The sequence below is a fragment of the Protopterus annectens genome, chromosome 6.part0 (assembly GCF_019279795.1).
Source record: "Protopterus annectens isolate FY-2018-M chromosome 6.part0, PAN1.0, whole genome shotgun sequence".
Lineage (NCBI taxonomy): Eukaryota > Metazoa > Chordata > Ceratodontiformes > Protopteridae > Protopterus > Protopterus annectens.
This window is the reverse complement of record NC_056737.1, coordinates 1,909,333,374-1,909,405,462: the sequence shown is the minus strand read 5'-3', so window position 1 is coordinate 1,909,405,462 and position 72,089 is coordinate 1,909,333,374.

Below are 72,089 nucleotides of genomic sequence, written 5' to 3'. Positions count from 1 at the left end.
GTCTAGAGGCACAGTCATAAACTTGTGTGCCAAACTACAGGTGTGAGACATATGGTCAGAAAGCTTGGTCTTGTCTTTCCTGCAGTTCTATGATCTTTTACATTATGAGCAGTCAGTTATCTACTTATCTTCATTCTTTGGTAGGTGAAGAGTGAGATTAAGTCAGCAAGAGGAAAGAGATGTAATTTATCCCATCTAGTAAAGTGAGGGCTGAAAGATGCAATTCTTCATCTCCTTTGACTTGTCTGACCTTGGCATTGAAATTAACTCTGTTCCTTCAAGGGCCATTCCTGAAGATGACAGCCCAGTGGGTGCTATTGCTTTGTTTGGAAGGTTGGCAGTTTTAAACATCAGCATGTCAAAATTAGAGGACTGGCTGTCTAGTGTATAGAGTTGTATGCTGTAGTGCTGGGTCGGGATATGGCTAATATGCAAATCAGTGAAAGAGATGACTGCATTGAAGTGGTACTTTGGATTCCTTCCTTTCTAGTTGGGTATTTAAGCATTATACAACGGCCCCCATTAAATATTCAAAAACGTGCACGCTGATTGGTCAGCATGCACGTTGTAAATCAGAGTTATAGTAATGGAAAAAGGTCCAGTCGCCCAGACTTTTTCCATTACTATAACTGTTTTTTTTTTTTACAGCAATGGAGAACGCGAGATCTCCATTGCTTCACACTATCTCGCTATGTTAAACGAGTTTAACATAGCGAGACAGCTTTAAAAAGGCAACGGAGATTCTCAATTGCTTTTTTTAAAGCTGTCTCGCTATGTTAAACTCATTTAACATAGCGAAACAGTTTTTAAAAAGCAATGGAGATCTTGCTTTCTCCATTGCTTTTTTCAAAACTGTCTCGCTATGTTAAATGGGTTTAACATAGCGAGACAGCTTTAAAAAAGCAACGGATATTCTCTGTTGCTTTTTTTAAAGCTGTCTCGCTATGTTAAACTCATTTAACATAGTGAAACAGTTTTTAAAAGGCAACGGAGATTTTGTTTTCTCCGTTGCTTTTGCCCACAGCTCTGATGTACTGCGTAGGCTTGCTCATGCGCAGTACATCAGAACTGCCGCAAAATACCAGACAGCTGCGGAAGGGCAGCAAGGAGGCATTATATAATGCCATTATTTAAGAAAAGTAATTATTTTTTTTCTTACATAATGTCATTGTATAATAGCAATAACCCACGCCTGGGTGTGGATAATGCTGGATTTACCCACAGTTGGCTTTGTTTGGCCACTTTGGCTTCGCCCTCATGACCAAACCACACCAGCCGTGGGTAAATCCAGCATCACCCACACCCAGGCGTGGGTTATTGCTATAATGTACTCTCTGCAAAGTGTCCAGAAAGTATCTTCAGCGTAATGGCCACTCTTCCTTTCCTGTTGTGTTATCGAAGTGTTGTTTTGCGAGTGCTTCATTACACCCGCATGTCATAAACAAGGTAATTTTGTTTGTGGTCATTCTTTTTGTTTTTCTCTCTTTTTTTGTTTTATCTGAGTCGTCGTCGTCCCCCCCCCCCCACACACACACACACACACACACACTCAGAGGTCCACTATTATTCAATATTTTGTGTAAGGGTCCTGCTAGTGAGTATAACTTTGGCGAACACTGCACTTAAAGTCGATAATTTTATGGAACTTCATTTTAGTTTCTCTTGATTTATTTTAATTGCAGTCACCTCTGACTTATTTTTGTGTTTGTCATATCGTGGAGTTTCATGTCACTTTCATAAATATATATTTCCCTCTTTGCTGCATTGCATACATACATATTAAACAAGACAAGCTGCAGATCAGAATCTTGTGCCACAGTGCCTTTTGACCTCCTTGTCATTACTTTACCACTTTCCCCTGCTTCTGTCCCTTTCCTGTATCAAGCTTAGATTGCCACTTTTTTTTTAACATTCCTTTCTTTGTGGATTGTCATTCACATGTATTAAACAAGGCAAACTGTGTGTCAGACATCTGCCCCATATTTGACCTCCATGCCCTGCGTTCATTACTTTGCTACTCTCTCCTGTGTCTGTTACTTCCTGTATATCCCCAGGTCTTGGATCATTAAGATTTTGAAGTGTGGTAGTGATAGTATGGAAAGAAGATACAAACTCCAACATTTTTAAATCTATTATTTTATGCAGCAGGTTTGAAAATGTGAATAGGGCTGTTAATGAGAGGTTCTGCTGTTTTTGAGGAATGTCTAACATTTCATTGTAACACTAATTTCTGATCCTAAGAGCATCCATCTACCCCTTTCATTCATTTTGTGGCATGAAATTCCTTACTTAAAATTTTAAGACCAGTTATAATGCTGTGTCTTTAGTGTGGAAGATGAGAAGTATGTCCTTATACCACTTAGAAGTGACAGTATATATTTTCATCTTTTTGTAAAATGGAAACATCAAATATCTTCAGATTTTAAATTCTTGGAAGAAAAAAGATAATTTCTACCCACATCTGATAAACCAGTATTATGACTCAGGCTGACACATCAACAGAAGTGGGATCAGAGCCATATATCTTGGTTTTCCATGTGAGTGAAGACGCATGATGGCATTCACTGTGAGATATGCAGGGTATGGCATTAATCATCTGTCTTTACCAGTGGACTTTCACTCTGAGTGAGGATCATATGTAGGACTAAATGTCAGATATTTGATGACTTTTCCTGAAAGTCTCCAGTATTCAGTAACTAACGCAGAGAAATGCCTACTCGGAAGTATCACTTTCATATCCATCATATTCCAGACTGCCTGTTTATAGGATTAAAGACATTTTAATTCTGTATGTAGGGAAATCTGTTCATAGGTCAGTTTGCACAGATTCTGTTATCTGGCTAAACAGAGAAAATAGATGGTTACAAAGCAGTGCAGAGCAATAACTCACATTTCTTAAACCATATTTCATAAGTTCAGTTTTGATACATTTGCAATATTGAGAGCCCATGTCATCAGGAGCTTGCAGGCTACTCAATAGCACAGTTATACATGTATGCAACAACCTTTGAAGGTGTGATGCAAAACCTAGTGGCTTCCAAAGCAGTTGATACATGTTCAGATCCTGCTTAAAGCAAAAATTCTCAACATGCATGAATATTTAGACGTACACCACAGCACAGCGGAGAGGGAAGGTTGTAACCTGATCATGAACAACTAAATACAAAAAAACAGAAAGTCATATTACTTCTGTTATCACTTTACACTAAAATAAGATGGACCTAAACACAACAATAATAGAGGACAGGTTTGTCTACTTTTATTTGCTTTTTTTATTTAACAGTTTTTTTATTTAACAGTTGTGCTGAACTGCTGCAACCTTTTTTCATTCATGACATACTGACAGTTATATGTACAAATGAATCAATAATAACATTGTAGGAGATGATAGAAAAAGTATTATGTAACTTAAAACTCAGATAGTGCTAAGATAAATGGTTTTATATTAAATACCAAACTGATGTTCTTGAGATTGAATCCCATAGCTTCCACTTATAGGCTGTATGACTTTTAGCAATTAGTGGAAAATAAACTCTTTGCTATTGACCTGAAGAGGGCTGTGCACAAGAGATGCCCTTGCAATATGACAGATTTGGAGAGCTTTTGCAAGGAAGAGTGGGCAAATATTACCAAATCAAGCGCTCCACCATATGTTTTCGTTTCAAAAATCACTTCCTGTGCAGACTCAAGAGTCATCATGTTTGTGTGTATTATATATATACATGGTTCTATATTATTTATCTGAATATGCATTTGACTTAAAAATGTAATCAGAGGCTACAAATGACCGAAAACCTCCTGAAATGATTTTTAAAAACGAAAACATATGGTGGAGCGTTAATGTGCAGTGTTTCTGTGGAATAAAGTGAACTGAAGTGTGCTGAGCTGTCTGTGGGTTTTTTCACAATTTTCTAAGCTTGCACTGCTCAGGGCTTTATTGTTTTGCCTGAAAAGCTGTTTCATTTTGTGGATTACAAGTTTCATTTGGAAGCTGATATAAATTTGCACACACACACACACACATATATATATATATATATATATATATATATATATATATATATAGTTATATAGGTATGTATAGCTATACATATAGATACAGAAATATATAAAATATATGGTTTCCTATCAAAATGTAGAATGGCAGTTGTGAATTTATGTACAATGCCAAACCAAAAACTTGAAAATGTACTCACCGTTTAGTTCAAAATATCATAACTGATAACAGCGATGGCCCTATTCACAACACCGAAGTTTTGGAATCGAAATTCCATGTTAGTGTGTACATTTTGCAGGGGGGGGGGGCAAACCCCCCTGCACCCCCACACTCCCTGCAACTTATATATACCAACTCTGAGATTGCACTACAGTGAGGATAATGGGAAATTGCCCACTCCCCACTGTACCATGATCTCCAATCGCAATGCCGAACTCTTAATAACGAATGCAGCTTTACATTTGTTGTTGTGGTTTGTAATATTGCAGTTTGGCATTGCGAACCTTGGGAAACGTGATTTCGACTAAGCGGCAGTCGTACAACTGCCATTCCAAATTTTGATAGTAAACCATAATATATATCTACGTGTGTGCGTGTACAAAAATAAGATTTGTGGACTTGCTGTGCTCATGTTGTGCCTCTGGATCTGTAGGTATTTGTATGTTGTGTGATCGCACTGACTCACTTTGTGTGTGTGTTTTTTCCTTTCTCCAAAGGTGTGTAACCTTGGAGTTAGTATATATAATTAAAAAACTTTTTATTCTGTATTTGTTGTGTAGAATTCTTTCAGTTAGTCAAATGAGTTTTCAGTCATTTGTAGCCTCTGATTACATTTTTAAGTCAAATGCATATTCAGATAAATAATATAGAACCATGTATATATATAATACACACAAACATGATGACTCTGAGTCTGCACAACAGTGGGGAGAATTATTTCTTAGTACACTCTACTGTCAAATTTAAATGTGATCAGACAGTAACTTTTCAATTATCCTGGCATTTGCTTAAATCAGCATACCCAGTTCAACAGTTCAAATTTAAGCAGTACATGCATCAACCACTTGGTCCTCTGTTTTTTGTCAAATACAGTTTCTTCGACAAATGCAAGGGATTTGGTTTATTGTCAGTGGTACGAGTAACCAAGTAGTGCACATGTCAATGGTATATAATGGTGAGAGTGTGTGTGTGTATTTGAGTTAGGGTTAGGGTCAGGGATGAGTAAAGGATAGGTGTTGTATGTTGTGTGCATGTTTGTGTATTTTAGGGTTAAGGTCAGGATTAGGTTAGGGGATAGATAGTGTTTGTGTTTGTGAACATTCATGTGTTTTGAGTGTGTCTTGTGTAGGGTCAGAGTTTCGGGAATGTTTTTATGAAGGTAAGGTGCACAGTTGGGGTTGAGGGAAGGGGCAGCTTTAGGGTTAGCAGTCATTACTGAGGTGGCGCACGGAGGCTCCACCCCCAGCCTTCTTTAGTAATGGGTGCTATCCATAACACTGCCCCTTCCCTCGACCCTAACTTTATACCTTACCTTTTTAAAAAAAATCCCATAACACTGCCACTATTCAGATTAATTTGAGGCTAGTGTTGTGTATGTGTGTGTGTGTGTGTGTGTGTGTGGGGGCACAACATAAGACAGAATATGTGTGTGAATGAGCGGGAGGATAGAGGAATGGTGAGGATGCAGGGAGTAGAGGTGGTGAAGGTGGATGAGTTTAAATACTTGGGATCAACATTTCAGAATAATGGTGAGTGTGGAAGAGTACAGGAAGGATGGAGTAGGTGGAGAAGGGTGTCAGGAGTGATTTGTGACAGACGAGTACCAGTAAGAGTGAAAGTGAAAGTCTACAAGAGGGTAGTGAGACCAGCTATGTTATATGGGTTGGAGACGGTGGCATTGACAAAAAGGCAGGAGTCGGAGATGGACGTGGCAGAGTTAAAGATGTTAAGATTTGCTCTGGGTGTGACAAGGGTGGACAGGAGTAGGAATAAGTATATTAGAGGATCAGGCCAGGTTGGAAGGTTTGTAGACAAAGCCAGCGAGGCAAGATTACGTTGGTTTGGACATGTGCTGAGGAGGGATGCAGAGTATATTGGAAAAAGATGCTAAGAATGAAGCTGCCAGGTAATGGGAGGAAAAAGGAAGGCCTAAGATTAGGTTTGTGGATGTGGTGAGAGAGGACACGCAGGTGGTTGGTGTGACAGAGCAAGATGCAGAGGACAGGAAGGAATGGAAACAGGTGATCCACTGTGGCGACCCCTAATGGGAGCAGCCAAAAGAAAAAGATTATAATTAATTTATTATTATAATATTGTTTTTGGTATTGTGTGATTTCCAACTTTTTTATTTTCAATTTGACAATAAATTAGTTTGATCATACACAGTAGAACCAAAGGTTTAAGTTGCCAGCCCTGACGCACAACCTTCAACGAAGGTACGCCCATTCACGCATGTCTCCATAGAGAAGACGCTTTAGCTGAGAATCGAACAGGACAACGTCTTTCTATGAGGCGACAATGCTACCCGCAGCACCACCACCGCAGTTTTATATATATATATATATATATATATATATATATATATATATATATATATATATATGTATGTATATATATATATATATATATATATATCTATATATATATATATATATATATATATATATATATATATATATATATATATATATATATATATATATATATATATATATATATATATAAAACGTATGCACACATTTGTGTATTGTACTTTTACTTATTTTGTTCAAATGTGGAATTAAAATGGTTTATGAGACATTTCAACAACTTCAGTACTTGCTGTTGGTCACCTCACATGACTTTTTAGCATATGAAATGCAGATATCAGGCTTATGGATATGTGAAATGAAAAGCCATATTCACAGAACATTAAATGCACAACAGAAATGGAAACAGTATTTTTCTTTCCCTCGGAATATGCTCTCTCTCTCTTTTTTTTTTTTTTTTTTTTTAAGATGAAGCACCTAACAAGAAAGATTGCTTAAGTGAAATGCTCTGAAGACAGTACCATATATGAAATCCACTGTAGCACTAACATGACTTATCAAAAGTACTGTGTAATGTAAGGCATAAAATAGTTGAAGCTTGTTTGGGATCTCTAGTTTAGTGGTTTAGAAGAAACTTTGAAGCATTGCTGGGGGAAGTCATACCTGATGAGAGAAATCCCTAAAATGGGACCCAGTTTAGTTTTCTTCATTGTAGCAGATTCTGTTTCATTTCTAGGAGAGGGAGTGCAGATGCTCCTTTCTGCATAGCATAAATTGTACTCTTAATCATGTTACTGTGCAAGTTCAAGTCTCTCAAAAGTTTGAGTTCTGGTAAAAGTTGTATAATTGTCTAACTTTGCTCGATTTTATTGCATATACTTGCTGTAAGCAAGCAAGCAGTAAACAGTACAGTGACTGTTCTTTTTTAATGCTTAGGGTGTATTAATGGGAATTTTGTGAATTTAACTTACAATAGTCACTATTGTTTTCTTAGCTCCTTCATAGTTTCATATTAAACTGATGCATACCCAATTATTTTTGTTAGTTGTAAGTGGACTTGGTCACAGAAACCTTATCAGCCACAGCCTGAGCCAACAGGTAAAATTGGTAGTTAAATGAATTGGAGCCAACAAATCGTACACAAATTCACTAATTAATATAATGAGTGATTTAAATTTAGAAAACATACAACAGTGTTTGATCTATAAGCATTTACAGTTAAATCAAACAGATTTAAATCAAATGATTTATGCCGTACTTCCACTGAGTGTTGGAGAAGCTGCAGTTCCCTTGTCTCTCTGTGTTGGATTAAGGGGGAAATCGTAAAGTAAGAAAATGATGTCAAGTAAACAGACACAAAATTTATATTAAATTGCAGATTAGTATTTTAAGATGGTGTTAGGTATAGAATATTTGCAGGGTAAGCAGCAATATTGCAAGTATGCAATAGGGTATAGAATGTTTGCAGGGTGAAATAATAGTATGCTTACATGTTCTGCAGTAGCACAAATATAGCAAATAGAAAGATAGTTAAAAATGTACTGAGAAGTATGGAAAGGTTGTAGAGGGGAATATTAGGTAAAGGTTCCACAATGCTGGCTAAGTTATTTTTGAAGAGGAATTTTCTGTGATCGACAAAGAAAAGGGAAGCCCTTGTAGGGTGATCATCCCAGGTAAGGAAGATATGGGTTGGTAATGATTATTATTTACATTAAGTTTGCAGATAATATGATGGCAGAAGTCTAAGTAACGTTTTGTAAAGGGCAAAAGAAAACGGATATGTGGTTCATTGACTTATGGGAAAAGTAATGGTCACTTATTGTAGAAGGCTGTGATGTGTGCATTGGTCAGCAAGGGTGATATATTTACATATTTTAAGTCATTTTTAAAATTGGGAGAGAGTAAGCAAAGATGCTAATTGGTAGGGAGATTCTGTGGTGATATGGATGACACATTTATAGCAGTTTTTGAGTTTTGGTAGAATTTTGGAGGTGGTTACTACATTTAAGTGGAAGGAGTGAGAATGGTGAAGACCAATGTCCATCTGTTTATATGTTGGTATCTAAGACAGTGTTACCTGGGTTTCAGATAATAAAGGATTATCAGCCAGTCTTTGTGGTGCAAAAAAAAGCAAGATTTGTGTTTACTGTCATGGAGAATGATGTTACTGCTAAGGAAACAGTAACAAAGATCATCAAGGACATTATGAAAAGCAAGTCTGATTACATTACTGATGTTCTTCGTGTTTCACTGTTGCAGTCATTACATTTGGGTTATCTGCTTGCAGTAGCCCTCAGTCGGCCCGATTAACAAAGTCTTGGGTCCTGCGTCGGTTGCTGTCCCTTCTTCCATGGCATCAGGTCGTCAGGGGTATAAAACATGCAGCTGACACAATTACATCAGTCTTTCTTGCTGTGCGGTGCCCGAAGCAGAAGCAGTTTGCAAGTGCCGGTCAGCCGACTCCTGAAATTTTTGTTTTCAAGTTTCATAGCCAAAGTCTTCAACTAAATCTAAGTACCCCATTGATGAAACTTTTTTTTGCTCCTTACTGATGTCAGTAAAAGTTGCATTACTTGTAGAAAGCAAATACCTCACAAAGATTTTCATTCATACCGTATTCCTTGTCAAGACCCTGACCACGACGTACCTTGTTGTCGGTTTTGTGCTTTATTTAATCAGCGCACTCTCCATCGTCGGTATATTTTCGCTTCTAAATATTTCAATTCTCAGTTTAATTGTCCAGAAATGTTATCGGTTAGCCATCTGACTACCAGGATTCTGAAAAACGCAAAGATAGACAGAGACAGACCGCCAAGGTCCAAAACTGCCAACGACGCTTCTCCTAAGCCAGTGACCAGTTCACTGGTACTCAGTGAGGCGTTTTTGCAGCCCCTGATACCTGCTACTTCTGATTTGCAGGCCTCTACTGAGACCCATTTGGAGTCCAGTATGCCGCGAGATGCTTCAGCTGTGGAACCTGCAGATGTCTCTACCTTGGATGGGTCCGGAGCTGCTGTGCAGGCATCGGATTCTGAGGGTGTATTCAGGCCTATGGACTTGAATATTAAACTGATGCCTCCTTCTTCTTTTAAGCCAAAATCTCAAACCATGCCTAAGAAACCCACGCCCAGGCCGCATGCTCAGGCCTCTATATCTAAAAAACAAATAAGAATGGCTGAAGATCTTATAACTCTAATCAGGGGAAGCCAACCTCCCCCTTTTTAAAAGACCTAGGACTGAAGTTGTTTATGAATCTTCTGAACAGGATTCTGATTTTTCTGATGGTCTGGATTTGCCCTTATCTACTTATGAGGATTCTGATGCAGAGGACTCTGTTCCTTCTGCTTCCCCTCCAGAGGATTTTTCTTTTGGTGAGACCTTACATACTCTAAGGGAGCATTTCCACTGGGAAAGCCAGGACTTTTCTGATTCAGAAAAGAGGCTTAGGGATTTCTTACTCCTGCCTCAGCATAGACCTTTAGCTATGCCTCCTGTACTGGACATTGTTGATGATGCCTTTTCAGAATCTAGTTTGGCTCCTGATTCTTTGCCTCAGGAGGAGAGAAAACCTGACAGATGTTACAGGGTTCCGGTTTCTCATAAGTTCCTTTTTAAAATTCCTATTGCGGATCCAGAGACTATTTCACAGGGACCTATGGGCATTAAGGCTTCTACTGCTAAAAATCCTACCCCCTCTGATAGAGACTCCAGGGCACTGGACAGATGGGGTAAGAAAGTTTACACTTCTGCAACCTTGGCCATTAGGGCTTTAAACTGCCAGTTTCATATGTTAGAGTTCTTTTGGTGGGTAGAGGCCTGCCACCAAAACAGGGGACTGCCATTCACATTACCCCCTGCCGCCCAAATCTTAACAACAGATGCATCAGACTATGTATGGGGGGCTCATCTAGCAGGGAAATGCATTCAGGGCAATGGAACCAAAGTCAAATGCACCTGCACATAAATCAAAAGGAAATCTTAGCTGTACAGAATGCTCTGACAGCCTACAAGGACCACGTTCTTCCAGGACAACTAATGGTAAAGATGGATAACACCACTGTCATGTGGTACATAAGCAGGGGGGTACACATTCTTACCCCCTCTGCAGACTAGCCTTGGCATTGTGTAACACAGCCTTGCGCTACCAGTGAATCTACAAACCCAATTCCTGCCAGGAAAACAAAATACACTGGCGTGCGGACTAAGCAGAAACCTCATGGACCCACATGAGTGGAAACTGGAACCAAGGATTTTCAACATGTTGACAAGCAAATGGGGGAGCCCAAATATAGACCTGTTTGCCTCCCCCCAGAACCATCAATTGGACAAATTTTGTAGAAGGATTCCCCACAAACTAGCTTGGAAAGTGGATGCTCTATCCTTCAGCTGGAATATCAGTTTATGCCTTTCCTCCTCTGCCTCTGCTCTCCAAGGTACTACTAAAGATCAAACAGGACAGGCCAAAAACGATTTTAATTGCATCATACTGGCCTCGCCAACAGTGGTATCCACTCTTGCGCAGTGTGTCACGCTTGGCCCCATGGCACCTGCCTCAGACTCCTTCCCTGATGTCTCAGCAGGAGAACCAGATTCTGCACCCTCAGCTGCAAACCCTGAACCTAGCAGCCTGGCTAATTACCTAATCTCTCTTTTACCATCCCTCAGTAAATCAGTGATGGATATCATTTTAGAGGCAAGGAGGCCTAGTACTTGAAAATCTTATGCTGCAAAATGGAAAAGATTCTGTGCCTGGAACCAATCTCAAGGAATGACCGCAGCAGTGCCCAGTTTACCCTCAGATTCTACAATACTTGACTGAGATGCTTCATAAGGGCTTGTCTTTTTCCTCCATCAAAATTCAGGCCTCAGCCATTTCAGCTCATAGCACAGAGCTTTCCCCTCTTCTCTCACCCACTGCTCAAGCAGTTCCTCAGAGGGGCCAAAAATTTAAGGCCACCCAGGAGAGCTCCAACTCCAGCCTGGGATCTTAACTTTGTCTTGGAGAAACTCATTCTTCCTCTTTTCGAGTCAGCTGCTACTGCAGATTTAAAATTTCTTTCCTGGAAAATAGCTTTCCTTTTAGCAATCACTTCTACATGAAGGGTATCTGAATTACAGGCCCTTATGGCAGTTGAACCTTTCATCATCTTTCAAGCGGACAGGATGTCCCTCAGAACCAATCCCTCTTTCATGCCCAAGGTGGTATCCAATGTGGCTCGTTAATCAGTCCATTCATTTTGCCTACCTTCTTTCCTAACCCACAGAACAAAGGAGAACGAATACTACACTCTAGATGTGCAGAGGCAGCTTAGATTCTACTTGGACAGGACTAAATCTCAAAGAAAGTCTGAACAACTGTTAGTGGCATTTGCTGCAGGGACAGAGGGGAAAGCTATTTCAAAACAAACCATTTCAAAATGGTCACTGCATTCATTTTTGCTATAAGCACCATGGAAAACCTATCCCACAGGGCATCAGACCCCATTCAACCAGGGCTGCATCTACTTCTGCAGCCTTTCTCAGGGGCGTCCCTACTAGGGACAATCCTAGAAGCTACTACCTGGAGTTCTGTACATACTTTCACCAAGCATTATCATTTGCTAATTTTCTCTAAATCCAGAGCTGGTTTTGCCACTGCAGTCTTGCAGGGCCTTATAGCTGGTCCTCATTCTATTTAAATTCCTCCTCCCACCGTAGCTTTGGGAATCTACCCAAATGTAATGACTGCAACATTGAAACACGAAGAACATAGTACAGTTGTGTACACTTACCATAAATGTAGATGTTAGAGTGTATTCACTGTTGCAGTCCTGGTTACCCTCCCTCCAGCCCCCTTTCTTCTTTTGGCTATACCTCTACTCTCACTTACTATGCTCTAAAAACTTTTTGGTGTATTTGTTTTTTTTTTTTTGGAGGTATATCCTTGTATTTGTAGATTTGATTGCTTTCCATTAGGGGGGCACCTGACATCCGGGGCAAGAAAAACTGATGTAATGGCTTCGGCTGCATGTTTTATACCCCTGACGACCTGACGTCATGGAAGAAGGGACAGCAACTGACTCAGGACCCAAGACTTTGTTAATCAGGCTGACTGAGGGCTACTGCAAGCAGATAACCCAAATGTAATGAATGCAACAATGAATGCACTTGAATGTATACGTTTATGGTAAGTGGACACAACTGTACTTTTTGACCTAACACTTTGAAAATTCTCTCATGGAAACCTGTTTAAAAACGGAAGAAAAAATGGAGTCAAGAGTGGAACGTTGGTGGGCCTTTGTTTTCAGAGCAAAAATATTAGAATGCCAGTGTAGAGAGAGAGAAACGGGGCAGTTGGTTAGCTAATTATTGTTGAGTGATTCCGCAAAAATAGAGTTTAGGAGAGGCGAGAGTGGATAACCAGGTCAGAGGCAAATTTCAGGTCCACAAGCACATTTAGAAGAACTTTAGCCATATTGGAAAATATGAAGTCAAGAATCATGGACAGTACATCTTTGGTATTAATTAAATGCTGGCCTCAAACCATGCTGGGAATTGCTAAGAAACTAGAAGGGGATATGTTCAGGAAGTTTATGTACTAGTTTTCTCATGGTTTTCTATAAAGGTGGCAGGGATGATGATGATTCTACAGTGCTTTAGTTGTGAAGTATAAGGAATTTTAGGTGTTGGTATTATTGCAGCATTTTTTCATTCCTGAGAAATGTTTCTTCGTGGCAAGCTTTGGAAATTTAGGGTGATCGGTGGGACACATTTTGCTTGGAATAGCATCAGTAAGCTTGGAGACCATTTTAGCATGGAAGGTCTGGGATGAAAGACTTTGATATCCGGGGTGTTGCTAGCGGCTGTTGTAAATGGGGAAGTAGTATGTGATCAGAAGACAAGGGTAGGATGTGTGTTTGAGAGGAAGTGAAGAAATCCATTAGTATGTCAACACCAATGATGGGGGAGAGTAGGTTAGGCTTGTTGGGGTATTGTTTAAACTGATGATTTATATAAAAAAACCCTGGTCAGTTTCTACAAAACAAATGTAAGAGCACCTATTCTGTTTACAATGATCGTGTCACAACACATTACAAGCATATTTCTCTTCTACATACTTGTACAGAATGTATAAATAATTTCTAAGATTATAAAAATATACTGCTGCTTACTTGCTACTAATGTGTTTATGTAAAAAAAAAAAACTTGCCACTTATGCATGCACATGTTTTTATATGTTGAATATATCTTAAATATATGTTTTTTATATATATATATATATATATATATATATATATATATATATATTTAAGATATATATATATATATATATATATATATATATATATATGTGTGTGTGTTTATTAATACTTGCCAATTATCTTGTACCCAGAACTTGACTGAAAAAGGACTGTAGACCAGCTCACTTACCTTTTTATTAATTTGTAAAATAAAATAAAATGAAACATAATGAGATGTTTAAGCTCAGGGGTTAGCCAGGGATAGTAGTTGCCATGGAAATATGTATGTGTCCAGGCACGCACAAAAACTGGAACGTTCACAGAAATACTTTATTAAAAGTAAACAAGGCCTAAACAATATGTCCTACATGGCCTGACACAAAGACCTGTCCGTATACTCTGTGTCATACAGACTTGTAAGAGATGCCCTTTGTCTGGCATACAAGGCATCCTTGGACCCAGTATTGATTGATTTTAATGTAAACCAGCAAGTGAAACCGCTTCAGAAATGCTGTCTAAGGAGCTAAACATCTTCTGCAACATCATCAGCTTGGAGGAACATGTATAGCTTGCAGAAGATACTGCTGCTTTCCAGTAAACTCTCCATCCACATAATCTAAGGATCTAAACATCTTCTGCAACATCATCAGCTTGGAGGAACAGGTATAGGTTGCAGAAAATACTGCTGCTTTCCAATAGACTCTCCGTCCACATAAAACAAAGTTCATCCTTGTCCATAATCAAGCACAACTTAGACCTATGGATGGGAAACAGAACATTTAGCTCAGGACTGCCGCCTCTACTGCTAACTGACAAAGCAGCTCCTAAATGCGTTATCCCATGTATGGTTCCCCCTCAAATTTTCTGTAGTATGATCCAGTTAATATATAATTATTGACCTTGGGTTTGGTAAGGCCATCTCTAACCAAATGAGATAGGTTAATTCAAGCACAAACCAAAAAAGGGAAATTGGGTAGTCTTAAAATGGCCCATAAGGGCAGCCAGTCTACTTGCTGTGGACTAAAACTAAAGTGTCAGTAATTTGATAAGGGTAATTTTTGTATGGATAACAGGAGATTGGGGGTTCAGACTGTCACTGGGGTCAGAGATAGACAGGGAAGGGGAAGAGTAGTGAGGTTTCTAGTCAGTAGAGCAGAGGTGAATTTTAACAATGTTTTCTTGAATTTGTCAGAAAGGCAAAAGTTAGTGGTTGGGGTTCCAGACTTATATTAGACACACTATTGATTGTCACTGTTATGTGAGATCACTAATATGTGAAGCGAATAGCAAGATTTGCCTTCAAAGATGGAGACTTATTTTTATATTTCTTCCAGTAAACATTGATTCTGAAGTTGTCATGTATGAGTAATGTGGATGTTTGGGTGTAGGAGGCTTGCCCCTTGCAAAGTCCCTTTGTTATAGGTTTTGTAGTGACAACTTTTGTTCAGGTGTTTGCATTGTTTATGTTCACACCTATGTAGGTAGATCACAGAGCAGCTGCATGTTCATTAAAAAGTTGGTTTAGAATTTTTTTAGAGACCAATAGGATGATATAGGGCAGTAATCACTGAGTAAGTTAAGGAGAATTTTGATGGAGCATCACCTAGAAACCCTAGCCAGAAGCATGGCTACAAGAACACTGTTATTCCGAGGGTTAAGGTGAATGGGATGTATAACAGTTTGGGAGAGGTTATGATCGGCTGAGATTTGTTCTAGTCCTTGATGGAGAGGCTGTGACCAGTTAAGAATTGGATCACCAAGGACAATTAAATTATATTTTTGGACCAAGAAGCTGGTGAGTTCAGAAGGGATGGAAGCAGTGGAGGCAGCTGGTGGATTAGTGTGTAGTAGGAAGGTGGAGGGGGCAACAAGAGAGATGTGGTGGGATTTGATTTAACGGGTGAGTGTTCTTCCACTTTTTGTCATTGGGCATTCATTTTTGTAGGTGTTTGTAATAAATGGTTGGAGAATCTTCAGTTTTGAATTTCAGTGACATCAAGCATAGCAGGATAATGAAGACTCAAGAAGATTGAATTTGTTGTTTAGAATACAGGTGTCCATTTGTGAAATGCTAAGACGTTAAGTTAGAGGTTGTATAGAGGAGTTTGATAGCTGTGAGAGAAGAGACAGAGGACCAGGATTAAGTTCAGTCTCACCAAAGAGTAGGAGGAGAAAAAGATTGTGAAGGGATTGGAATGATGAGTGTGTTTGCATATGGAAGAAGACACCTTCATGAAGCAGGCAGGGGAATGCATGTGATAGGGCAGTACCTTCATGGAACTCGTAGGATAATGACATGGAGGATTGCAGGTTTTGATATGAGGGGGGATTAGTAGTTGTGGATTTAAACTTACCATTTTTGAGACTGAGTGCTATGTATGGTATAGGGGAAGGATGTTGAGAAGATAAGTGATGTCCGTGGTGAAGAGTAGGAAAAAACTAAGATGATGAGAATCTGTGTCAGGAGTAAAAGAGTGAACGGTGAGAAGGATAGAAATAAGAATTAGTAGGAAATATACAAGGGGTGCTATAGTGCTGACCAGCAAAGCTTCAGAGAGGTGGAGTGGGTGAATTAGGAAAGGTTGAGGGATGTGGGCTTCCAAGATGGCTGTACACTGATCAACAGCTTAATTTCAGCTCTTTCAGTATGAAAAAAAGAAACTTTGAAATATGAACCAGTGTTGTTGTCAGCTTGAATAAATGTTTGTTACTGGCTAGTAAGTACACTGCCTGGGTGTCAGCAAAGAAGTTGTTTGGAGAGACTGAAAGAAAATGAACAAGAAAAAGTGGAGAGAAAACATTAGCTGGGAAGAATCCTGCAGCTGTTCAGCAGAAAGCAGTGTTATTTTTTTACAAAAGCACAAATAAGCAATTGGAATGGTGTTCCACAGCAGGATTTGTTAACTGAAAGATCACATTTGAGTGTATGCTCCAAACCAGGCCATGAGAAAGGAGCCAAGACCATTATTAGTAAAGATGAAATCATACTAGCTTAAAGAGTTGATCCTGACAAAACTGTGGCAGAAAGAAAAAGTATTAAAACTTGGAGACGGAGTGCTTGGGGAAAATAATTGTTCTCTGTACACCAGCCAGTAGGAAAGCAAATTTATACCAACAAACAGGAAATGTTGAGAGGCAGGTGTGAGATTCAGGCTGTTGTATCCAGCTGTTTGAGTATTTTTTCTTGGAGGATTAAAGACCTATTTTGTTGCAGAACATGCTAATGAGGATAAAAAAAAAGTTTATCCAACAAAAAGTGAGCAGCAAGCATAAGGGTATTCAGCTTCTCATCCTGACAATAAAGCGAGAGAGACTTTGACAATTAAACCTTTTCCACTATATTGAAGGAAAATTCTTGAGACAGAGAAAGCAACACTGGAGTTAGAATAGAAGAACCAGGAGTACCTTGGACTTCACCCAGAGTCAGGTGTTACAGACTGAGATGAACAGGAAGAAGACCGGCAACACTGATAATTGAAGAAATGGGAGACTATAAATCATGAATCATATTTGTGAAATATGGCTTTGTAAGAAAAAGTGACTGAGTGACTTTGTTAAATTTGTGGGTGGACTGTGACTTCATTTTGTGTGCTTGTTCTAAGTTAATAGGGGATAGGGCTGTTATAAAAACATTTTTACTTTTTGGTTTAAAGGTTCTCATTAAAATAAAAAGTCTTGAAACTGTGACATAGGTTCATATGGAGATGAGAAGAAGACTTTTTTTTTTTTAAAAGATCAGCCTGCCAAACTGTGTGTGCATGTAACACAGAAGGTGGAAATGCATGTGAAAAAAACTTATGATGCCAGGGTAATCCTATGGGCTAGGCTTGTAAAGGCTCCAGGGCCATTAGCCTAGTTGCACGCCTTTGAACATGTGTAAGAGGCGGGGACAGTAGCTTTTGATCATAATAGTTATACTATCCATATTATCTTGGAATGTAAATAGCCTTACAGGTATGGTAAAAAAAGGAAAACGTGTTGAATTATGTTAAGTATTACAGAGAGCAAATAGTGCTGTAGGAAACGCATTTCAAAAGAAATGAGCACGCATATTTCACAAAGAATGGATTTCAGGATGAATATTCAGCAGAATATCGGGGACAAATGAAAAGGGGAGTGATTATACTAATTGCTAAAAAGGTCAAATAGGTTCATAGGTTCATACTAGGCTATCTGCCCTAGGGCATTTATAAGCCTAGCCAGAATGTGTTTGGCTTTCGCCACCCATTTTAAATTTATTTTGCTATACCCTTTTTCGAGGTTAGTATACTGTGCCTCTGTAACAGTGACACAGAAGTGATACCTGGGGTAAACCTACGATCTCCCATCCACTCATCAAGATTCCTCTTGAAGAGAGTCAATGAGGGACTCTGCCTAACCTGGACTGGGATTTTATTCCAGAGTGAAGGGAGCCTCTGGATTATGAATCTGTCCCTCCAACATGTCCTATTTATTTCACTGCTGAGGTTCAAGTCTCTCGAGCGCGTAGCTCGATGGGATTTGGATTTTCTGAGGTGCAGCATGTCCATTAATTCTGGGTTGGACATGGCTTTATACGTCAGGCACAGATCACCTCTTTATCAGGCGGTATGCCACTGAGTAGAGCTGGAGTTTCTTTAACCGGGCAGCATATGGCATCTGTTTGAGCCCTTTGATCCTCTTGGTGAGGTACTTTTGGGGTCTTTCCAGTTGCTGCAGGTGTCTGGTAAGGTACATCCCAAAAGGGGCATTGCACTCAATTATGGGCCTGATGAGGGATGAGTAAAGAGGCACGATGACCTCCCCTGATCTAGATGTGAATCCCTTCATGATTAGATGGGCTATATAAAATGTTTTTCTAACCAGTTTGGCCACGTGGTTGTCAAATGAGAGATTGCTATCAACTTGGGTCCCCAGGTCCCTAATTACTTCTTCTGTACTTAATGGATTACCACCTATGTGGTAATTTGTGGGCACTTTGTTTTTGCCAAAGGGGATGACTATACACTTTTTGGCATTTAGCTTGAGGCCATGGCTCTGGCACCAGTTGTCTGTTTCTATGAGGCCCTTTTGGAGGATGCTTGTGTCGGCTGGAAAGTCGATTATGGCGCCCAGTTTGCAGTCATCTGCGAACTTGGTCAGCCACAGTCCTTCCATGTTGGCCTGTACCTCCGAGAAATATATACCGAACAAGAGAGGTCCCAGGACTGAGCCTTGTGGGACACCACTTGTAACTGGTTTGGAGTTTGACATGGCTCCAGCAATTCTAACCATGTGGGTTCTGTCCTTGAGCCAGTTTTGCAATCCATCTAGTGACATAGGGGTTTATATTTAAGATGGTGAGCTTATCTATAATGCCTGAGTGGGATATTGTATCGAAGGCTTTTGCAAGGACCAGGTAGACTGTGTGGACCACCTTCCCCTCGTCAGTGGCCTTGGTGACTGTTTCAAAGAAATCAACCAGGTTTAAGAGGCAGGATCTGCCCTTAACAAAGCCGAACTGGGTAGGATCCAGTGTTTTTAGGTCCCCAATATATTTATTTATGAGGTCCATGATGATCCTTTCCATAGCTTTGCAGACCAAGCTAGTCAGGCTTATGGGGTGATAGTTTCCAGGATCCGTTGAGATACCACCTTTATGGAGAGGGACCACTGTTGCTGTACACCACTCTTTGGGCACATATCCTGTAGTAAGGCTGAGATTGAACAGTAGTTTTATGTGTGGGGGGGGGAGAGAAGTTTGCGCTGAACCTGTCAGCTAGGCTGTTGGCAATGTCTGTGGGTTCGGTGTATTTTTTGTCATTTTGGACTAATTCTGAGCATATTTGGGAATTACCACCCAGGTTCCTAACATAACTAAAGAAAACCTTGTGATTATCCTTAGTGTCCTGTGCAATTTTTCTCTCGAAGCTGGCCTTAGACAATTTTATGTGTGCCCGTAGTTTTTTGCTAATACTGATCAGTGATGCCTTCCCTTTTTGGGATTTTGCTCTATCATTTAGTAGCTTCCTCCTTCTATTGTATAGTTTGTGTATGGCTGGGGTCCACCAGACTGGATGTCTGCCTTTGGAGGATTGGGTCTTGGTTTTATTTGGGATCGCATGATCCATGCATTCCTGAAGGTGTTCATAGAATGTGTTTATAAAGGATTCTGTGGTCTGGGCTGTATTTTCCACAGGCCTGGGGGCTTTGAAGGATTCCACCTCAGTTTTGAGGAGTGTGAAATTTGCTTTAGAGAAGTTTTTCACTGTGGTTTTCTGGGCAGGGGGTGGGGTCTGGATGTGAATATCCAGTGAGATTAGTTTATGGTCTGATCTTACCAGTGAGGGATACACTTCTGGTCTGGAGCATAGAGTCCCCATGTTGGTGATGATCAGGTCCAGTATGTTTTCCCCTCTTGTGGGAGTGGTAACAAGTTGTTCCATAGCATTTGAGTTTATAAATTCTAGGAACCTTTGGGCTAGGGTGTTGGAGCTAGAGTAATGCTCCCAGTCTATGTTTGGGTAGTTGAAGTCGCCCAATATAATGGTGTTTGGAGAGACCTTCATATTTTCCAGTGTTTTCAGGAAGGCCGAGTGGGGTTCCTGGGTTTGGGAGGGTGGTCTGTAACAGGCTATAAACTGGAAGGCAGTTTTACCCACTGTTAGTTGCACATGGATAGTCTCTGATGCTTCGTGCTTTTCCACCAACCTGGAGGTGTGGGTATCTTTGATGAATATCGATACTCCCCCTCCTTTTGTGGTTCGGTCCAAGTTTTGGGGGCCGAAAAGCATGGTATGAGGTATAACCTGGTAGTGCTGGGGTGCTCTCGGGAGCCGTGAACCAGGTTTCTGTTACTGCACAGATATTGATGTTCTCCATGCTAAGGAGAGTTTCGAGTGCGTGCATCTTGAGGTTTAGACTTCTGGCGTTGAGTAGCATTACTCTTAGTTTCTTATCCCTTGTGATACCTATGGAGGTGGGTTCATCTTTTGAGCCTTGCTTAAAAAAGGCACTGTGGGGGTAGAAAGAGCCTTTGCCAATATCCAAAAGCCAGGGGTGACAGGTGCAAGCCATCCCTAGCGAAGCATCATGGCTTGTCGAGCATATCATCCCAAGATGACAGGCATTGGATCCCCTTTGAATGACACCAGTACTTAAGCCAGTTGTTGAAATTGATCATCTTGTCTTCATATTGTGGCATCATTCTTGGTGAGGGTAAGATGCTACTCAAGGTCAGGGTCATACCGGCCTGGGCTACATGCTCAGAGAGCTCCTTTATGTCTCTTTTCATGTAGTCCAGGGAGGTACGTCTCAGGTCATTCACACCAGCATGGACAATGACTGAGTCATATTTGTACTTGCCTTGGAGTGACCTGAGTGCTTGTGTTATGTGGCGGATCCTAGCGCCTGACAGGCTGCTCACCGTGACCCTCTCCTTGTTCAGCCTGGTGAGCGGGACGTCAGTGTGCCTGACGATAGAGTCACCTATTACAAGTGTATCAGGTGTGTTGTTTAGTCTTAAGGGCTGTGACTGTTTGGCACACTGGCTTTGTGAGATGTGTTGCACGTGTTTTGTTGGGGTAGCGGCTGCTTGGGTGTCTGCTTTGGAGGTCTCTGCTGCTTCGGCAGATCTTTATTTAGAGCCTCCGAGTATGTTTTTTTGTGATTATGTGTTTGGTTTGCTGTCGTGGTAGGTATGTGAGACTGGAATTGTAGTGAGTGTGGTTTCCTTCTCCTCCTGACTGGTTATGCCAGTACTGAGTTGAGAGAGCTTAGCCTCCAGTTTGGCTATATGGTTGCATCTCTCACATGTGTTGGAATTTGTTGGGAGGAGGAGATGGTTGTCTGTGTACATGAGGCAGTTGTAACATTGCCTCAAGATTCCCAGATTCACCAGCTGGACCGGAGAGGAGATTGACAACTGACCTTTGGACATGCTAGAATAATATTGGGAATTCCTTAATAATTGAAAACTAGGGCCAGTGTGGAGTGAGGGTGTAGTGCTTTTAATTTTTAGTGCTGACTTATATAATTGCTTTAGTGAGCAAGTGCCAGGTAACTTAAGTGCAATGTGTTACAGGTAACTTAAATGCAAAAACGACAAATAGTAACTTTCTTTCAAGTGAAACAAGGAAATAAGTACAGTAAGCAATGCAGATATCACTAGTGATCCACAGAAGCGCTGAGAAGCCGCGTATTAGGTGGAGTTAGCGTTCCAGGGAAATAACAAGCAAACAAACAACAAGCATATAAACAAAGCTAGATTCAGCTGGCCTGGATCTAGTCTATGCTACAGCAAACAAGGTGTACCAATTTCAGTAAGATACAGTTCAAATATTCAGGCACTATAAACCTTTAACCAGAAATTCCCACCTCAGAAGGGCAGAGTCCAACCTCTTCTCCCACAAGAGTACAGACCACAAACCTTCTTAATGTAAAATAACTGTGTTAGAAGAGAGAGAAAAGACAATATTGGTAGATTTGTGGAAGGAAAGGGCTATTGGCTGAATTTTGCCCGGGTTTCTTATCTGCATTCAAGAGTGTTATCCATTTATATTCTGAAGTTTAAATTTCTGGCAGAATATTTCCATCTTTCATATTTAAAAATTATTTTTGAATAACTCTAAGTTTAAAACTGTGTCTCCTACCCATTTGTAATTTGAAACCAAAGGTAAAATACCATGCTTTAACTGATACGTTAGACAAGGAATTGCTTTTATTCATCCATTTACTAAAAGACATTATGCATTTAGATGTTTTGCTACACGTAATACTGAGAATATTATTTATCAAGATGTATGTAATGGTTGCTCATGATTTTTATATAGGTAAGGGCAATTTAAAATTGAAGGAAAGCATGTCAGAATATTTATCAAACATTAAACTGCAAGTTAAAACTAATACTCTTGCTAAGCATGATAAAGAAATGGTAGATAAATTCTTAGAAATTGAAATTGCAGAATATTCATGGATAACATGTTTGAATGATAAGAAACCTGGGCTGAATGCAGCTGTGACCATTAAACCTGTGTTAAAAGCAACACAAAGATGTTTGTGTGTGCTTTAAGTTTAATATTGTGTATACTAAGGTTGTAATATGTACAGTTTTGAAATTTGTTTAAAGGTTTTTTTTTATTACATTATTTTTGATCAAGTGATCGTTATGAATTGTGATGTCATTAGTTTAAATGGATATGTGCCATATGTTTCACTTGCATTCAGAAGGGGCTTTGCCTGAAAGCTCACTTGTTTTGGAGCTTTGCTACTTTATACTTTTTGATTTTAAAGTATGCTTTTATGTTTCTACAGTAGACATGGTCTTGAAAGTGTTTGTGTGTTGTTTATTTATATTGTACCAAAAACTGCTGTTATGGAGCTTATCAAATTTTGGGAGAAGTCTGCTTTCAGCAGGGAATATTACTTAGAGGTTGGGGCTGGAAATTAATTTGCAATAGTGAATATATATATTAGGGGTACCTAGTAGGGAAAATGTAACAAAAGAGGGTACATTTCAGGAGAAATTCATGAAGATATTTGATATGGAAGATGTGAATTCAGCAATAGGAACTTGGCCAGAATTTCCATAATATTCACCAAGATACGACGACTGGGTTAGAGTGGATAGAAATATTTTGCAGGATCATATGCATTTAATTGAAAGCTTCGATACACAGCCAATAATTTGAGATCATGCACTGATGAAAACTAAGATAAAAATGCAGGTTAGTGAAGTAGAGATGAGACACTGGCACTTTCGCATCCTACCTGTTAAAAAGAGAGGAATGTATGGAGTAGGTAGTGGAAATTTATTAGAGTTATTAAGGAAGATATAGATTTCTTCAGAAGTTATAGCTACTGAGTTGGATAAAAAGCAAATGCAGTTTAAAAATAGGGTAGAAATAAGAGAGAGAGATGTGGTTACGAAGTAATAGGAATTATTCAGGTTAAATTATTGCAGAATAAGGGAAATCTCGCTGAGCAAGGAGAAGCCCTAATACAGAGTGCTAAAGAGAAAATAAGGGAGTATCTGGATAACATACATGAATTTGGAAAGATAACTGTTAAGCAACTATATTTGATAGTAACTCCAGAATATAAAAACTTAATGCAGCAACTAATGTAGCAGAAAGTAAAAGGACTTGTCACCAAACGTAGGGAGCCTATAACAAGAAGAATAACTAAGGATCCTGTAGCAGTAGTAAAGGTATTTCAGAAGTGTTATAAACATTTGCATGAAGCAGAGAAATGTGGAAATCAAGAAGCACACATGGAAATATTTATGGAAGACTTCATTATATCAAGGTTAGAGGTTGATGAGGCTCAACAACTAACAGTTAAGATAACAGGGGATTTGATAACAGTGCTATATAATTAATCTTCAGGAAATTCTACAGGAACAGATGATATTTCTGTGAACGTTTAAAAATTAGGAGGAAAGAAAATGTAAAGATCTGAAAGGTTTTGTTTACCAGCTATACGTAATACAGCCACCACAGCTTTCTTCCTTTTATAATAGTGTTAAATACTCATCATATCCAGCTTCATATACATCCAGTTCAGTTTTAAGCCATAACTGTAACTGTTCTGTGTCTTTACTAGCTAAAGGAATGGCAAAGATGTTGCCAAAATTGATGGGTATGGTTCATTGTGGTTTTGTGGAGGGGAAACAACTATTTAACAACATTAATAGAACAATGATGATCCAGAGTGGAGCAGAATGAAGGAAAATACATTTGTGGTTTATGGGTTTTGATGTAGATAATGCATTTGAGAGTAAGTTGGAACTTTGAATGGAAGTATTTGCATTCCCTGATATATGGTTAATTACTAGGATATATGAAGGATAAAAGACAAGAGTTAAAGTGGGAAGGTTCTTCTGTGACAAGTTGTGTTTGAACAGAGGAATCAGGCAGGGTTATCTTCTTTCCCCTTATTATTTTCTTTATACTTTGAGTCATTGACAAAGAAAATAAGGGACTCGGAAAGTCAAGAATGTAACTGGCATGATAATGTAGAAAAGTTGCCTTTATTTGCAGCTGATATTTCTTTGTGTCCCTGATGAATCCAGAAAAGGACATCTTAGTTTTGTAGAACATTTTGAGACCATTTCATCATGTCTTTTCAGGATGTAAAATTATTGAAGATAAAATGAAGGCTATAACTGTAAATTATGTACCCACACACAAAATTGGTTCAGAAATACCCATATTTATGGGGACATAAGGTGAAGTATTTAGGATAGTGGATTAAAAAGGCTTCTGTTATGGCAGCTAAGAAAATGTGGGAAGAGACTGAACAAAAGATAATACAAAACCTGAGGAACTGGAAGATCTTGTTTATGGTTAAGGATAGTGAGATATAAGCAGTGAAAATGTTTTTAGCCCCTTAAGTTTTAGGCACAGGTCAGGCATATTTTTCTCAACCAGAGGAGACTTTGTGGGCAGTAATTAACAGAGTTGAAGGAAATTATTTGGGAGGGCAAGATGGCACAAGTGGGTTAAGTTGATCCCTTCTGTAGAACAAGTTGTTTAGGATTACCTAATTTGAATGGATATTTTAAAGCTACACAGTTAAGGCTCGTATATAAAACATAAGCAGATTGTTGTAATTCAAAACGAGAAGTGATGAAGAAGGGGGTGTGAGAGAGAGTGTGATTTTGGATGCACATTCTTAAGGAAAATAACTATGCAGAATATTATATTATATATATTATTAAAGTAGCAGAAAGTTTCGAAGAATTAAGCAAACACAAGAATGGAGAAAGGAGATTTTGCCAATAAGGATGACTGCATGTAGGAGTACAGAAAATTGCTAAGGGGGCTAGAAATTACTAGAGAAAACTGGCAAAAGAGCCAAGGTATGGAGAGCAAATAACTACAGAGGGAGACATAATACATTGTTACGAGACCAGGAAGACATTTAGACTTCAGACTAGAAACTGCCTTTCCTACCAGTGATTGATATCAGCATATAGGCAAAGAGAAAGGGATAAGGGGAATCTCAAGTGAAAGATTTGCTCTGGTAGAGTGATTAGATTAATCTAGATTAGTGGCTGTTAACAAAGAGATAATTAATAGGGCATATAAAATATTGCATGGTAACTATAAGAATCAGTTTGAGGTTAGAAATGGTTGTCAACTGCTTTTCCACACTCTCTTTCCAAGATAACAATGGGGAGGGCATATGGATAGCCTCCAGGTATGCAACAAAGTTCAGAAGGTTTAATTAGGATCCCTGTTTGGAAGTGTTTGCATAGGTATTTTTATAACCCAAGCAGACGTCCAAGAATTTTTCTTCACGTAGATAGCAAATGTGGGAGGTATGATGGGAAAGAAAGAATTACCTGGTAACATTTATTTATTTGAAGTTTGTTTGCCAGGATGGTCCATTGGGCCGAATGAGCTCATTTTCAATGGAGTCCTGGGGAGAAAAGCTCCATAGATACAATATGAAGTATAAAAGTATGAAATAAAATAAAACAACAGTCTGTTAAAGTAGCAGAAGAGTACATATAAGCACAAGTAAATGTTAATACAACTGGAATACAAAGAAGAGCCAAATGCAACAATTCATATCAGTTTACATTTTTTAGTCTCTATATTCACTAGAAAAGATGTTAAATTAAAGACAATAGTTAGTAGGTATGTACAGAAGATATTAAACATAAGTGTTTTTTTACAGTGTGTATGTTCCCATAAGGGGGATGTGATTGTAGACTAAGGGGGTAAGGCAGTAGCTGGGGATGTTATGCAGGATGGGAACATGAGCATTCCCAGAGAGATGATAAATGTGAGTGGAGGAGAGTTTTAAGGAGGCTGCGGATATGAGGTGGGAGGGAGTTCCAGCGACGGGCTAGGGAAAAAGAGAGTAGGAGTTTGCCTGCTGGACGGGCAGGTTTGTGGAGTTCAGTTAGGTTCTGAGTGCTGGTTCTTAGGGGTCTGCTAGGTTGGTGCATGGTGAAGGTTGAGGTGAGCGAGGGGCAGAGTGAGGGCTTAAAAATGAGCTTATGAGCATGGGTTAGTTGAGTGTAGATAAGGTAGTTGGGAAGCTCTAGCCAATTTAGTTTGTGGAGGGCAGTACAGTGATGGGAGGAGGATCTGTGCCTAGTGGTGAATTTGGCGATTTTGTTGTAGCAGGAGGAGAGTTTTGTTTTGATAGAGGATTGTAGGTTGGTTAAGAGTGGGGCACCATAAAGGAGAGAAGGGAATGAGGTATGTGATAGAGAGGAGTAGTCTAGTGGATGGGGAGAGGAAGCAAATATGGCAATAGAACATAAGTTTCTGATGTGTTTTTTTAATGTTTGTTTGTATATGGGAATCAAATTTAAGCTGATAATCGATGAGAGCTCCTGACAGTTTAGCACTGGAAACAATTTCAAGGGATGTGTTGTTGTGACTGGTTATAAGGAAGGAATTTATGTCGATAGTTATGCTTTTGGATGGGGTGAATAACATGAGTGTGATTTTTGATGGATTGAAAGCTAGATGGTTATCGTGCATCCATTTTTCAGTGGTTGAGAAGGCCTCTTGAGTTAGTTTTATAAGGGAGGAAATGGAGTTAACAGCACAGATAATTGTTGAATCGTCTGCATATTGGACTATTTTAGCGTTCGGGATATTGTGGTGGAAGTCATTAATGAAAATGTTGAACAGTAAGGGACCTAATATGGAACCGTGGGGTACACCAGTGACAGTGTTGAGGAATGAGGAAGTCGATTTCTTCCATTTGACAGATTGTTGCCTGTTGGAAAGGTAATTGGTAAACCAGTTGATACAAGAGGGTGAAAGATGTAGGTTAGAGAGTTTGGTCAGCAGGAGGGAGTGGGAGATGCTATCAAAAGCCTTAGAAAGGTCTAGGAGGAGGGTGGAGACGATGCAGTTGGAGTCTCTGGCTTTATTTACAGTTTTGAGGAAGGAGAGTAGTGCATTAGAAGTGCTGTGACCGGGTCTGAATCCATGAATTTGGGGTTAGTAGGTGACTGTCAGTGAGGTATGGTAATAGTTGTATGTGGATACATTTTTCAAGTAGTTTAGAGATGGGAGATAAGATGGCGATAGGTCTAAAGTTGGAGATGTTGTTGTTGTTTCCTCCTTTGTGGAGGGGGATAAATGTAGGCTTTTTTCCAAATTTGGGGTACATAACCTTGGATTGACTGGTTTATAAGTATACAGATGGGGAAGGCAATGGCTTCAGCAGCTGTCTTTTGGAAGAAGGAAGGGATATTATCAGGGGCATTAGAGCAAGGTTTTAATTTTAGAAGAAATTTTTTTATAGTAGATACAGGTATGGGTTTGAGAGAGAAGAGAGGGAGGTGGAAGAACCTGAGGAGGAGTGGATAGTGGGAATTGTAGCTGGGTGAGTGGAGTTATTTGTGAAGGACGTTGTTAATTTAGATATGGAGTCAATGAAGAAGCTGTTAAATTGGGAGGCTAGGTCGGTATCAGAAGTATTGTGATCAGGGTGTGGGTTTTCCTTTTTGCCAGGGTTGAAGATGGAGGAGATACTATCCCAGAATTTTTTTGGGTTAGTCTTGTAATTGTTTTGGAGGGTGATATAGTAGGATTTGCGGTCAGAAGTGATAAGTTTTTTAACTCTGTTGCGGAGTATTTTGTATTCATTTAGGGTGGCTGGGGTTTTGTTTTTATAGTGGTTTTTCAAGGCTTTATCACGGAGGTGCATGACAGCTAAGGTATCTTTGGTTAGCCATGGGATGGTTTTGCTCTTAATTCTTTTAGTTCTTAGGGGAGCCAAGGTGTCTAGTAGATTTAGAAATGATGTATTAAAATAGGTGACAGCTTCATCCAGGGGAAGTTGTAGGGGACTCCAGTTAAATTGTTTAAGTAAGTCAGAGAAGGTGGTAGGGTTAAAGTTTTTTAAGGAGCGTACAGAGATGGTGGTATGTGGCAGTTGTAGGGAGGGAGAATGACAGCGAGCGAAAGTAGGAAAGTGGTCACTGAAAGAGTCATGGAGCGTACCACTACTGGAGATAAGGTGTGGGTGTGATACCAGAATCCAGTCTATGGTGCCTCCAGAGGAAGGGTCCTTTGATGGCCTGGATATTGAGTTGATTAACTTCTGAAAATTGTAGAGGTTTATATTTAGGGGGTTTGTTGGGCATTGTACAGAGGACCAGTTGATGTTAACGTCACCTAGGATAGCAGTTTCATTTGTAATGTTGGTGGAGAACCAAGAGAGGATGTCCACAAGAATAGGTATGTTGTCACCAGGAGGGATATAGAGGGAGGCTAAGCATATTGTTTTATGCTTGTTTAGGTGGAGTAGGGCTAGAAGTAATTTGGCATTGGCAAATTGGGGAACAGGCTTAAAATATGAAGTAACTGAAAAGGGAGAAGAATAGAGTAGAGCAACTCCACCTCCTTTTTTATGGGTTCTGTCTTTCCTGATGATGATATAGTTGGGGGGAGTTATTTCAGAATCGTTTATGGAGGGTTTTAGTCATGTTTCAGAGATTGACAATATGTCAGGATTGTTATGGAGATTCCAGGCATGGAGGTTGGGGATTTTGTTGCATATAATTTGAGCATTTAATGCTGAGAAGGAGAGGGTTTTTATAGATGAAGGTGTGTAGTAGAGGGTTGTTGAGGAGCTGATGGAAGAGGGACCATGGTTAGGGTGTATGTCACCAGAAAGTTGGGTGGTGATAAGTTGGTGGAGATGAAAATAGAGGTTATTAGAGAGTTTTGTGTATGGTTTAAGGGTTGTATGTTTTGTATAAGTAGTGCAAGTTAGGCTTGGCGTAATATGTTTGTAGGTGTGAAATAGTTTGAAGGGGAAGAGTAGGGAGAGGTTGCAGAAGTATATGTGAGGGCTTATGGAGGTGGAGGAGTGTTTGTGTTTAAGGATTGAACTGGTTGTTTGATAATAGGGGGAGTGAGTAGTGTTAAAGGGTTTGGTGATGTAGGTTAGATAGGATAAACTTAGTAGTACTAGTAGATGGGTTATAAGTGAGGAAGGTTTTGTTAGCATTGCTGTAGTTTAGGGTTGTAATAGGGATGAGTGATTGGTTGGTATGAATGGAGTGTTGTATGGCTGGGACTGGTTAGGCTAGATGTTGAGAGATGGTAGGGGATGGGGAAGACTGAGGCTGATTGGAGTGGGTGTGGTTAGTGGGGTTATGTTTTGGGAGTATAGTGAGTAGTCAGATTTTAAAAGTTCCCTACAGCATACTCTGTCAGAATTATTGGGTCAGCAAATGGTTGTAACTAAGGAAACATTTCTTTTGAGGTGGGACACTAGATCTGAATTGCCTATATATAGTAAAGCCTTATTAAGTTTAATTCTGTTAAGCATTTACTACAAAAATCAACTCTCAAAAAACTCTCTTACCTTCTTCAACACTCATGCCTGACTGTTGCAGGTCATCTCTCACACAATACATACACCACTTTGCTGAATGCCCTTGTTTCCTCTTCTTCACCAGATTGTCTTCTGCTTTTCTACACATGTAGCACAAAGAAATGGCACACAAGCAAAAAGTGGAGCCACACAAACCAGACTTGTAGAAAACACAAAGGATGACTTCAGACAACGGCTAAGGATCCAGCAGTTTAATTAAAAACTGTTTAAAAAACAAGGTTCGCGCTTTTGGAACAAGATTCCTTTCTCAAACCATAAAAACATATTAAAAGAAAGAGTTGAAATAATGAGTACAATAAATTAAACACCAGAAAAGACTTAATTAGCAGTGATGTCATCTAACACAGAAGAAAATAATTCAACCAGTAAGCTAGCTTAAAAAAGCCAAGCCTCCAAAATGTAACACCCGCTCTGTGCTTCAGTGCGTGACTCTTAAGAAAAGGCTTAAGACGCATTTTTATCATTTAAGCCTGGTTCGCTGTAATATTTAAGCTTCTGTTCTTCTTCCTCAGTTATATTTGTAATATCTCCAGACTAACTAGCTGTAAAACAAAAAACTTAAGTGAATGTTCAATACCTCTTGCTCTAACATGTCTTGCCAAAGCATTGGTGTCTCTATTCCTTTGAATATCATAAACATGCTCTAAAATAATGTTCTTAAGGGTACAGTTCATCTTTCCTATATGGAATGCATCACAGGCAGTGCAGATAGCCATATAAACAAGATCAGAGCATCCACAATGTGCAAAATGATCAAAATATAAACTTAAACCAGTAGGCTGATGAAAAAAGAGGTACACAAAAATATAAATGTGCGTACCACAATGAGTAGATTTCAGAGAAAAGTCTTTAACATTTCTGTAACAGAGTTTTCTTTTCAGGGAAAGATTGTTTCTAAAACTGAACTTTGGTTCCTGGTCAATAACTTTATTGACGTCAGGGTCTGCTAATTCCACTCTCTAAGAGAGAAAAGGTCTACCTGTTGTTCTGCTATCACGTACCTCATTAATACATAGGCCAATGGGTGTGTAACCCCTTCTTATAAAGTCAAAGGTTAGTATTAGGCTAGCTGCCACTGTGGGCCATTTTAAGCCTAGCCAATTTTCCTTTCAAAGGTGAGAATCAACCTTGTATCTGTAAGGTAAGTAACAAAAATGTGTATTCCCATGAAAATCAATTGACCAAGTATACAAGTCCTGCAGAAAGGACTTAGTATCCCTCAGAATTGTAGATACAGTATCCAAAAATGGCCCTAACATCTTTTCAATGTAAACTGATAAAGGCTCATCAATCCAGCCTTTACTAGAAAGGATGTGTCTCATTGTAGGTCTCGCACGATCCTTATGGACCTTAGGTAGTCCATATAAGACTGGTATAACAGGATGTTCAACCTCTAAATAATCATATAACCTTGAGTCTATGAGACCAGTCATTAGAAAGTAATATAAAAAATATGTACTCTCTGAATAAACACTTGTGTCTTGAATCTTATTACATTTACATAAGTTAAATCACCAGAAGGCATGCTAAGCATCTGTTCAATACAAAAAGATCTATCCATGATCACAATCCCATCTCCCTTGTCAGCTGGCCAAATTTCCAGACGTGAGGCCCCACATAGCTCTTTAAGGGCTAGAGCATCGGCAGCTGACTAATTACAAAAACAATTTAAACTCTTGCAGATCTCGTCATCACATAAAGCGACAAAGGACTCTCTACTTGAGTTCATGGTTGGAGGGACAAAGGCACTAGGCTTTTTAAAACGAGTTTCACTAGTAGTTTGTTCTGAATAAAAAAAGTGATGGTGATAAATTTTGAGTGTAGTCTAAGGTCAACCAATACATCAGTTAAGGTGGATCTTTGAGGAGGTATGAAAGAAACACCTTTGCTAAGTAATGCTAACTGCTGATCTGTTAAAACAAAAGAAGAAATATTAAAAACCCAGACGGTCTGTTTCTTGCTCCTTGTCTGTATCAAATTGCTGGTACTCTGATAGTGCATCCGCCCAGTGGGGGCTCTGCTCCTTGACCAGCCCTTCCTTTGAGTGTTGTACATAGGTAAAGGGGCTTGCAGGGTAAAATCTGTAGAAAGAGCATCAATGGTTGCTGTATCAGTGCTAGGGGCTGCATTTTGTTTTCTTTGTTCTTTCACTCTAGCCACGGGTTCATTAGAACAGCCTGTAGTACTCTTGTCATTATACGTATGAACAGTAAGAGGAGCAGGTACCACATATCCTTCAGTCACTGAAGCAGTTGTAACATCAGTAGAACTATTACTGATAGGCACCAACACCTTATTGCCGGGTGGCCATGAAAATATATAGCCCTTGGCAATAGTCATCGAGGTTCCGCTGCAATTTCTTAATTTTATTAGCACGCAAGCATCTTTCATATTCAACAGTATTGTCAAACATTTCATCCCCTTTTACCCTGCAGATATCATTAGTGTGTTTAACAAACAAAAAGTCTTTCGGTGCTCTGTCAATTTCTGCAGCTAGCTGTTTTTCAAGTGGAGGAAAATAATCATTCATCAATTTCAAATTATTCAAATAAAGCTGAAAATTCAAAGCTTGTTGCTGTTTAAGCAGCTCATGATGTGTATTCCCAAAGTGGGCATTTTAAGAACCCTAAGCCCACATGGGATAGCCTTGTATCTTAAGGCAGCCTCAAAGTGCAGTCGTTGCCACTGCCAACGTTTACATTTGTATAACTTGTTTTCTAGGTCCTTAAGACTTTCAAAAAAATCAGTACTTCAGATGTGGCAGTGGATAAAGTTTGAGTAGCAGACGCATTCAACAAAGGATTTGAATTAAAAAATAAAAGCTTATGCAGCCTGTCTGTGTTCCTTGCTGGAATATAGTCCAGTTGAATGCTCAACCCCTCAGCCATGTCTTGTAGGCCAAAACACCAAGGAAACAATGCAGAACAAAGAAATGACACACAAGGAAAAGTTGGAGACACACAAACCAAACTTGTAGAGAAGCAAAGGATGACTCCAGACAACCACAGCTAAAGATCCAGCAGTTAAATAAAAACTGTTTAAAAAACAAGCTAAGCACTTTCAGAACAAGATTCCTTCTTCAGTATTAAAAGAAAGCGTTTAAATAATCTGTACAACCAGTTAAACACCAGAGAAGACTTAATTATCAATGATTTCATCTAACAGAAAAAAAATCAACCAGTAAGCTATCTTAAAAAAGCCAAGCCTCCAAAGATTAACACCCACTCTGTGCTTCAGTGGGTCACCCTTAAGAAAAGGTTTAATACTCATTTTATCATTTAAGCCTGGTTCATAGTAAGATTTGAGCTTCAGAGTCCACTTCTGTTCTTGCTGAGTTACATTTCTAATATCAGCACCTCTGATATTCAGACTAACTAGCTGAAAAACAAAAAAAAACTTAAATGAATGTTCAATACCTCTTGCTCTGACATGTCTTGCCTTGGTTTCACTGTTCCTTTGAATATCATAAACATGCTCTAAAATCCTGTCCATAAGGGTACGGTTCATCTTTCCTATAGAAAATGCATCACAGGCAGTGCAGATAGACATATAAACAAGATCAGAGCTTCCACAATGTTCAAAATGGTCAAAATAAAAACTTAAACCAATAGCCTGATGAAAAAAAGAGGTACAAGAAAATATATTTGCAACCTCTACACGTACTGCCAGTGTTTCTTAATTTCACACATCTGCCTAATATTACTCGATTAAATCAGCATCATCAGTGTGAAGCCTCATAATCCTCAGGAATTGCCCTTTCATAACATTACTCGATGCATGCCTGGGATGCATACTAGTCTTGTGAAGAAGAGTAGTGTTCTTAGTCTTTCCTATAAAGACTAGTACCAAGTAGTTTAAGTTCATCCTTGTGAATACTGGCCTCTAGAAAATTAATGCAATGGACATATGACTGGGTACTATATTTCAGGAAGGTAGTGGTATTATGGAGGTATTTTATAAATTCTTTAGGCTTAACTTTTATATTTCCCCAAATAAAAAGATGCCATTAACAAAGCATCTGTAAAAGTATACAGAGACAAAGAAGGGGTTCACCTATGTATTAATGAGGCACGTGATAGCACAGCAACTATAGGTAGACCTTTTTCTCTGAGAGAGTGGAATTAGACACAAACAGAAGACAGTAGAGTTGCCCATGTTAAGAATAGACCTGTTTTTACTTACATATTTCAAGTAATATTGGGCAGGTCTGTGAAATTAAGAAACATTGGCCCATACTTTTATCAGACACCGACATCAAGAAAGCTATTGACCAGGAACCAAAGTTCAGTTTTAGAAATAAGCTTTCCCTGAAAAGACAACTCTGTTACAGAAATGTTAAAAATGACTTTTCTCTGAAATCCACTTGTTGTGGTACTTTTAAATGTGGTACATGTGGAGCTTCTACATTTATGTTGTCTTGTACCTCTTTTTTGTCATTAGCCTACTGGTTTATGTTTTGACCATTTTGCACGTTGTGGAAGCTCTGTTCTTGTTTATATGGCTATCTGCACTGCAAGTGATGCGTTTTATATAGGAAAGACAAACCGTACCCTTGGGGATAGGATTTTAGAGAATGTTTATATTGAACATGAATTAAATTTTTTTGTTTTACAGCTAGTTAGTCTGAATGTTAGGGGTGGTGGTATTAGAAGTGTAACTGAGAAAGAAGAGCAGAAGTGGATTCTGAAGCTTAAATCTTACTGTGAACCAGGCTTAAATGATAAATGAGTATTAAGCCTTTTCATAAGAGTCTCCTACTGAAGTACTGAGTGGATGTTGCTCCTTGGAGGCTTGGCTTTTTTAAGCTAGCTTACTGGTTGGATCATTTTTTCTGTGTTAGAGGACATCATTGGTAATTAAGTCTTCTCTGGTGTTTAATTGGTTTTACTGATTATTTAAATTCTTTCTTTTAATAGGTTTTTATGGTCTGAAGAAAGAATCTTGTTCAAAAGTGCTAACCTTGTGTTTTAAAAGGAGTTTTTATTAAACTGCTGGATCCTTAGCCGTGGTTGTCTGGAGTCCTCCTTTGTTTTTCTGCACATGTGCCCGAACCACTGTAATCTGTTCTGTTTGACCTTTTCTGCAATTGGAGCTAGTTTGGCTTCTGCTCTGCTCTGCCTTTACTGCCTATCACCACTGTTTTGCACACCTTACTTTTCAACTTCTTTGGCATTCTTTTGTCATACACTACCCTGATATTGTGTGCCATTTGTCTGCAGCCTGTCTAATTCTAGCTTTGAAATCCTCATTCTGACTTCCCTTCTCAGCCGCCTCTCCCAGAAACCTGAAGCTGTTAAACTCTTGCACTATTTTCCCTTCTATCTCAATTCTCAGCTTTTTCTGATTTCCCCTTTTGCTGCCATTACAACTGGCTTAGCTGTACTCAGTTTCATTCCATGTACCTTCAGTTTTGTATCCCATTCCCCTGACCTTTACTGAAGTTCTTGCTCAGAGTTTGCCAATAATGCCACATCATCTGTATACAGCAATTTTAATTTGTCACTTCTAACTGGTATGCTAATGTAGTCCTTCAGCAGTATGAACAGCAGTGGGCTCACAACATTACCCTGATGCCTGCACACTTCTACTGGGAACCCCTTTTTCAGACTGAACACTGTACTTGAGTCATTGGGTCTTCATACATCGTCTGCGCTAATTCTACCAATGTTTCTGAGACTTTGAAACACCTCTGGAATTCCCAAATTGGCTTTCTCGAGACGTGCATATGCTTTCTCCAAATCTTGGAATGCCCCAGTGGACTCTTTCCTCATCCTTAACTTTTTCTTAAGTATCTATCTCACTGGAATTGTCTTGTCATTTGTGCTGCATCCTGATATGAATCTGATCTGCTCCTCTCCCATTTTACTTTCTAGTACTGTGTGTATTCATTTATCAATCACCCTCTCCAGAACTTTCATACAGTGTGATAAGAGTTTGATATCTCTCTGCTGCTCACAGTTGTGAATGTCCCCCTTGTTATTGAACAGTGACACTAATATGCTTATTCTCCAATCATCTGGGAGATGCCTTCCTCTCCATACTGCTATGAATATGCTTAAAGCCATTTCTGCTCAGTCTCACTCAGCATCTTTTATCATATTTACTGTGACCTCATCTGAGCCTGCTGCTTTCCCTGTCTTCATTTTACGTAATGATGTTCTTAATTCTTCTATGGTGGGTTTCTCCTCTTCTCTCATCGTAGGCTGTGTCTGGGGAAGTACAACTCTGTGGAGTTTTTTTCATTCAGGAGCTGATGGAAGTTATCCTTCCATCTTCCTTGGATTTCCTGTGTATAGGTGAGCAGGTTGTTGTTTTCATCCCTTTCTGTCTTTGCCTTGCAACATGATATAGTTTTCTTGTGCCATCTGTTAAGTCACTTTCCAGAAGATGGTAGAGTGCTTCTGATGTCTTGTTCTTTGCTATTGCAACTTCTGTGTTAGCCAAGTAGTATTCCTTCTTAGCCTGGTCTGTCTTTTCTGTCTCACATTTTTTCCTGCAATCATCCTTTCTTTTGATGACTTTCTGTCCATACCTGGCTCAGCAGGATTTCTCTTCTGCAGTTGTCACACATGCTGTTTTGAGGTGCTGCCATTCTTCAACTTCACATATTTCCTCCTATTCATGACGTGTTAGAACCCTGAGTAATTCCGTGAACTGTTATGCTTTCTCACCCATCATCTTCCAGATCTTCAGCTTGGTCTCTGTTGACCTTAGAGCCTTCTCTGACCACTGCTTACTGCTGATTGTGACAACCTATAGTTTATGGTGTGGGCCAGCTGTTTCGCTGTGGATGACTTTGCACTCGCTTGATTCTACCCCACTAGGAGGAAGTCTGTTTGAGTTTCATGTTGACCATCTTTTATGTGATCTTGTGACTTTCTCTTGTATTCTGAAAGTTGGAATAGTTAAAAAACGCCCATTTTAATACTGGCTCAACTATTGCTTTTGCAAAATTGCATAATCTTGCTTTTATCATTTTAATGTTTAGACCAGAACTTTTGAATCAACACGTCAAATCTTTGAGATAGGTAATAAAATTTGCTTCCTCTTTAATGCTGGACAGAGGAACTCCTATTTTAATATCATCCATAAGTTTAGAGATCCAGTATAGCCTGCCAGGTGGTAGAAGTGAGAAAAAACAATTTAACTAAGTGAGCCCTAAAACAGAACCCTGGGTGTACACCTAAAGTAATTCTTGCACAGTCTGAATACTGGTTTGATATTTTTACTTGTTGTAAAGCCATGCTGCTACCCAGTTGATGCAGTCCTTTTTTAAATAAGCAATAATTATGCAGTGAGGGATGCTATCAAAAGCTTTTAAAAGATCTAGATAAATGATGCATACACTTAGTTCCAGGTCCAAAGAGATACTAACAGGTTCATAGAAGTCAACAAAGTTAGCAATTGTAGATCTGTTTCTAACAAATCCATGTTGAGTCATATCAGTTAATGGACTAATCTAGCCATTATATTCCAGTAAAGAAAATATAATTTTAAGGGAGTCAACCTAATTGTATTTTTTTACTGTGTTAGTAGTGCCACCCATACCTCTCAACTGCCCAGTTTTTTTGCAGAATGTCCAGATTTTTGCCTAATGTTTTGGTCTCTTCTTAATACAATTTATTTTTCTGACAAGTCATTGGGATGATCTGAGGATTGAAGTTGTAAAAAAAAAAAAAAAATGACACATTTGAGTTTCAGACTTCAAATCACAAAAATGTATGTCAACACAAATCCCATTACTTTAGCAACTTTCTAAGTTTATAGGCACAACATTTAAAAGTTGTCCCTATTTTTGGGCCTTTGTCCCCCCATTTTGTCAGGCTTTGTCCCGATTTCTTGCACTAAGAGAGATAACACTGGTTCATTTTCATGCTAGTGGAACAAAACCATTTTACTTTATCAAATATAGAATTTAAACAAAGTACAGTGAGAAGTATTGATTTTAACCAGAATACAACCTGCTTTCTTGTTTGAGTCATGGCTAGTCTTATTTTTTTTATTTATCCGAAGATTTTGCAACAATATTTTCACTAACAACTGGAAGAAAACATTTGATGTCCGTTTCACTGGGCTGAATAAAGATAAATATTTGAAAATGCTCATTTAAATATCTGAACCAGATCAATGTTGTAATGTAATAATTTATGCAGAGAAATTGGTCTTGCATCTTTTTTAATATCTTTAATGAGTTATAACTTAAGATATAGGCAAATACATATTTGTATAAAAGATAAAAAACATTAACATAGTTTCAGTTGAAAACAGATTAGATACATTGCATATATACTTTTGTATAATTATCAGTTCAACATTGCATAAATTGATCAATTCATGCCTTCCCTTAAAGCTCAATCCTCCTTCAAAACATTGTGCATGTATTATTTCTACAGTTTCCATTTTTTCCATGTAATTTGGCCCAAACCTTTTCTAAAGCTCCCACTTCGAATTCATTTATCTCTGTAACAAAGCTTAGTACTTCAAATACAGTTGGTTTAGATTTTGATTTCCATTTTTTAGTAATTGCTTTTATGACAGCCAACACAATTAAACTTGCTAAGGCCTTACTATGTCTAGGCAATTCAGATTTTGTATCCCATATCAAAAAATAATTTCTTTAATTACACCTTTTTGCTCAACCAATATTTCCGATAGAATACACTGTAGTGAATTTTTATAGTATGCCAACTGACTACAGTCTCAAAACATATGTTCCCATTTAACTCTTTCTTCCTCATCAAACCTCCAGCGTTTGCTAACTACCTGAGGAAAAATTCTTTGGAGTCTGCTTGGGGTATAAAAATATCTATGGAAATACTTCAAAGCAAAAATCCTAAATCTTCTAGACTTTGTTGTATATTTGGGAGTCATTCATATCTCCTCCTATTGTTTACTTGTGAATTGCTTATCTATGGTTTCCCCGTAATCCTTTCTATCATCTGATTGATTCCAGTAGTTATTGTGCTGTATTTTTATGCCTTAGTAATCATCTCTTTTTTTATCAGCAGCTTTTGTTCTAGATTCATCAAAAACTCTCCCAGAATAGGTCTTTCACTTAGGATTCCCTTTGCCCATACTCTGATATCAATCCCTGATAGTGAATGCAGTGTCTAGCCTGCAATCCATATGTCTTCTTGGCCTCTTCCTATTCTGTCACATTTCCCTCTCTAGTTACTTGCCCCCAATAACTTGCGTTATTTTCTCCAGTAAGTTCCAACCCCCTTTACCTATTTTCTGTTCCCCTAATTACAGTCATCCCTATCAGTAAAATCTCCCTTTTCCATTCTTGTGTTGCCTTAGTTATTAAAATACCTTCTAATACATTATGCATATAATAAACTGTATGACTTGTTGCTGTTCTCCTTAAGGATCTGCATCCAAAATCCCACTCTCTTTGTTTTTTTTAAGTTTTCCTCGCTTCATCATAATAATCCCTTTCCACTTTGAACTATAGCTTTCTGCTTGTGTTATTTAGATACGCCTTAACTGTGTAGCTGTATAATATTCCTTCAAAGCAGGTAATTGTAAATCTCCTTGTTCTTTTGGAAGGATCATTGTAACTCACTTGACCCTTGCCCTTTTTCTCCTCCCAGATACAACCCTTGAACTCTCTATTACTACCCACATTTACTCCTTTGGTTGAAAAAATATGCCTGACCTGTATATAAAACTAAAGGGATTAAAAACATTTTCACTGCTTGCATCTAGCTATCCATATCCAAAAACAAGAGCTTCCTGTTTATCAGTTTTTGTATTATCTTTTTAGTCTCTTCTAATGTATTCTTGGTTGCCATAACAGAATCCATTTTTAATCCATGCTCCTAAAATAGTTTATCATGTCCCCACAAATATGGGTATTGCTGAACTAATTCCTGTGTGGGTACATAGTTTACAACTATAGCCTTTGTTTTATCGTTATTAAATTGTTACCCACAAAAGACTTGAAACGGTCTCAAAATGTTCCACAACACTGAGATGTCCTTCACTGGTTTTATCAGGTGCAAAATAATATCATCTGCAAATAAAGCCAACTTTTCTTGATCACCCTACCAATTATACCCTTGAATTTTGGAGTCCTTTATTTTCTTTGCCAGTGACTGTAAGTATAATGCAAACAACACAGGGGAAAGAGGACAACCCTACCTTGTTCCTGTGTTTAGACAAAACGTATGGTTCCTCCCACTTCAGTTTATGCCTCTGATGCCTTGTATATCTTTTAAATTAACCTCATTATTGTATGAGGGACTCTAGATGCTTCCACTGTCCTACTCATAAAATCCCAACTTTCTCTGTTGAATACTTTTTTCCTTCAAGACCCACCACCAACAGCATTATTTTCTTACATTCCGTTTCCCTTTGGATCATCATTCTTCTATTAATGTCAAATATTTGCTTCCTATCCATATCTATCAATTTTGGCAACACTTTTGCCATTCGTTTAGCTGTTATGGACATAAACACTTTGTAATCATGGTTTAAAATTGAAATGGGCCTATATGAAGTTGGATCTGATTTTACCAGCAATACAGTAGATTCTTCCTACATCTTGAGCAACAACTAAGTCAAATGGAATAGAAGAGCAGGGGACCACATAATTTGAGTTACCCAGTGGATTTAACTTAGTTTTTTTTTTAATACCTTGTTTTGGAATATTTGTCAAAAGTAAGTCCAGTATGTTATTTCCTCTTGTTGGAAAACGAACCATTTGAGGATAGTTCCTCGTGCTAAATATATCAAGAAACTCCTCCTCAACAGCTGAAATGGACGTACCATTTGTCCAGTCAATTTAATGAAAATTCATACTATTAACTTGTTCTTATAACAGGCAGTTGTAATGTTAGCAGCATAGAAAACTTGTAAATGTGTTAAGCTTTCACAGTATGCAACTGGAAGGAAATATTTGTGCACTGATAGCATTGGTAAGCTTAATATTTATATCAGGTATATTGATTGCACATCATCTAACCATTGCCGAGAAATAAGTGGTGATTGAAGATGTTTTTACCGATATTGCATCTCGGTTGTTACTTTTCTTCCGGCAATAACAATGGCTGGAGGAGCTGTGGGGACTCCCTTGTCTGTTCACTGTATTCAAATTTTTTAACCTCTGACTAGAACAGCAATATAATAGAATAAAGAAGGGAGCAGTCATGCAGGCATGCTCACCCTGTGAAAATGTGTACAACCTAGTTGCAAAAAACAGTGTGAAAGAACAAAAATCAGAAATCAAGTTCAGATGGCACTGAGTGCACTTTCTATGTACTTATCACAAAATTCTGTGAGGATTTGACGGGCACAGCTATTACATCAAGTTTAAAGTGATCACCTTACACAAGTGCAAGCTTGTATACATTAACTCATTTCCTGTAATACAGCTCTTTTCAATGTGTACTTTTAGCTCCCAGTAGGTGTGGCTTGAGCCTTTAAAAAAATGAAGCTGTTGTGTTACAGTTCAAACAAATCTTCATATGTCTGGAACCATTAAGTGTTACTAGAAAACTGTAAATGGCAAACTATTCAGGATAAATTAATCTTTACATTAGTAGCATTCATTCTCTTTGATGCTTTAAACTGGGTTTTATAAGCCAAAATAAAGGCAGTTAATATTAATTTTTAATGTGTATAAACAGCTTATCATATCTCAGTAACCATTCAAACAAGACACATACAGCCGGCAAGATTTTCTTCATACAAGTGTGAGCTTTCATATGAGGCTGTGTAGTTCTGAGTTACCTGAATGTTGAAATATTTAGCAATATATGAAAATTATTACAATACAATTGCAGTATACAAATAATGTTCAGTATCTCTTTAGCTGCATTAGACAGAGTTCAGTTATCCATAAATTACTTTTGCCATCATGTATGCGTTAAGATTAAATATTTTATATATTTTAGCATAGGTTTGGAATTATTAATGCAAATATGAACAAATAATAATTGACTTTTAGAGGCATCAGTAGGAGATAAGTGCAGAAACACCTGGAAGCACAATCGGCTGTAATGAATTAAGGAGAATGGTGGAAAGTTGGCATTCATAGGACAGGGGCACTGCCAGTGCAAATGTAATGTCATATTTGATAGGACTTAGTCTGGCATATTGGATTTAAATTTTTAGAACTCCAGGCAGAATAGTGCCATTTGTTTATGTGCTTATATTTAGGCACCTAACTGTGAATACCATAATATGAATTATAGAAATAGTCTGTTATCAAAAAGGTAGTAAAATGGTTTAAGGAATCTTTTTCAAACACCGTTTGAGGCTTGCAAGTTGAGGTCCTTGGGGGAGGGCACCTGATTAAAAAAAATGAGTAAATGGAATAATCAAATAATCAAAGTGCATCTTGGGGATCACCATCAGCCTTTTGCTAGCTTAGTGGAGAGGACAATTTTTAAAGTCTGCAATAGAAGCCAGGTAGTAGAAATGCTTACCATGTATTATCTTGTAAAAATTAGGCTTAATAAGTACAACAGAGTCATCCCAAAGTTCAGATGTACTTTCTTTCACATACCAAAATGTGTAAGAACAAAGAGATACAAATGTCCAAGGTAGAAAACTCTAGGGATATTCAAGAAAATGTTCCACAGAGTGGTAGATGCATCAAACTGCCACAGTAGAGTTAGTAGACTCAGAAACAGTGATGGAATTTAGGATTGTACAATACAGCCATAAGGCAGCTTTTATGAGAAATTTATTTATTTTACATTTGTTTACCGGGAAAGTCCGACTGGACACAGGTCCATTTTCAGTGGAGGCCCGGGGAGAAAAGCTCCACAATACAGTCTAGCACATGAGAGAAGAGAAAAAAATATAGAGCATACTTATAGCAAACATACACAATATGTTAGAGATTAACAATTCTTATAGTAGACCATCATTGTGGTACATAACTTAAAACAGTGTTTGTGTTATTTTTACAGATATAATTTTTACAGAAAGTAAGTTTTGTCAAGTAAATATCAACTGGTTCACAAGCTTTCAGGGGAACTGTTTATACTTGGCTATACACAGAAACATTCTCTTAGTTTGGATTAGCCTGGTGAGTGACATGAACATAGCCAGGTACTTAAATAGTGGGTTTTCAGGAGTTTTTTTTTTTAATTAATAAAGGATGTGGTAGAAGTTAATTGGCTTGGTAGAGTGTGTTCCAGGTTTTAGCAATGATGCTGGTTAAGAGGGATTTACTGGCATCATTTCTGTGTTGGATGACAGTTATGAGATTCTGTTTACTAGATCTTAAGGCTCCAGAGGGAATGTGGGGCTGAATTAGATGCTGAAGTGCTGGGGTTTTCTCAGGAAGGTAGTGCAGTTTGTGTGCTATAGAGAGTTGATAAGAAGTATGAGGCAACTCAAGCCAGTTAAGCTGCTTAAGTGATGGACAGTGGTGAGACCTATATGAGGCTTCAGTAGCAAACATAGCAATCTTGTAGCAAGATTCCATTTTATTTAGATCGGTTTGGCGGAGATTAGTCAAGATGGGAGAGGCATAGAGGAGGGTGGATAGAAGATGAGTCCTTGCAATGGTTGCTCTGGTGTGTTTAGTCATAAACTGTTTGTTCCTGTAGAGGAGTCCAAGATTTTATTAACTCTTTTGATGGTTTGTGCTATGTGGATGTCGAACCTCAGGTTATTGTCTATTTCTACACCTAGCAGTTTAGTGTGTGTGGTTGGACTAATTTGAATGTTTTCTTTAGAGAAGATGGTGAAATAACTATTTAGCGGAGGAGATCTGCCTGGGCTGAAAATAATTAGTTTGGGTCTCCTGGGATTAAGAAGAAGTTTGATGTTAGTGAACCAAGTTTCTGCTAGGGTGAAGTTATTTTGAGTTCGGGTTTGTAGTTCACTTAGGGTGGGGGAAGCACATATAAGGGTGGTGTCATCTGCTTATTGTACTACTGAGGCAGTGGGTGAGGATGAAGAGATCTTGTTAGTAAGTAAAGGGAACAGCAAAGGGCCAAGGATGGAGCCTTGAGGGACTCCTGTGGTAACTGGTAACAGGGGGTACAGTTGTCCCTGCCATAGGACTGCTTGCTGACAGCCAGAAGAGTAGCTGTTGAACCATGATTTAGAGGGGGGACTTGTATTTAGGATAGATAGAGTTTCAAGAAGCATACTGTGATTACTGTTTAACAGAGAGGATTGAGCTCTGACTGCAGTCCAGGTAAGTAGGGTTCAGTTAGGAACCATGGCTCTGGAGGAACCAAAGTGGGAGGGGGAATGATTGAAGGGGCTTAGCCTGTTTTCTCTCCCACAGGAAGGGTGGGGGGTTGCATGCATGTGGAGGCATACAAGGTGGTGTGATCTCTCTGATGGAAACTGGACTGATCACCATTTATTCTGTAGAGGAGGGGTAGGACTGCTTGGTGGCAACACTCTGCATAAATGAGTGGTGTCCCAATGGGCAATCCATTGAGCATCCCCTCCTTGGGTGTGATGTTAAGATCAATGTTAGGAAACTGCTATCAATTTAGCTCAGAGGTTAAGGCTATATGAGTTTCTGACTAACTACTTGTAGTTCTGGAATTGGTGTGAGTAGCAGAGAGTTAGAAAATTGATAAAGGTAACATTAGCAGATGGATAGAGAGAGAGTTGGGAAGAGGTGGGCAGTTGCAGGAGTGAGGCAGACTCTGCAGATAAGAATGTGTCTCAGAACTGTAAAAAATGGGTTTGTTCTGGCTGATTATGTTAGAGTAGAAGATGGCTAGAATGATAAGAAATTTAATGCAAAATGACAACTTTAATTTTGTTTCAAAAATTGTGAAAAGTTTGATATTGCATAACATCCCGATTCTTCCTCATAGATCTGTTTTTAAAGATTTGATAAAATCATTTATAACATTTTAAACATGTTAAATTTGAACATTATAGACTTTTCAATGCAGCTGTGAATGCTAAAAATGCAAGATAATGTCATGCAATTATACACATTTTAGATCAAGTTAATACATTGCAGTGACTGCAACAGATTTGGCTGTAGTATTTGCTGCAACACAGGGAGCTCACAATTTAGTTACCCCAGATGGTTTTGTTGCCTAGAATCTGCAGATGGTTTCACATTTAATATTTTTTTTTTTTATATTTTATCTGGTACTTCTAAGACACAATCTGATCTGATATCTTTTCCATCCATTCCTCAATGTATGGGCCTCTGATCAAACACAGATCTGAGTTCAGGCACTTCCACGCTTCGATCTGAAGCTCAGGCTCCACCCCTTACCATTAATGCCTGTGTATAGAACAAGATACCTCAGATCTCTTTCGCTGCCCCAAGCAAAGGAAGGATCTGTGAGTGCTCAAGTGTTTAGTATTTTGTGAAAGAGATAAGTCATTTCTTTATTACTCTGTCTCTTTCAATGTATTTTTTTGCTCTTGATCACATCACACCTTATTACTGATCCCTTTCCACTCCATTTTTCTTCTCCGTCTCGCAGTGGCATGGGACGCTTTCTATTTATCTAAAACTCTGAAACTGTTTATACAATGGTATTTCTTTAAAAAAAAGCTTCACTTTACTTCTACAGTGTGTTCTTCAGTGTTTTTCTTTTCAGCATGGCAAAAAAGCCCTTTGGGTTTAAAAAATGTATAGCTTGTTCACACAATTTCCTTCTTTCAGACGCACATGATAAATGTGTTTATTGTTTGGGGCCATCGCACCTGGACACCTCATTCTCTGTCTGTGAAGCCTTTTGGAAAGCGCCATTATTGAACATAGAAATACATTGATGCTGAAGGGATTACTTCCACCTTCAGAAGGAGACACCCCTTTTCTGTATCTGGAAAATCTGCTGCTTCATCTTTTCTATCTTCTAACAACTAAAGAACCGGGCGTTCAAGACAACAAAAAAAAAACAGTATGTCAGCAAAGCTCCAAACGCCAGCACATATGTTGTATACTCACACAAAGAAAGTCCAACAATAAATGATGCCACAGAATATAGAGTAATAGAATAAATTTAATCCAAAAACAAGTTAAGCGCTTTCACCCACGGTCCGTGGGCTTCATCAGAACAGTTCTGATGAAACCCACGGACCGTGGGTAAAAGCATTTAACTTGTTTTTGGATTAAATTTATTCTATTACTCTATATTCCGTGGCATCATTCTTTATGTGAGTATACAGCATATCTTTTCTATCTTCCTGTAAGCCCAGGAAGCCATCTGACAAACAGAAGGAAAAAAAACAATGGACAGTGATAAAGATGTGGATAATGACGAGTCCAAAACTTCTAGGAAGAGGTCTGCAGACTGAACACTCCAGCTCTGGATCTGAAAATTTCTAAACCCTTGGAGCCACTGCTTTTTTTTTTTTTTTGTATCTGATATGTCTAGAATCTCATACTCATCAAGGTTTTCTTCAGATCTGATTTCTCCCAGGCTCTGTTCTCCAGTTTTGCAAGACAAGAAATCTAGGCCACCTTCCTCTGTCATCTTTTAGGTCAGCCAGATCTTCCAATAGCCTCACTGAAGCAGATGTGGACAAGATGAGATTTTTTTGGGACCCAAATCAAGTTAGGGGTCCTCCAGGCTCCAGCCACAGTCTTCTTCCCTGTGTTCTCTTATGGCTCTTTCTCTGATCCATCTCCTTGGATCAGAGTCCTCAGGTTAGACTTTCCCCGGGGGCAGAACTGTGTCAGAGCCGAGTGATCGGTGTCTACTCTGATAAGGAAGGATCAGATCTGAGGTTGTCTAATCTGTTCCTTACACTTGGAACTTTGGCTCTTTTTTTTTTAAACAAGAAACATCTTTATTAAATTATCACTTATAGGCAATCATACATTTATATAAATGAAAACAAGCCATATTGATATAATCTTAGTTGCAAGCATTTTACATCACAGACAGTGACATTATTCCATTTGCAAAAATTATACATCACTTATAATCTATCCAATCATAGCCAATCAAACATTACATAGCTCATTGAAATCCTACCTTCTTTTAAACTTCATTCCTTGGAACTTTGGCTCTCGACACTTCGGCTCTGGCAAGAGCATTGGATCCTAGCCAAATGGTATCAGTCCTTCTTGGAAGCACACAACATATGCCAAATAATTCAGTGGTTTCACTGAAAAAGAAAATGAGGCATAAATACTCTTTCCATGTCTATCCAAAAGGATTTCACTAAGGAGAGCTCCACATTTCTGTCCGGGACCTTGTCTGTATATCCATGTAAATCCATTGAGTAACATTTTACTACTCTCCAGTCTTTGCCTAATGTTTCTCTGCTCCTTATCTCCAATACCAGGGAGGCTGCATCTAGAGTAGTTGGCACAGGCCTATCTATCAGGAGACCTGCTTGGATGTGGCTGTGTTATTTTGTGGAGCATTTGAAGATGTCCTTTGTAAATGCCCCTTAATGGATCAACATATTTTAGACCCTAAGCAAAATCTGTAGAAGTGAGTGGGAAGGTAAGTCCCTATCAGCCATAGGGATTAATTCCCCACCACTCAGAGGACTTTATCCATAAACCAAAAAGGAGTTGAGAATGTGGTTTTGCAAATCAGAGATATCCACCTGACACTTATGAAGACTGAGAACCCTCTGGCAGAGGGGTGAACTCTCTTATATATAGTGGATATTGCCATAGAACCAGAGGTGAGCTTCAGGACCCATATCTACTGTCTCGTAATAAGAGACATCTTGTGTAAGCATTGGAATGTTTTAACAGTTGACCCTAATATTAGGGAAATTGTGGGTGAATACCCACAATTTTTATTTAAAAACAAGAAGAATTTACATAGACTCTTATGTTATACTAATGCTACTTCATTCCATGAAAATAGAAGTCATTTATGCACCAAACCATGTAATAAGTGTAATTTTTGCACATTTATATGTGAATCGAACATGTTTATACATACTAATACATCTCAATTTTTTAGCTTTGATGTCAGTACTAGTTGTGATACGGAACATGTAGTTTATCTCGCTTTATGCTCTTCTTGCCCTGCCTTCTATGTCAGTAAAACCAATAGAAGGCTTAAGGACAGGGTGAGGGAGCACTTATATCAGATCCGTATTCGGTCAAACACCAATGCTTTGTCTAAACATGTTTTAGAAACCAATGATTCACATACATTTAAGTTTTTAGTTTTATATATTAATACACCTAGTTTGAGGAGAGGGGACCTAAGGAATTATACCGAAAGAAATGAAACTAACTGGATTATCAGACTGCAAGCACATATTCACCCTGGTCTTAATGATAAGGTCCCTTTAAGACCAGCTCTTAAAATCAGAAGGTTTCATTTTAAATAGTTTTTTAAACATTTTTTATTTTTTATAATAAATTGTTTTATTGATGGATTAATTAAAGATATTATTTATATAATATTTTTAGGATGCTTAAGTGATGTCCATTTTTATGCAGTAATAATGTTTTAAATATTTTGCCTTTACTACTTGTAAAGGTGTATTGTAATACTATTTGATTGTTCACTTTAAATGTATATGCTTTAATTATGATGTCATCATTAGACTTAATTAGTAATTGAAGGTATACTTGAAGGTATAGAAGGTGCATCTTGAACTGCTTTATACTCTTATAGTTTGAAGAAGCCACTTTGGCGAAAGCATTTACCAGATATCTGCTAATAAAAGATTTGGTTTTAAAGAAGTTAACAGCATTTTGCTTCATTGGATTGGATTATTCTTATATTCCTGCTCTGAAGAGACTTGTCGTATGCTGTTTGGTGTGATTTATATGACTCTGGTCTGAAGCGACTCATTGTATGCTGCTTGCTATTTTCTGCATGGTTTTGCACCTGAGCAGTTTCCTTTATTTTTTTATGATTTTATTTCTGTGCTTTCTGCTCAGGAGCATACATTTTCCTGTGCTACTCATTGTTATTTGGATTATTTAAATATTTTAACTGTTTGTATCTTGCTATCCATATCCATAAAACAGAGCTTCCAATTTTTATCAGTTTTTGTATTATCTTTTCTTTAGTCTTTTCCCACATATCCTTAGCTGCCACAACAGAATCCTTTTTAATCCGCCTAAGTACTTCATTTTACCATGTCCCCATAAATACAGATATTGCTGAACCAATTTGTCTGTGGGTACATAATTTACAGCTGCTGCATTGTTTTAGCTTCATTAATTTTGTATCACAAATAGGTCTGAAATTGTCTCAAAATGTTCCACAACATAGAAATGTCCTTTTCTGTTTTTATCCGGTATAAAATATCATCTGCCAATAGAGACTGCTTTTCTTGATTACCATACCAATTATATCCTTGAATTTCTGAGTCTCGTATTTTCTTTACCGATGGTTCTAAATATAATGTAAATAAAAAGGAAAAGAGGACACCCCTGCCTGGTTCCTCAGCTAAAACAGAAATTTTCAGAGAGGAGCCCACCCACTTTAATTTTCTCCTCCAATCCCTTATATATATTATCAGGAATGCAAATGCTGCCATTGCCCAGTTCATTGCTCATAAACTCCCAACTTACTGTCTAAAATGCTTTCTCTGCATCAAGACCTACCTACCCACAACAGCGGTCAAATGTCAAATGTTTGCCTCCCCACCACAAAACCACACTGATCCATATTTATCAGTTTTGGAATCATCTTTGCCATTCTTTTAGCCATTATAGACATAAACATTTTTGTAATCATGGGTTATGATTGAAATGGGATTATATGAAGCTGGATCTGATGAGTCTGTATCCTCTTTATGTATTACAGCCACCACTGCTTTCTTCATGGATGCTGGTGCTTCCCTTCCTGTTAAAATACTGTTAAACAAAACATTCTGGATCTTTATCAGTTTTTTCTTCCAAAGGTGGCTTCTGAGTGTACTATCAGTCAGTCAATAAATCTTCCTGTGTTCTTCCCAGAATTTTCTGATAAGGGGAAATATACTTTACACATGATGGATGTTTACTATCAGTTATGTTTTTACTTGCATCACATGAAACCCTTTAGAAAAACTGGTGAGTTGCTGATTTCTTTCTCCTCTACCAAGATAGGGAAAGGAGTATCCAAAATCACTTTCTCCCAATGGCTGTCTTGGTGCATATTTTATGTGTACCATCAAAGAGGTTTATCTTTATCTGTAATTCCAGAGGCTCATCCCACTAGATCTGTGGCTTTGTCTACAGCCTTCTTTTCTAGAGTGCCTCTTGATATCTGTGCTGCAGCTATCTGGTATGCCAGTTAGTCTTCTTTGCTATCTTTTGTGTTAGTTTCTTTTTTCCTTCTTGTGGGCAAACACTATCAGCTGTAGCTTGTTCTATACATAGGAATTATGGGTAAAGGAGGAACTGAGCACTGGATTCAAAGCTTGGAAGCGGCTGAAATCTGATCCATGTTGGTTGCGAGACCCACGCATTGAGTTAGGATAGAAACAGACAACACAGATCAATCGTTATGGTGAATACGTAACTTTAGTTTTTCCACAGGCAGGGTAATGAGTTTTGAGGAAACCAAAGTGCCCAGAAAAATCTTCAGGCACATGAAGGAAGATTGTGAAAATTCCACACATTAACTGGTAATTATTATTGAACCACAGACTGTGATGCTTTGAGACAAGATCTTACCACTGAGCCGTTGATCTGCACAACATATATCATTGATTTGTGTGTTCGTCATGTCGACATTTAAATTATTCACTTCACTGGATGGTCAGAAATTGAAAACATTCTTTGTATGTTATGTTGAAAGTTGATCAGGAAGGTGACACATCTGTCCACATATATGCAGATGTTTAAAATCATGGTACATGTAAGCTACATCCAAATAATTAATCGGCATCATTACACTGATATTGAAGAGAACAGTGATAAGTCAGTCTGTTAAGAGTATCCACTGATATAAAACTCAGCATTAGTACAGCATAGGAGAAAGTTAATATATTTGGCTGAGTTTGACAACTTGCCTCTTTTTTGTTTACAGTGTTAGTGATGTAAGCTGTTATGGCATAATCAATGCACAGATTACTGTCAGCACAAGGAGATGAAATTGTGGTCAAAATCTGGTCTAGTTATGTAATTGTTACCACCTGAAGAACAGTGTTAATATTTAAATTACTTCACTCGTCCATTCTGTCTGTATTTTTGGCCATTTTACCTGCATTTTATACATGAAGTACAATAATGCAGAAGGACATGAAAAACATTGCTGTAACCTAAAACAAGTACTTTCCTATGCATACAGTATTCCTGTAGTAAAATAATTTCTCTATGGTCGGCAGAGAGCATAACACAGCAAGTGGGCTGTACTCTTCCCATACAATGTAATAATCTATGGTCTCTTCACACTGGGACTGGGATATATCCCCTTTATAGTGACCATTTTTAACAGGCAATAAAGATCATTGTGTCTTTCGGCTTTTCCCGGTTAGGGGTTGCCACAGCAGAACTCTGGTCCACTAATGATTGGCAGTAGATTTTTACGTGCTGGCTTGCCGGGCCTAACGCACAACCTTCAAAGAAGGAACGCCCATTCACACATGTTGCCACACAGAAGACGCTCTAACTGAGAATCGAACGGGCAACTTCTAACTGTGAGTTGACACCGCTACCGCAGCACCACCACCGCAGTTAGGCAATAAAGATCATTAATTCATCAAAAGTAAGAAGACTGAGACATCCAAGATGACTACACACTGATCAACCACTTAATTTCAGCTTTTCCAGCGTTAAAAAGGAAACTGAGAGATAAGGGCCAGAAATTCTGCATGTTTTGGTAAATTTAGTTACTGGCTAGTAAGTATATTGTATGGATGCCAGCAAAGAAGAAACTTAGAGAGCTTGAAAGAAAATCAGCTAGAAAAAATGAAGAGAATACACTGGCTTGGTAGAAGCCTGCAGCTGTTAAGCAAAAAGCAGTTTGGGCTCTAGCTTTGCTGCAAGACATGGCTTTCAGTAATCTAGAGGAAAACATAAATCAAATGTCTTCAGAGATGATTAAAATAAATGAAACATTGAAGAAGTATATCAACTCATTCAGAAGAAAAATGTAAGAAGCTTTAAACAGCTATTCAGATGAACTGATGTTTGTCTTTTTGGCTTTTCCCGGTTAGGGGTTGCCACAGCGGAACTCTGGTCTGCTAATGATTGACAGTAGATTTTTATGGTGCCGAGTTGCCAGCCCAATGCCCAAGCTTCAATGAAGGCACACCCATGTACACATATCTTTCGAACGCCACTCGAACGCGGGGAGGACATGCAGACTCCACACAGAAGGCGCTCCAGCTGAGAATCAAACAGGAGAACCTCTTGCTGGGAGGTAACAACGCTACCGCTGCACCACTGCGGCAGACTAAAACTGCAAAAATCAGAGCTTGAAATGAAGAAAAGGCTGGTTGAGTACAAGACTGCTCAGGAAGAGCTGTTTCACAAAAAATGGTAGAATTGAAGGACAGAGCTCACAGGGAAAACCTGAGATTTTCTGCTGTATCAGAAGAACTGGAAGGAACATACTGTATTAATTTTGTGGGTAACTGTAAGTAAAAATGTTCTTAACAGTACTCAGGTTGATAACAATCTTACATTCGACCGTCATCCGTCATGTAGCGGCAATGGTCTGAAAAGCCTTTTACTTGGTTCATCTCACAAGTAAAGGGATTGCATCTAGAAAAAAGGAGATTATTACCTCTCTATACTCCTCCCTCATTAGGCCAATAATTGAGTATAGTGCCCTGTTTATGTACCTCTCCAAACATTTGCACCAACTGGAAAGGCCACGGAAGTACCTCACAAAGAGAATCCGTGTTCGCTAACACCTGTCCTATGCGGACAGGCTCAAATCACTATCACTCTACTCTGTATCATACTGATTGCTCAGAGGTGATCTGTATCTCGCCTACAAGGTAATCTTGGACCCTGCCCTACTAGAGATGCTCCATATCCGTAAGTCTAACTCCTCGCACATTACTTACTCAAAAGGCCTGAATCTAATATGCAACATCAATAAAACCTGCTGGAGAGACAGACTGCCCTGTCTTTGGAATAGACTTCCCATACACTTCAAACAGAGTACATTGCTGACCTGTTCAAGCACAACCTGGATGAATGGATGGGAAACCACAAATTTGTACCAGAGGTTCCACCTGTGTCCCTCATTGGGAGACAGGTGCTGACTGAGGTTTCTTTTTGGGGATAGCCTCTTGGCTAGGCTTGTAAGGGCCCCAGGGCCATTAGCCTGGCATCCTCCTGTAATTTGTATGGGATGTTTCATGATATAAATTGTATGTTATTTAGTAAAGTATTTTCTGTTAATGTTGCATGTGATAAAGATACTAAAGTAAACACATGCTCTCCTCTTTTCATAGTTTCTAAAAATAGCCATTCAATGTAAAAAGAGAAGAAAGGCTTGGCAAAGCATGTTTAAATTAATATGCTGTAATCTTGAGAAGGTTAAGTGGGGGACAGGGTGTAAAAGTGCACAGATTATAATGTGTAGAGTTGATATGTTTTCTCTCTTGAGTAGGTGAATGTCTGGGTTAAGGCCTTTGGCTTAATCTAGTAAATTCTTTTTGTATGTGAAGCTAGTAAATAAGAGGGCACTGAATGTAATCAAATGTTTTCCGTTGACAAATGCTCAGTGTAAGTTGAGAGGTTTACAGAGATGTTTATTTTTTTTACTTTTATTTCCATGGAGACGATATGACTGTAAGGAGAAGCAATAAAAGCCAGAACACTTTTTAATGCTAAAGTTTAATGTTTTCTGAAAGCATATAAGCTGTTTTTCCTATATGGGAGGGGAAAGAAAGACATGAACAGACCACAGTTAGTGTTAGTAGGAGCACAGGCTGTAACATGGGTCTTTGCATAGATGACCTTAATGTTAAATTATGCCTGTGTGTTCAGTTGTCAAGTTTGGGACAGTTCCTATCAGAAGGGTTAAACGTCATTATTTGAAGATGTATGTAGTTTTGTGCATTTGTTTTAAGTTAATAGATTATGGTGTATATTGAGCATGTTTATTTTAATGAAAACTCGAAAAATAAAGTTTTGTAAAATGTGACATAGGTTCAAATGGAGTTGACAAGAAAAAAAACTGTATAAAAGATCAACCTGCCAAACATTAGTGGATGCATGTAACAAAAAAGCTGGAAATATACATTTAAAAAAGCTGTCATAAATAATAGGTGGGAGTAATGACTTCTTGTCATAGTGGCTTCATTAAATATATTTTTGGAATGCGAATGATCTCTTGTGTATAGACAAAATGGTAGGCCTCTTTAATTGTGTTAAGAAAAGCAGAGTGCAAATAATGCTACAGAAGACAAATTTGGAAAGAACTGAGCATATGAATTTTATAAATGATATCAGGATGGATATTCATCAGAATATGAGGGACAAAGGAAAAGGTTCTACAAATTGCTAGAGAAGCTTCAATAGTGATAGAAGAGGGAAAAAAAGTAATGGTAGATTTGGGGTAGTAAGGGCTACTGGCAAGGGACAGGAGTATGCTGGCATGTATTTATACTCCTCCTAAAACTGCTGTTATGGAGCTTAAGAAAATTTTGGGAGAAATAATCAACTTTCAGAAGGGGAATAGTACTTACATAGGTGGGGACTGAAACTTGATTTGCAACAATAAGGATATATCTGGGGGGAACCTAGAAGGGAAAATATAACAAAAGAGGGTAGATTGCTGAAGAAATTTATGAAAATATTTGGTATGGAAGATGTGAATTCAGTGGTAGGAACTCTGAAAGAATTTACATATTATCCACCAAAGTGCAATAACTGGGTTAGACTAGACAGAAATTATATTTCACAGAAGCATTTGAAACATGAACATTGGATGGCGCATTGATGCAGTGGTTGAGTTGTCACCTCACAGAAAGAGGTTCTCCACATTGATTCTCAGCTGGGGTGTCTTCTGTGCAGAGTCTGCATGTCCTCCCTGCATCTGTGTGGGTTTCCTCCCACATTACAAAGACATGCATCTGGAGTGTTTCTCCCTGTGCCTCTGCTGAAAATTGGCTTTGTTCCAAGTTGGACTTTCCCGTTAACAAATGTTAAATAAATAAAACGTGCATTTAAGTGAAAGCTGCCACACCCACATCCAACGACTATTTTAGATCATGCTTCCCCACCTACCCATTAAAACAAAAGGAAATTAAGGACTAAGTAGTGGAAATTATTTGAGAAATATTAGGGAAAATAGAAATGTCTTAAGATTTTAAAGCTAATGAGTGGAAAACAATGAAAGTGGAGTTTAAAAATAGGGTAGAAATAAAAGAAAAAGTGAGAGAGAGTTAAGAATTAACCAGAATTATTTAGATGGTCTGACAAAGGTTAAAGTACTGCAGAATAAGGGGACTGTTGCAGAAGAAGAGGTCAAACTGCAAAGTGCTAAAGAGAAACTAAGGCATTTATCTGGATAATATGTGTGAGTTTAAAAAGATTGCTACTAATAATCAGCTGATCTGGTGTTGTCTTTTTCATCTATTCCTTAATTGATGTGTTTCTGATCTGACCTGGGATCTGACTTTGGCCACTTTTTAGACTTGAGATCTATAGCTTAAACTCGTCCCCTTATCTGTAATCTGCTCCAAACCCTGTATTACCCAAGATCTTGTTTGCCACTGATAGAGTCAGATGTGGTTGAAGTTGCTCAAGTGCAGATGCATGTTAATCATCTTTTTCAGATGTTCTTTTGATCCTTTCATGAAGTCTTTCCCTTCTCATTCTGTTCTATCAGAACATCCAGTCCATTCTAGTCTTAACAGTCCTCATACAGGACTCCCCAAGGACTTCCAAGTATTCCCTAGATTATTCTCCTGTAGAAGCTCCCCAGAAGCACAAGTGCAAGAGGAAGCACACTGACAAGGTTCCAGAGGGACTTTACCAAGGAGCTTTCCAGGCCCCTTTCTGGGTCTGTGTTTGAGGAGGACAAGAAAACTGTCTTCCCAACTGGCCACCCTTCAGTCCATCTCGAATGCCTCCATGTGTTTAATCTCCAGCACTACAGAGGATGTTTCTAGAGTTGCAGGCTCAGGCATTACAGTTTGGAGGCTTATCTGAATGCAACTATTTCTCTGAGCCTTTCAAGGTGTCCTTCATCAATGCTCCTTTTAATGGATCATCTCTGGACCCAAAATTAGAAATGGTCTGTAGGAGTGAACAGGATGGAAAACTCTGTCTGCCATAGGAATATGATTTTCTATCACTCAGAGGACCTTTTTGAGAAATCAGAAAGGGGGTAGGCAAATGTGGTTGCAAAAATTTGAAGGGTTTTCCCAGGACTATAACGAAGATTGATCATGGTGCAGCAGAGAGAAAAGTTCAAATGATGATGTCACCCACATGGCAGGGGAGACCCTCAAAACCTAAGCTTCAGACTTCTGTTTGCTGAGAGGCCTTATTAGTGTTCATGAAGGATTGCCCGACTGCAGTACTCTGGAGGTAGTCTGGGGCGCTTATCTCTGCACCCGGAGTCCTGGACATCCATCATCAAAGATGTCGGGGTGCAGACTATGGTTATCAGAGGCTATTGCATTGCTTTTCCAACCCTCCACCAGCAAAATCAAGGAAAGTTTCCTATGTGCCACCCCATCAAAAGAAAAACGTAGCCTTAAAATCCAAAAAGCTGCTAGCAAAGAGAGTCATCCAAAAGGTCCCACCAGATCAGCATGGGTTTGGAATTTATTTGAGGTTCTTTTTGGTGCCAAATAAAACAAATGAGGACTTCAGGCCAGTCATGGACCTATGCCACCTAACTCTGTTTCTAAAACACTTTTGAATGGTCAATGGGTTCAGTCAATTCTTTCACTTCTGAGGAAGGGTGATTGGAATTGCTTAGTAGATCTCCGGGATGCATACTAGCACATCAAAATAGACAGACAGTCCAGGAAATATCCTTGCTTCTGGCTGAGGGCCAGTCACTTCCAGTTCAGACCCCTGCCCTTTGGTCTCACCACAGTCCAGTTGTCACACGTATGGCAGTGGTTGTACCACACTTGAGATTGCTAGGATACCAGGTGTTAACCAGCCTCAATGACTGACTATTTACCACTCCCACCAAGACTTTTTTTTATTCACTCCTGGGATTGCTTACTCCATGTGTGCCTCAACCTGGGCATCACAGTCAACTACACTAAATCCCACCTGTCCCCCACTCAAGTCCTGGAGTTCATGGGTGCTGACCTGGATACATTTTCTCAGATAAAATGACTATCTCAGTTCAGACTATACACTTTACTACATCAGGCTGTACATCTTTTATCTCTTCAGTCACCCCAGCCAGGTTAGGTTTAAGTCATTTTTGGTCTGTGGCTGCCTCCATAATACTGGTACCACTGGCAAGATTTTATATGAGGGTGCTACAGTGGACACTGGCTGCCCAGTTGTCGAAAAGATGAAATCCCATGAATTTTCTCATTAATATCAATAGGGTATGCAAAGAACATGTGTCCTGGTGGATCCATGCCCTGGAAGTCCATCATGGCTGACCCTTTGTTCCACCTTTGCCCAAGGCCACAGTGACCATGGATGCTTTTCAGCTGGGTGGAGGCCACTATTTGGGACAGACAGTTCAGGGCACATGGTCCCTTTTAAAAGCCAATCTACACATCAGTGTTCTAGAGATGAGAGCAGTCCTCCTAGCATTGCAGACATTCCAGAACATTCTTCCACCAGGGATGGTTGCTATAGAGACATGATCAGACTGGTCATCAACATATGGGGCATCCCGCTCCTATCCCTTGTATTGAGAAGCAACGAGGGTGTCATAGTGGGTATCTCTTCCAATTGCTTTCTGATAGCAATGCACATTCCAGGAAAGTCCAACATGTTAGCAGGCTGACTGAGCAGATCTATTCTATTGCCTCATCAGTGGTCTCTCTGTCCATCAGTGGCAAAGTTGATATTTTGCCATTGAGGTGAGCCATACTGCAGTCTTTTTGCCTTTCCCCTCAGTGCCAAGTGCAGCAGGTTTTTCACCCCGATTCTCCCAGTGGAGTGGCCATTGATGAATGCTTTGATCCACAACTGGTCCCCTGGTCTCCTCTATATTTATCCACCTGCCCCTTATACCAACGTTTCTACAGAAAGAGTGTTAACATAAGAGTATGGTAATCCTCATCGCCCCTTTTTAGCCTCAACAAGTGTGGTTTCCTTTCCTTTGGCCTCGTTTAATGCACCCTCTCCAGATCTCTGGTCTCACTTATCCAGATAGTCTCATGTGGACATTCAAGCCCTCATGCTAACTGCATGGTTTCAGAACTTCCATTGATGGCTAGGCAGTGTGGGCTTTCTTCTCAGATGATGCAAATTCTTGCTTTCTCCCAAAAGGATTCAACCAGGAAGATATACAAGAGCAAATGGAAAAGATTCTCTATTTGAGCTCATGTAAGACACTGGGATCCTTTCTCAGCCCCTGTTCTAGTTGTCCTAGATTTTTTTGCTTTAATCTTCCGTGAGGGAACAAGTTACTCCACAGTCAAAGTGCAGTTAGCTGCCATTTCCATCTTTCTTATTGGCAAGAATCATTTCTCCCCAGCATACCTCAGGCAGTGCAAAGCATTCCCCAAGGGTACTTTTCTTCTTATACTACCTATTTAAAGATCCTGATCCTCCTTAAAACCTCACAGTACTCATGCAAACCTTGGTATAACCCCCCCCTTCGAACCATCAGCTAAAGTAGATTTAAAGTATTTATCCTGGAAAACTATTTTTCTAGTTGTTATCACTTCTGCTAGACAAGTATCTGAACTCCAGATGCTATCCTGCCAGCCACCTCACCTATTTTTTCATAATGGCAGAGTTTCTGTTCAAACTGACCTTTCCTTTTTGCCAAAGGTAGCCTCGGAGAATGTGTTCAACCTGACCATTAATTTGCCTGCATTCTTTCCAAAATTCTTGAACAAAGGAGAATATATGCGTCCTTTATTAGAAATACACAGACAGCTCTGGTTCTACATCCATAGAACTAAAGCTTTCAGAAAACCTGACCAATTTTTCATTTCCTTCTCTAAGCCAAAATTGGGTCGCTCAGTGTCCAAAGTGATTTTTGCTGGGTTGCTCCTTGATTGTATTTCTTATGTCTACAAAGGAAAGTGTTTGACTTCACCAAAATCTCCAAGATCTAATTCCACAAGATCTGTTTCCACCTTATGTTCTTCATGTTTCACTGTTGCAGTCATTACATTTGGGTTCTCTGCTTGCAGTAGCCCTCGGTCAGCCTGATTAACAAAGTCTTGGGTTCTGAGGTTGCTGTCCCTTCTTCCATGACGTCAGGTCATCAGGATTATAAAATATGTGGCCGAGCCATTACATCAGTCTTTCTTGCCGTGCGGTGCCCGAAGCAGAAGCAGTTCACAAGGGCCGGCCGACTCCTGAAATTTTCATTTTCGAGTTTCAGAACCGAAATCTTCAATTAAAGCTAAGTACCCCACTGGGGAAACTTTTTCTTGCTCCTTACCGATGTTGGTAAAAGTTTATAATTGCATTACTTGTGGAAGGCAAATATCTCAAAGATTTTCATTCGTACTGTATTCCTTGCCTAGGCCCTGACCACGACGTACCTTGCTGTCAGTTTTGTGCTTTATTTACTCAGTGCACTATCCATTGTCAGTATATTTTTGCCACTAAATATTTCGGTTCTCAGTTTAATTATCCAGAAATGGCGTCGCTTAGCCATCCGATTACCAGGATTCCAAAAAACTCTAAGGTAAATACAGAGACAGGCTGCCGAGGTCCAAAACTGCCAATGAAGCTTCTCCTAAGCCAGTCACCAGTTCGCCGGTACTCAGTGAGGCATTTTCACAGCCCGATACCTGCTACTTCTGATTCGCAGGCCTCTACTGAGACCCATTCGGAGTCCGGTCCGGAGCCGCTGTGCAGGCACTGGCTTCTGAGGGTGTATTCAGGCCTATGGACTTGCATATTAAACTGACGCCTCCTTCTTCATTTAGGCCTAAATCTCGAACCATGCCTAAAAAAAGACGACAAAAATAAAATGGAAGGGTTCCTCACTGGTAAGTTGTACCTGAATAGAGGAACCAGGTAGGGATGTCTTCTTTCCCTTTATTTTAATTATATTTAGAGCCATTGACAAAAAAAAAGAGACTCAGAAATACAAGGATATCATTGGTATGGTAATCAAGAAAAGTTGGTTTTATTTGTATACAGTATTATTTTGTACCTGATAAAACCAGAAAAGGACATCTCACTGTTATGGAACATTCTGAGGCAGTTTCAAGTTTCAAATGTTTGAGGAATATAAAATTCATGCAGACAGAATAGAGAATATAGCTGTAAACTATGTACCCACACATGAATTGGCTCAGCAATACTCACTCATATTTATGGGGACACAGTAAAAATGTATTTAGGAGTATGGGTTAAAAAGGATACTTTTATGTTAACTAAGGATATGTGAGAGCAAAAGATAGTATAAAAACTGGATAGGGATTGGGAAAAACAAAGTGCCCACAAATTACCACATAGGTGGTAATCCATTAAGTATGGAAGAAAGTACCTTACCCGACACCTGCAGCAACTGGAAAGACCCCAAAAGTACCACACCAAGAGGATCAAGGGGCTCAAACAGATGCCGTATGCAGCTCGGCTAAAGAAACTCCAGCTCTACTCAGTTGCATACCGCCTACTCAGAGCGATCTGTGTCTGACATATAAAGCCATGTCCAACCCAGAATTAATGGACATGCTTCACCTCAGGAAATCCAAATCCCTTAGAGCTTACTTGCTCCAGGGACTTGAACCTCAGCACAGAAATAAACAGGACATGCTGGAGGGACAGATTCATATCCTAGAGGCTCCCCTCACTCTGGAACAAAATCCCAATCCATGTTAGGCAGAGCCCCTCACTGACACTCTTCAAGAGAAATCTTGACGAGTGGATGGGAGATCATAAGTTTACCCCTAGGATCTCTTCTGTGTCCCTGCTTGACAGAGGTACAATAAACTAACCTTAAAAGGGCTACCATGTTAAGTTGTCAATCTCGCCTTCATTCTTGCTTGATGGGTTCGGAGCCGATCCTCGGCTCCGACTCGGCACTTGCTAAGCTCGAGAGTCACTTTTACCAGCTCGAGGCAGCCCCATATCCCATGATGCAAGGCGGTAAGTACCCAGATCTCGTTTGCCGCTTCGCTGATGAGGTCCTCCTTTTACCAGCTCCTGGTAAGTGATTTTTACATTACTATTTTTGCCCCTTTTTTCTTCTAAAACTTTAAAATTAATAGTTTTAACACAGTTTTAGTCCCTTTCTGACTAGAATTTCCCTGTCTCCTTAAAACTTTTAGTCAGACCTTCTCCCATCCCACCCCCCCTTGTTAGGGTGTGTGTGTGTGTTATTGATAGTTTTGGGATATATAATTTAATTTCTTGGACTGGTGTTGTTGTGTGTGTATTATTTCACCATGTCTAAGGAAAGGGTCTCAGGCTTTAAGAAGTGTGACTCGTGCTGTCAGAAGATGTGTCTGACAGACGGTCACACTTCTTGCCTTTACTGCCTGGGGCCTCTTCACCTGCAGGACTCCTGTGCTATATGTCACTCTTTTAGCCAGAGAGTCCTGCAGGAGAGAAGAAATAAATAGATTTTGAGGGGCCTTCTTAAGCCCGAGGGCTCTCCGGCTAAGTCGGCTCCATCTAAGACTTCTAAGTCTTCCAAGGCCCAGGCTTCTGTGTCCAAGCCTGTGGCCTCGGCTCCGACTCTTTCAGAGTCAAGATCGGCTCCGGCTGGAGCCGATTCTGGTTTACACAAACCTTCGGCACTGATGGCTATCGGTGCCGATTCTGGTTCGACCACTTCGGTGTCGGCTCTGATCGGTTCCGACCACCATGTGGCTCAGGCTTCGGTGTCGGCTCCGACACCCTGGAGCCGATGCATCGTAGCTAACTGTCGGTGCCGACAGTTTCTGTGGTTTCATCGGCTCCGATGGTTCCTTCGAGGAAGAGGTCTAGGTCCCCTTCCTTGGAGCCGATACCCTCGGCTCCGGCTTCGCCTCTCCTCTCGGAACGGAGCCATCGGAGCCGATCTTCAAGGTCATCCAGGCTTTCTGACCATGATTTAGAGAGAGTGGTCAGTAGATTACTAAAATCACAGGCACTGGCCCAAATGCTACATAGTCCGTCTCAACAGACGACTATTAGTCCACACCCCATTGCAGTTCCTCCTTCGACTCTACCCCAGAGTTTGGAGTTGGAGTCTTCGGAATAGTTTCTGCTACGGCTGAGGGACAGATACCCCTTCTGCTCCTTCAGCCTCTACTCTTATCTCCTCTTGAGACCTTCCTTAGAGGGATTCGGTGGCGGGCTTCCTGGTCTCCGAGGGGTGAGTGGCATCGGACCCTTGTCCGACCCCGCTCTTCCCCTTGGAGCCTCGGCCTTGGTGAGCTCGGCTCCGACATCTGCCTCGGAGCCTTCCTTTTCGGTGGGTCCTGGAGTTCCTAGCTCTTCGGAGCGGGTTCTCTCGGACCTCCCTGGGAGGGGAGCCTTCGAGGTGATGAAGAGTGTGCTGGCCACTGGACTCAGCCAGCAGTCTGTTCCCTTAGCTCCTCCCTCTATAGTGTCTGTTGACATCTCTGCCACTTCTCTCGCTCCCGGACCCAGAGATCCTCCGCCTCAGGTTTCCCCACTGGGAATATCCCCCTCTTCCGAGGATTCTCCTGATTTGTCGGGAGATCCTCCGCGGAAGAGGACCTGTAAGAGGAAACACGTAGACTCCCCCGAGTCTATCACTTCAGATACTGACTTAGATGAGTCAGAGGGATCCCCAAGATCCCCCTCTGAGGATGTCTCCTTCTCAGACATCCTAGAACTCCTTAGACAGAGGGGAAACTGGCCCACCAATAATCCCTCTGAAGATGAGTCAGTATACCTGGAGGCGTTTGGATCTCGGCCCTCCACCTCCTGGGTGTCTCCGCCTTTCGACCCCCTTATGCAGGTTATTGCTCAAAAGGCGTGGGCTGCTCCTGACTCTGTAGAGCCAGTCCCTTGGAGGCCTTCTAAATTTATTACTGCCCCGTCGGACAAGCAATTCCTCACAAAAGGTGTCCCCGCTGATGCCATGGTGGTGGCGGCTGCCACTAAGAAGGAACTTGCAGATCCTTCCGTACCTGTCCATCCTCCTAATAAGGACTCTAGGATCATGGATAGATATGGTAAGCAGATGTTTTCTTCAGCGACCTTTGCTATGCGTTCGCTGAACTACCTATGTCACTTCACCAGACTCCAGAGGGATATCCTTAAGGAGCTAGGTGAAGTAGTACAGGATCCTACAGCTGCAGGGGCTCAAGAAAAAAATTGCTTCGCAGGTAGGAACCCTTAACTCCATTGCTAACTCCTCCATGCGGCTGATATCATATGCTGCTGATGGAGCGAGTAGGGCCGCAGGTACAGGTGTGGCTCTTAGACGCCAAGCCTGGATGCGGCTCTGTAATTTTGCAGATCCCTTTAAGGCGTCCTTCACAAACTCTCCCTTTGATGGGTCAGCTTTGTTTGGCCCTCAAGTGAAGGAAACGTTGACCAGTTGTGAGCAGGATGGCAAAACTTTCTGCCGTAGGAGTCCGTTTTTCCACCCCTTCTAGACTTTACCCCAAAGGACAGAAGGGTGGCAAAATGTGGTTCCGCAAATCCCAAGGAGTCACGCTGGATTCACGTGGTCAGTTTACCCCTAGAGGCAGAGGGGGTAACAACAACAGACGCCGCTCTAGAGGCAGAGGGGGTCCACAAAACCAGGGAAACAGAGAGTCTCTCTCTGACAAGCCCTTTCAGCATCCCTGAGATGTTGCCCGGCTGTCCCTCCTTGGAGGCAGTCGGGGGAAGACTATCGCTGTACCCAGAAGCCTGGCGTTCCTCACTCAAGACAGATGGGTACAGTCGATCATATCCGAGGGTTACAAAATTCCTTTCGAGGAAAGTCCTTTCTATCCCTCAAATTCCCTTCCAGATGTGTACCACCCGGTCTAAGGGAAAGTGCAGAGTTAGAAGTCTTAAAACTACTGCAAAAAAGAGCCATTCAGCCAGTTACAACAGATCATTCAGAGCCCGGAATCTACTCAAGGTTCTTTTTGGTCCCCAAGAAGACGGGAGACTGGAGACCAATATTGGATCTCAGCAGACTCAACAAGTCTGTGAGGAAGACAAGATTCTGAATGGTCACTCTTCAGTCAATTCTGCCCTTCTTACAGAAGGACAACTGGATGTGCTCAATAGATCTTCAGGATGCGTACTATCACATAAAAATTCACAGATGCTCCAGGAGATTTCTCCGCTTTCGGCTGGGGTCCAGTCATTTCCAGTTCAGAGCCCTGCCCTTTGGTCTCACTACAGCCCCCAGAGTGTTCACCAAATGCATGGCAGTGGTCACGGCTCACCTGAGACGTCAAGGATTCCAGGTGTTTCCATATCTCGATGACTGGCTCCTTTCAGCCACCACCAGGCATCAGCTTGTTCAAGCCAGGGATTACACAATAAATCTTTGTTCTCATTTGGGCATCTCGATCAACTTCGAAAAGTCATCCTTATTGCCCTGCCAGTCTATTACTTTCATAGGCGCAAACTTAAACACTGTTCGGATGTCAGCTACCCTTACAGATCAAAGAGTTTCAGACATTCAAAGTCATGTCAGGATCATTCTAGCCAACAAGAAAGTACAGGCCAGAATGGTTCTAAAGGTATTACGCCTCATGGCTGCGGCCATTACTCTTCTTCCCTGGCTCGCTTCTACATGCGCCTTCTTCAGTGGATGTTGTTCACTCAGTGGTCTTACCAACAACTTCCAATGCGTCACCAAATACTGGTGACACAGATTTGCAAGAATCATCTTGCTTGGTGGATCACTTCTCCCCAGATTCACCAAGGCAGACACTTTGTACCCCCATCCCCAGTAGCCACTGTCACCACGGATGCCTCCCTGATCGGGTGGGGGGGTCATTATCAGGGCAGGATGGTTCATGGGACGTGGCAACCGTTCGAATACCACCTGCACATAAATGTCCTAGAGATGAGAGCAGTGCTTTTAACGTTGCAAGCCCTCAACGACTTTCTTCCCGTAGGGACAATTGCAGTCCACACAGACAACATGTCTGTAGTTTGGTATATCAACAAACAGGGCGGAACCAAGTCCTACCCCTTGTGTCGAGAAGCGCTCAGACTTTGGCAATGGGCGATCTCCTCTCATCGGTTTCTGGTAGCAACGCACATCCCTGGGAAAACCAACATTTTAGTGGACAGATTGAGCAGAGCTATTCTCATGCCTCACGAGTGGTCTCTCAAGCAATCTATAGTGGAAGAGATTTTTCTGGAATGGGGTCGCCCATGTTGTGATCTTTTTGCTACTCCCCAAAACAGCAAATGCACAGACTTCTTCTCTCTCTTCCCTCTGCCAGGCCATCCCCCCAGAGATGCTCTGACCCAGGATTGGCCCCAGGGACTTCTTTATGCCTTTCCTCCATTTCCTCTGATCCCTCAAGTTATCCAGAAAGCAACCGTTTTGAGAGCCAAAATGATTCTCATTGCTCCTTATTGGCCTCAACAAATTTGGTTTCCGTTCCTCCATTGTCACCTTTTGGTGCAGCCGTGGCATCTGGACCCAGTGCCAGATCTTCTGATTCACCAATCCGGTCAGCTGCACCGGTCTATCCCTTCTCTCAACCTCACAGCATGGTTGCTCCACTTCCTTCCTTAGCCAGGCTTCCTTTGATCTAACCCCGTTAGAGACATTCTAGTAGCTTCCTTAAAATCCTCTACCAGGAGGATTTATACAAGCAAATGGAAACGTTTCTCTTATTGGGCTAAAGCCAAGAATATTGATCCCTTCACTGCTCCAGTTCAGGCAGTTTTGGATTTCTTAGCGGAGATTTTTCATGCGGGCTCCTCTTCTTCCACAGTTAGAGTTCAATTGGCTGCTATCTCGAACTTTCATGTCGGGTTCGCAGATCACAATATCATGTCCCACAGGCTTTGTAGAGCCTTCTTGAAAGGAATTTTCCTCCTGAAGCCTCCAGTCAGGAGTCCTCCTCCTCAATGGGATCTAAATTTAGTGCTGACATCCTTGATTCTTCCCCCCTTCGAGCCAGCTGTTTCTTGCTCCCTGAAATTTCTTTCATGGAAAACTTTATTCCTGGTAGCTATTACATCGGCCAGGAGGGTGTCTGTACTTAATACTCTATCTGTTCGCCCCCCCCTATTTGGTCTTTCACAAAGACAGAGTATCATTGAGAACTAATCCGACCTTTTTGCCTAAGGTCGCCTCAAAGACTAATTTGAATCAATCCATTGATCTCCCTGTATTTTTCCAAACTATTCAAACAGATCGGAACAAAAACTACATTATCTTGATGTCCACCGCCAACTCAGATATTATTTGGACAGAACAAAACAATTTAGGAAATCCGATCAACTCTTTGTTTCCTATGCTGATAACAAGAAAGGCCTTCCTGTCTCAAAAGTGACCTTATCTAGATGGCTTTCTTCTGTCATCTCTGAAATTTATCAGCTCAGGGGAAAACAACTGTGCTCAAAACCTAAAGCACATTCAACCAGAAGCTTAGCTACTTCTACAGCCTTTCAAGCTAGACTTCCTTTAGACACTATTTGTGCAGTGGCCACTTGGGCCACTCCTCATACTTTTGTTTCCCATTACAAATTGGATTTGGCCTCCAGGGACAGAGCCAGTTTTGGCTCTACAGTCCTCAAGAGTCTGTTCCATTGAGCCACCCAGGATAGAGGTGCTAGGACGGTCCCATCAAGCAAGAATGAAGGCGAGATTGACAACTTAACATTGAGAAGTTATGTACCTACCATAACGTTCCATGTTAGTTGTCTTCTCTCGCCTTCTTTCTTGCGACCCTCCCTCCTTCCCCCAGGCCTGGACAGACCTTTCTCTACAAGAATTATGATGCTGAAGACCATACAGAGCTGGTCCTTCTTCCATCCTGCAGGTTTTTCTTTCTGCTTTCTTCCTTTGGGAAGTGTTTATGCTAGGTGCTATTGCCCTTTTGTCATCAAACGAGATCTGGGTACTTACCGCCTTGCATCATGGGATATGGGGCTGCCTCGAGCTGGTAAAAGTGACTCTTGAGCTTAGCAAGTGCCGAGTCGGAGCCGAGGATCGGCTCCGAACCCATCAAGCAAGAAAGAAGGCGAGAGAAGACAACTAACATGGAACGTTATGGTAGGTACATAACTTCTCATTCTGTGACCTACTATACAGAGGCACAGTCAACTAATCTAAAAGGGTGGCGAAAGCCAAACACACTCTGGCTAGGCTTATAAATCCCCTAGGCCATATAGCCTAGTATCAACCTATGAACAAGCAGTGAAAATCGGGCATAGTTTTATCAACTAGAGGAGCGCTTTACAGTAGTTGCAGGCCTTTATCAAGTAGGTGAAAATGGCAAGGGTTTAAATCACCTTGTTCTATTGGATTACCTGATTTGAAAGGATATTTTAGAGCTACACACTTAAGGTTCATATGCATAACACTTGCAGAAAGCTATAATTCATAGTGGAAAGGGATGATGATGAAACAGGAGAAAATTTCCCCCGGACTTTTTCCATTCTTTGTTTAAGCAACGGAGAACGCAAGATCTCCGTTGCTTCATACTGTCTCACTATGAGACAGCTTTAAAAAAGCAACGGAGATTCTCCGTTGCTTTTTTTAAAGCTGTCTCGCTATGTCAGACATAGCGAGACAGTTTGTAAAAAGCAACAGAGATCTTGCTTTCTCCGTTGCTTTTTTCAAAACTGTCTCGCTATGTTAAATGGGTTTAACATAGCGAGACAGCTTTAAAAAAGCAACGGAGATTCTCCGTTGCTTTTTAATGTCTCGCCATGTTAAACCCATTTAACATAGCGAAACAGTTTGTAAAAAGCAACAGAGATCTTGCTTTCTCCATTGCTTTTGCCCACAGCTCTGATGTATTGTGTAGGCATACGCATGCCCAGTACATCAGAACTGCTGCAGAATACCAGAGAGCTGTGGAAGGGCAGCAAGGAGGCATTATACAATGTCATTATTTAAGAAAAGTAATTATTTTTTTTCTTAAATGTCATTGTATATTAACCACGCCTGGGTGTGGGTAATGCTGGATTTACCCACGGTTGGCTTTGTTTGGCCACTCTGGCTTCGCCCTCATGACCAAACCACACCAACCGTGGGTAAATCCAGCATTACCCACACCCAGGCATGGGTTATTACTATATTAGATTATGTGCACTATGGTTTTATAGAAGTTTGGTCTCTCTTGTCTTAAAAACTTGGAATGTTTGACCTTTGGCTTCCACTAAAAATTGTCACTGTGTAGCTAGTCAAAGAGTTGAACAAAATGTAAATAACTAAAAAATGGAGTGGCTTCCACATACTGTTAAAGCTCATCAGTTAGACTTTTTTTTTAGAATGTTGTTTTGAATTTGGCCTTCAGAATGCTCCACAACAATATAACAGTATTGTTTGCCTACTTAACCGTTATAGTATAGAGAGAGAAAAATCTTCTGGTACAGTAGTACCTGCTTCTGTAGATTATTTTGCCTTAAGACAGGGCTATTTCTGTCAAAAAGCATAGTTACATTAATGTTTCATTGTTACACTGTAGAGCATTAATACTGCTGGACTGAAATATTTAACACTTGCCGCAAATGTGCCGTTTCAAGTTTTCTGTGAACGTTTGTTGCATTGCTTCATAGTTTTTTGTGGCTTAACTTTTGTACTTACGTTCCACATAATGACAGTAATGGAAATTGTATGCAGTTGTTTTTATCAGTGGAAACATTAAAAACAGCATGTCATTTTGAGTTAAACTTTTCTTAAAGTACAGAATTTTCACAGATGTGCTTCTTCATGGTAAAATATATGGCTGTTTACTTGTAGTGAGTTTTTGCAAAGTGACATTATAATGTAAGGGGTTCATAAAAGTTCCTTTGAAAATTTGTTTTTTGTGAACTCGTGTGCAACTTTGCTAACTTGCTTCCAGGTAATAATCATAATAATTTTTCAGCACTTCTAAATGTACTTGTTTTCTATGGATTAATGTCAAACGTGGTCTCAGTATTTTATTTTTTTTTTTGAGTACAGTAAAGATATGTAGTTTTCCCCTCATTCTCAAAAGTCAAAGTACCTTGCATAACTTATCAATAGGGAATAATAGATTTCTGAGAAGCTGAATGCCATCACTTTTTCTTGGCTGCAGCAGAAGCTGTACAGTGGCACCTGTCAGGATGCATGTCAGCTGTTGGATATATTTTTTTTTTTTATTAACAAGTTCACATTTACAAATATTATATTTCACATATATTGTTTTATATAACCTAAGCAACATTACATAAATTATTCAGTTCCTGCCTTTTCTATACAAGAAACATCTTTATTAAACCATCACTTACGACATAGGCAATCATACATTTATATAAAGGAAAACAAGCCACACCGACGCAATCCTAGTTGTAAGCATTTTACATCACCAAACATTCTGACACACTCCCAGTTGCAAACATTATACATCACTTATAATCAGTAAATTTCAGTCAAACATTACATAGCTAATTTAAGTCCTGCCTTCATTTTAAATCTCATTCATCCCCTGTATGTATTGCTCCTGCAATTCCCATTTTTTGCTATGTGATTTGCTCCTACCCTTTTCTAAAGATCTCAATTCCAGTTGTTTTGTGTCTGTTACTATATTCACTATTTCTAGTATAGTTGGTTTAGATTTTGAGTTCCGTTTTGTAGTAACTGCTTTCTTGGCAGCCACCATTAGTTACAGCAAGGCCTTACCATGTCTAGACAATTCTGAATGTTAAGTTGTCAATCTCGCCTTCATTCTTGCTGGATGGGTTCGGAGCCGATCCTCTGCTCCGACTCTGCACTTGCTTTAGCTTGAGAACTCCTTTTACCAGCTCGAGGCAACCCTATATCCCATGATGCAAGGCGGAACTACCTCAGATCTCGTTTGCCGCTTAGCGAAAGAGGTCTCCTTTGCCAGCTGAGGTAAGTAATTTTCTTGTTAAAAGAGAAAAAGCTTAGTTAGGGTTTTATTTTCCCCTTGTATCCATTTTTATAGTCTGTAGTGAGTTACAGCCCACCCTATTCCCTTGTTTTTCAAACTTTTTATTACCTTTAGTGTAAAGTTTTTAGTTAGGCCTAAACCCCATTGGTTAATCCCTTCCTGTGTGTTGTGTGTTAGGGGATTAATTTTGTGTGTTTGTTGGGGTTGTGTGTGTGACTTCCTCCTAGGATTATGTCTAGGGAAGGCAAGGTGTCAGGCTTCAAGAAGTGTGACTCGTGCTGTCAGAAAATGTCTCTGACAGACGGTCACACTTCTTGTGTTTATTGCCTGGGGCCTTTGCACCTGCAGGACTCCTGTGCTTTGTGCCACGCTTTTAGCCAGAGAGTGCTGCAGGAAAGGAGGAATAAGCTTATCCTCCGTGGCTTACTTAAGCCAGAAGGTTCTCCTCTAAAGCAGGGTCTGGGAAACCTTCTAAGCCACCAAGGCTCAGGCTTCAGTATCCAAGCCTCCTCCGGTGGCTCCGCCCGTCGAGCCGAGATCGCTCCGCTGGAACCGATGTATCTACCTTAAAGTAGTGGGTTCGCACCGCTGGTTCCGATACCTTGTCTATTGTGGCCTTGTCGGCCCGCTGGAGCCGACACCTTATCCAGCATCGGAGCCGAAACCTTCAGCTCCATCTGGAATTCAGGGGACTTCGGCTCCGATGACTTTGTCCCGAAGAGATCTCGGTCCCCTTCTACTGAGTATCCACTGCTCTGGGGTCTCCTCTTTGTCGGAATGGAGCCATCGGAGCCGATCTTCGAGATCTTCCAGGCTGTCTGACCACGACTTAGAGAGGGTGGTAAGCAGGCTGTTGAAGTCACAGGCACTGGCCCAAATGCTCCATAGCCCGTCTCAACAGACTTCGCTATAGCCTCACCCTTGAACTTCCTCCTCCGACTCCACACCAGAGTTCGGAGCCGGAGCTTCGGGACAGCGACTGTTTCGTGCCGGAGCCGATACATCCTTCGCCCGCTGCCCTCGGCTCCGATCTCCTCCTTGAGACCTTCCTTGAGGGATCCGGTCATCGGGTTTCCCTTGTCGGCTCTGAGGGGCTAGTGGCATCGGACCCTTGTCCGACCCCGCCTCCCTCTCGGGCTTCGCTTTGGTAAGCTCGGCCGACATCGGCCTCGAGCCTTCCTCTCAGTGGAGCCGGGAATTCCTGTTTCCTCGAGCGGGATATTCCGCCTCCCGGGAGGGAGCCTTTGAGGTGATGAGGAGTGTCCTGGCCTCTGAGCCTGGTCAACGGTCCATCCCTCTAGCTCCTCCCTCATCAGTGCCTGTAGATGCCTCTTGCCAGCCTCTTGCTCTCAGGCCCAGGGATCCATCGCCCAGGTTTCCCCATTGGGAATTTCCTCCTCTTCCAAGTTTCTCCTGATCCAGCAGGTGAACCCCTCGGAAGAGGACGGTAAGAGGCAACACACAGACTCCCCGAGTCTACTACATCGGATACCAACTTAGATGAGTCGGAGGGTTCCCCATCCCCTCTGAGGATGTCTCCTTTTCAGACATCCTTGAGCTCCTCAAACAGAGGGGAATTGGCCATCTATTGATCCCTCCGAGGATGAGTCGGTATACCTGGAGGCTTTGGATCCCGACCCTCCACCTCCTGGGTGTCTCCGCCTTCACCCACTTATGCAGGTAGTGGCTCGGAAGGCGTGGCTCCAGATTCTGTGGAACCTGTCCCCAGGAGACCATCCAAATTCATCACGGCCCCTACGGACAAACAGTTCCTTTCCAAGGGTGTCTCTGTGGATGCTATGGTGGTGGCGGCCACTAAGAAGGAACTGGCGGATCCTTCAGTACCTGTCCATCCTCCTAACAAGGATTCTAGGACCATGGACAGGTATGGAAAGCGGATGTTTTCTTCAGCGACCTTTGCTATGCTCGCTGAACTACCTTTGTCACTTCACCAGGCTTCAACGAGATATTCTCAAGGAACTGGGTGAAGTAGTCCAGGATCCTTCTGCTGCTGGGGCTCAAGAAAAGATTGCCTCGCAGCTTGCAATCCTGAATTCCATATCTAACTCCTCC